At 45.2% G+C, this 60948-nt stretch overlaps 1 protein-coding gene and 1 pseudogene across 2 annotated transcripts; one reads left to right on the forward strand and one right to left on the reverse strand.

Moving 5' to 3' along the window:
• Positions 1-37316: 37316 nt before the first annotated feature.
• Positions 37317-57169, reverse strand: LOC8029004 (glycine-rich protein 23-like). Of its 2 annotated transcripts, none has more exons than XM_040218974.2 (2): positions 56996-57169; positions 37317-38002 (listed from the first exon to the last, which is right to left on the reverse strand). In XM_040218974.2, exons 1-2 carry the CDS (start codon positions 57005-57007, stop codon positions 37736-37738), a joined length of 279 nt encoding a protein of 92 aa, XP_040074908.1. In that variant the 5' UTR covers positions 57008-57169; the 3' UTR covers positions 37317-37735. The 2 variants fall into 2 exon arrangements, 1 of the variants encoding a protein (XP_040074908.1); XR_006077218.1 differs by lacking the exon at positions 37317-38002 and adding an exon at positions 46780-46912.
• On the forward strand, positions 44773-49627 carry LOC121834443 (annotated as a pseudogene).
• Positions 57170-60948: the final 3779 nt, after the last annotated feature.

Consider the following 60948-nt stretch of genomic DNA (forward strand, 5'->3'; position numbering starts at 1 on the left):
GGAGGCTTATTGCGGAGAAGGCGCCGTGTAACCGTGCTTTCGGTTGCACGTCAAAAGATCCCCAGGTGGTCGAAATTAATCCTCAGTCCTCCGCTGGGGCGTGCCAGATGCCCGTCGTAGGTTTGGCACGTAAAACCCCCTAATTTGAAGACATAAGCAAACGCCCCCGTGTGAGTGGACATTGCCTCGTTCAGCAGTTTGAAGAGCAATGGCCGGGCTAGAGTGAACAGGCGCGATCTCTTACGGCCTTCGCACCGGGAGTAGTTGCTCCCTGCGTCGGCAGCTTGTAGGGGTTGTTGTAACCCTACCGCTCCTACTGCGCTTTAATTCCTTCTGATAGGCACGTCCTCCTCACCGTGTTGCCCTCTTGGCTCCGGGTTTGAGTTGGATAAGTTTCTAGAGTAATTAAACCTACCGGTCGTGAGGCCGGCTGCCTTCAGGAACTTATGCGGAACACGCCTTTCTCTTCGTCTTTTTAAGAAACAAGTTTGTATAGAAAAGCATTTAATTGTTGTAAGCCGAAACTTATTTCAATCGGCTCACTACAATTATTTCAAGCAAGTATAATTGCACACTTTTGTAATCGCAGTGGTCGGGGAAGAGGTATTCAGGATGGCTGAGGCGGCGTTGGGCTTGATTGTGTGGTCGCACCTAGGTGGTACGCGAACCGTCGTGCGATCGCGTACCACCTATACTGCGTAATGCACGTTAAAGACCCCGAGCTAACAGTTGCACTGCACTTTTTATAACCTTCAACAGGTAACAATGTCGCCCTACGAAACTGCTGCTCTCCAAAAAACTAACGACTAATTTTGAATGTGCCGTTACATTGCATTTTCAATGTGTGTTCGCTTGTTCGCGTTCTTTTTTTTTTTGTCTACATTTTTTATTATGCGGCTCTTACTTATGATGAAACAGACCATAGGTGTCAGACTTCTGGAAAAATATTATAAAACTAAGAAAATGGCACGTGTACGCAACAGACAAAGAAAATAGGCGCACTTAATAAAAATAATTGAAATAGTAGACTTGATTATAATTGTGTTTTCAAAAGTTTGAGCGTACCAAGAGCTATAAAAACGAACTCGATGCTTTAGATGGTGTGCTTGTTCACTGGAAAATAGTTCAGGGCAGTATGCTCGCACTTGTATGTTCCGCTTAGCTAGCAAGATAAAACCAAATACTTTACTGGTAATGTATTTAGTGAAACAAAGCTTATCTTCTGTATATGTGCAATGCCCTCAGATTTCGCGTGATTACACGCTTGTTTATTATTATTGTTTTCGTTTCCCACTGCGATTCAGTTCGTGTTCTTTGGTGTGCTACATCCACTAGAGACCAAGGAAACCCAGAAGCATTCTATTTCGCGGATGGTAAAAAAAAAAAAAAAAAGAAAACACCTATGCAACTTGCCACGTGTGCCACAATCAATACAAAATATTATAAGGTTCACACGTGACCACTTGCCTGAGCAAACATGTTTGTTTGTCAAGAACAATTACGATTGTATGAAGTCACGTGGGAAAAACTCGTTCTAAGCACGCGACCGTTGGCATGCAGTGAATACTCGTAATCGGCGCCGAGATGATTGGTAGCTGTCAGCAGGTGGAGTTTTTCGGTCAACCCAACGTTAGAATCTCTCCTTCTTTCTGTTGTAAGCAATCAGGAGAGAACTTACACCAAATATGAGGGTAATAAACTACAATGAGCATTCAAACATAATGGCCTGAGCAGTATATGTGTACAAGCTTTAGCCTTTGATGGACCTTAACTACCAATACGCTCAACGCTAGTGTATAATTTAGCGTTGTCTCAGTCTTAATCAGCGTACCATGTGCGTGCTTACACTACATGTTATACAGCGTCAAACTCTACCCGTTTGCCTCTTTTTCATTTTTGCACGCCACTACTTGCGCGCTTAAATCACCAAATTAAGAATGGTACAGGATGTCACAAAAAAAAATTAGAGTTGTTTTTTTTTATTGCAAAAATAAACTACGCGCATCGTTTAACGCCCATTTTCCGCTAAGAGGTAGCGCTAGGTCACAACCAGATGCCGAAGTTTCATCCAGAACGGACACCTTATTCAAGAGTTATAAGTAATTTTCTGAGCATTTCAATGGGAAAATGAAGCCCATTTTCGGTTTCTGGTGCATAGAGCCCCATGTATTCGAAAGCTCCGTCGGCCGCCATTTTCCCATTGAACTTTTCAGGAAATCACTTATAACTTTTGAATAAGGTATCGGATCGGGCAGAACTTTGACATCCGGTTGTGACCTCTAGCGCTGCCTTTGGGCGGAAAATTAGCGTTTGGCGATGTCTAGTTTATTCTTGCGGTAAAAAAAGACCCTGTATTTTTTTTTTTTTTATTTGGGACGTCCTGTACATTGCTTAAACTGTGGAAAAGCTATCCACAAACCAAGAATCTTTGCCTGGTGCCTGGCCAGTCATCGCATTTATCACTGAACTCGTATTAAAATTAATTATTATCATTTATTGCTGTGAGTTAATTTTTAACCTTGGCATGTTTTTTATTATTATGACTCCCGCACCAGCCCTACTTTGGGTTTACCAAACTCAACATCTAAACCTGAGTGTCATATTTTCTGTTTTCCAGTCTTGTGGTTTTGGTCAAAATAAACACCCACCTACCTAAATAAGGCACCTGACCGCCCAAAAAATGTTTTATTTTTTTATTTTTTTAGGTAGTTATTTCCTCCCTCAAGCTAGAATTTTGAAAACCCAAGTCTATCCCGTCATCTCGTTTTCCTGGAAATCCACAAAGAGCCAATCACATGCATGACAAAAGGGTCAGCACGTCATATTGCCGCCCGCAGAGCCGAGAAAGCAACGCTTGGTCACAGACTCCTAGAAGATTCGCGTTCGTTCTTGCACCGGACGTAACTTTCGCCCTGTTTTCTTGTTCTCGAAAGTGCCAGTTCATCCTCGCCCCGAGGATGAACAAAGAAGGTTCGGGCGTGACGCTCGAACCTTCTTTGCCGAACTTTTGAGATGGTGACGCACTGTAGATAAGCAGCGGCCAGCGACCTTGTCGAGTTACTCTCGCTCTCTGTTATGCTGCCGAATCGCCGCCCGCTTTTCTGCTGCCTCGACGCTCTTTCCTTACTTTTTTTGTTTGGCCCAAATTCGCCGATTAAACCTTTATCTTTTAGTTCACTATTCGTCCTCTCGTCACTTTCATTCGTGTGAACATAAATCTGATCACATTGAAATATGTGTAATTGGCCTCTGAAATCTCCGATAACGGCGCACATGCAATTTTATATTTTTCAACGCATCGTTGGTTTGGTTGTGCATGTGTCTCGCCATTTGGCTCAGGACGATTTTCACGTTTTGTTCGGACCACATATGCTGGAGACGTGAGCTCAGAGCGTGGGTAACTGGCCCCCTTGCACGAGAGCTGGCGCAGCCATGCGCGTTCCAAAGAAAGCTCGTGCAGAGAAAAACAAGCCAGGGACCAGGGATGTCAAATTCAGGATATAGAAAAATACCCTGCTGTATCGAAGCGCCACCACATACCATTTATCAGATTGATGTACAGGCCTGGAAGGCGATCCCACCGCCATCTGCTGGTTCAGAGTCACACTAACCAAGGGTGGGGTTGCACCTTAAATACCGGTCCTCTTCTTTGAAACCAGTTTCTTCCGTACAGAGTGGAGCTTCAAAATAATCCCATTATTTAAAATTATTTTAAACAAATATGAATATGAATACAAAGACAATCACGCTTAGAATGAACCAGCTCAGTTCATCTAGCATACAATGAAAATAAAAATTATCAGATGCCAGAACGCTGTCTGAGAAAACCAAGAACGCGTTAAGAGAATTCTTTGAAATTTTACACAATGAAGTTGTGTTTACAAGAAAACGGATGGCGTTTCACTTCTTATATTTTGTATGCTGAGTTCCTATATTTACCAGGAGCATTCCCTTAAATATCGTTGCTGCATTATGGCGTAAAACTGAGCTACGAGACTTCAAAGTCGCATAAAATGGCTCTTCTTGAATAAATCAGGGTGTCGAAGCGGAACCGAACCGAACCGAAAACCGGAACCGAACCGGTATTTTTTCCGGAACTGAACCTGAACCCGAACCGTTATATTGTTATCGCGATAAACCCGAACCGGAACTGAACCGGAAAAAAAATAACGGTTACCGGCTCATGTCAAAACGGTTCGGCCACGCGCTGTTGACAATGAATGTGCTATCAATGCCATTTGTTTTTAAGTGCCGTCAACTGACACACACCTCGCTTACATATATTTCTTCTCCACTCAGTCTTAGGAATATAAACGCTGCATCCATGAATCTTGACAAACGCTGCATCCATGAATCTTGACATAGGAACCAGTTTTGCGCTGGTCGCGGCTTGCACGGAAAAAAAAAATTGGAAGCCTGTGCAAAAAAAAATCGCGTCACGGGATTTTATCTTCCTACAATCTCGTAAAACCTAAATGCTGCTGTGTGCTCATTTCATAACACGTTTCTAGAACGCGCGAGTTCTTGAAGCTTGCTTCCATCGGAATGAGAAAAGAAAAGGCTGTGGAGTTTGATAATATTGATTCCGGTTTCGTATAGGCACTTAGAAGCTAACATATTTGTGAGACAGCGAACTCTTCTATTTTAATATTTATCCTATTACGTCCTTCTGGCGTTGCGCTCGGTGAAGTGTTTTTCATATTCCGTATCTTGTTTAATGAAAACTTCTTTAAGGGTCTAACTTGAGTTACCTAAGGCTAGTTCAAATAAAGAAAGCTGTATTTTCTCCCAACTGTTCCTTCAATTGCTTACACGCCGAGGTGGCGGGATAGTTAGCGAGTTCTACTTCTAAGTGGGTTTGTAAGGAGGTCGGGGACTTTACAGCTACTGCGTCGGACCCAATTAGATGAAGTCCGAATGCGTAAACGTCGGTGAGGTAACCTTTGAGTGCACATAAAGAAACCATTCCTGGTAGAAATCCCTGAGCCTTACACTACGATGTATCCCGTTTCGTATGTGCTGATTTCAGATGTTTTATTTGTAATTTATTTTGATGTTGCAATTTGTCATTTATAATTTCCGAACCGATTCGCGAACCGGTTCAGCGCCCCGAACCGGTTCGCGAACCGGTTCGCGGATCGAATTAATCGAACCGGAACTGAACCGCAACAAAATAAATTTACATGAACCTGAACCGTAACCGAACCCGTATTTTTTTCGGTTCGACACTGGAATAAATATTTTAAAAAAATGTGTGCTAATTAAGAAAAACACGTATACACGGAACTAGACAAGTCCTTCATCTATTCAATAAAAAATGAAGAACGCGTATTGAATGCATTACAAGTCTGGAAACTTGAAATGCATAGAGGTATGTCTTTGAAAATATCAAAACTTGCACTTTTTGTTTTCTCATTGTGCGTTACGTTTTGCAACATGCGTATCATATTTTGCTCTAAAAGAGTAATGAGGAATTGGCAATTTATTCGCAAAAGGAACGAAATACGTAACACGCTTACAGACGCGACATTTGCACCGCAAACAGGAGTGTTGGCACAGCTGCCACCGGTATTATGTTTAGGGCCGTGGGACCGCCGCCGTCCCCATACATATCAACAATTCGTTACCTTTAATGCAGCTAGGAAATAAAAAATTACCTGCACGTTTTTTCTCTTTCGTAGGATTTATTGCAGCAACACTTTCTTTTATCAAGAGTGCAATGTATTATTCTGTCAATTATTTCCTTGTTCTAGTTACCTGGACAAGATGATTCATATATTTGTGTTCATATCTTGCCCGAAGATCAGTCTTGTTATAGAATGTGGACTACCATTCGTTTCAGTCTCTCCAATTGTCTCTTTTTTTTTCAATGTGTGCTTTCTATACTTTGTTTTACCAAAGCTCGGCCAAGGGCAACTGCCAAGGCCCCTCGAGTCAATCAGGGAAACGGAGTGAATGTATGTGGCAATCTCTGGAGGAGAGCACTTTGCTGATATGTTGTCACGTGCCTCTCTCCAACGTGCATATTGGCTCACTGAGACTGCAGCATAGGCCGTTCATCAGCGAACTGTTTCGTGTGCTTTACGTCGAAAAAAAAATAGTGAGAGTCAATGTTACTCCTTGGGGTTTTGCAATGGGTCCTCTGTGTCAAATGCATATAAAATGTCCTGCTACATAACAATGTATCATCACATATCTATAAACCAGATGCTCAGAGGTGTGTTCGTCTTTTTAATTAACAAATTACAGAAATAATTGTTTCTTACGAGTGTAATATTTATTTTCTGTAGTGAACCCGTTTTGTGCTCATTAATGTCAGTGTGCTAGGGTGTTATTATCATGTGTGTATAGTTCTAAATATCCTCTTTGCATTGCCTACGAAGGCCCTTAGAGGGAATAAATGAATAAATAAAATTTTTACAACACTGAAGTTTGTTTTCGGATACACCACATGTTCAGGAAATGTGGAAAGCGTGCAGCTCCATGCAACAAGTCTGGTTTGTCCCATTTATTATTATTGAGGGTTAGAGATGCGAGTGTCCTCAAAAACCTACACCGTATGCAGTGAACGCAATTCTTGCTCTGTAGACTCTGAAGGCATAAAGGCTGGAGAAACAAAATTGGTTGTGTGTATGTTTATACAGCTAGAACTTAGATTGCCTCAACACGAGACCTGTCCTCCAGCTGTAGATGAGCAATTTAGCCATGGCAGTGCAACCGCTAGCCTGGGGTCTTTAACGTGCACAACGCAGTAGTGATACACGACCGCACGCCGGTATGATGCTCATCCAAATCGAAACGAGCAGGAGTATGGGTCGAACGCGTAAAGGCTGGAGTGTGAATATAATGTGTAGTTGGTTAGTATACCAAATATGTTTATTTGCACTTGATTACATAAAAGCTGATTCTTATCAAACGGCTCCTTACCGAGTTCTTTCAGCGACAGTCTCGTGTCAGACGTTCAATCATACACTGTTAGCAAGTCCCGTGTATTTGGCGAATATTTGGGGTGAAAAACACGCTATTTACACAAATTACCATAAATTTACACGATGAGTAACGAATAATTCGTTCAGAAATCATGCGAGGTTGTAAAAAACGTGTTTTGGTTCGGTCATACACGCATAACCGTGTAGCCGACCTCGATAACACGCATCGCCTCCCGCGACGACCGCGGCATTGCCGGCTATCGAAGCACCGGAATGCTTGGGGACGCACTTAGAAAGGACCGTCGAGACAAATGCCGCGGAAAGAAACATGTCTCGGAGACAGATATGCACCAAAAGCAATTGCGCCATGTCGCAGGACGTCGGCGAAACCCGCCCTTACCGTGCTCGCCGCCCCGCCATTTTCTGGTCGATGGCAATGCGGCTTCCCTCATGTCGCCCATGTTTGTATTTAGTTTGGGGTCTTGATAACAGTTTCTTACACACCACAAATAAAGTCATGGGTCTAATTATTCGTTCCAAAGAGTTAAAATAGATATAAAAAGCGTGTCCTCGATGTGAACACGTGACATTGCAGTTGGTTTCGTTTTTGCTTCAACCTTCAACTGCAAGCGATCTGGCCACGGCGCAAGCGCAACACCGATGTACGCTGGAAGCAAGAGCCGGTTGGCTTTCGTTGTTTTTGTTTGACCGGAGAAAATCTGGCAAGTGCGCATGGCGCCACTACTGTCTTGGTTTGACGGGACGCGAGAAGCTTCGCATAGAGCTTCGGAGTTTGCGAGCACATAGTGAAGACGTGACCGGAGAAGTGCCCCTGTGATGTTCCCGGAAGACGGAAAGTACCATTCGTAATCGTCGTGTGTGTTTTGAAAGCGAAGGGAGCCACAGGGTCCACGAGTTCGCAACCACAAGCCAAGGTTCACGACAGCGCGGCGTTGACTTCGGCGATCTCGTTCTGTTTGGTGGAACCCGGCGATGCGAAAAAGAGCTGAAACATTCGTCGTGTGTGGTGCGGTGCTTTGTATTCCGGGTCTGTCTGAACGACTATTTTAACACGGAGCGCAAATTGTTTGTTGTGGGGTGGAGATTCAACGGGTATAGTCCCGTCGTCGTCAGCTGATCCGGTCCAGCTGGTCCGGGAGGACGCAGCGAGCGTTTTTAAAAGTAAATCTTCCTTCGTTCCGTTTCACGCTGTGTAAGTATCCCGACACATACCGTGAGTAAGAAGCAGCGGGCGTTTTCAACAAAATTACGTCGTTTTAATTGAATAATGGACTCCGGATTCTGCCGTTTTTTATGCTTCGTGTTGGACCGCGTTTGCACAGCGACGCACACCGCTCGAGTAGATGATTCGGTCCTGCAACGAGTTTGTTGTGTCAATCATGCGGCGTGAATAAATTAGGGCAAGGTTTCCTACCTGCCCACAGATGCATGCACTGAGACCATTTTTTACGTTATGAACGTAGTGCTCTTTCTTTATTTTGGAAGACGCGTTGGTGCATTTATTATAGTACAATCACTTGAGAGTTGAGAAATTGGAGAGCGAGCAAGCTTTCCCAACTTCGTCTCTTTCTCTCTGGCTCTGCCCTGTTTAAAGGGGCAGTGCAACGATTTTCAGACTTTGGCCAGTTAAGTGCGGGAGTTAATCTGCGTCACCTATGGAACGAAAAACCGAAAGCCGCATTTTCTTGCGAGCGCTAGTTCTTATTTAAAAAAATGAAACAAATCGAAGGTCGAAGTGCCTCTCAACTCTCCACGCCGATTTGCGAGTGACGTCTCTGGGGGTTCACGTGGTTTCCCCATGGGCCCTCTCTTCAGAGGCCCCAGCCGCTTCCTCCGCGATTGTGGACTTTCAAAGGATTAGCCTCGTCGAAGGTCGCGGCGAGCGATGGACACAAAGGACGGTTCTCTTTGGGGCTGACAGCGAGTGTAGCAGCGGAGGGGGACAGGGTTTGTTGACTTCCGCGTATCCCCCAGAGACGCCGTCATTTTAGTTCCCGTAGCCGCCACCGGCGGCTGCAGATCGGCAAATAATTCGTTTTTTGCCTAGCGATTACGCAGCAGAATAGTCGTTTTTTTGGGAAAGGTGACGCGTTTTTGGTCACTTGGGCTTGTATGAACAATATAAAAAATGTAAACTGGCAATTCTTTCAACATTAAAACCGTTGCACTGCCCCTTTAAGTTTCAGTAGGCATATCTACTAGCAGGTACAAACTGCTCTAAAGCAGGTAAAAAACGGGAAGCTTAGGACGGTGCGGACTCCGTGTTTCGCGCTTTTCGCAAGGTGACAGGGTAAATGCTTTTGTGAGATATGCGGAATATGCAAGCGATTTTGTTATGCCCGTCGTTTGCGTCTCTCCGGCAAAACAAATAAGATGATCTACTACAAAGGCGCAATCACAAGCCAAGATATAAGATAGCAGTGCGTTTGCTTCGGTGATCCGTGTAGCTGTATTTTACCCTATTCTCTGCAACACCGTGTCATGACGAAGAGCTGGAACGGTCACGGTTTGTGCTGGCCTCCTGGTTGACAGAAACCCGCGTCGTCGGCATCGGCACCGAGTGCGCTTGGGCTGTTGATGCTCAAGCCTTTCATCCGCGGCTTGTCGCCAGCTCATCCTGCTGCTCAACGGTGAGGAAGCGGCGAGAGTAACCTCGGAAGTGAATGTAAATCCTCGTTCATTCAGTTATCCGGTGTCAAAGTGTGGAAGATGTCCAACGTGTACTGAAGGCGGGAACTACGAGCGTTTTGCCTTGCTTTTATAACCGAAACCAGACCAACGAGATAACTGCCTTGCGTACTCTTAAATGACGGAAGCAATCAGTTTCAACAGGTCGAGTACGTCACCGGCGATGTAAGCGAGACGGTGCACACTGTTTAAACACTTGCAGTATCCACGAGTGGTACCAGGAAAGCGACGTCAACAGAGAAGGAGCTCGCGATTCAGCATAATGCACTGCTATACGGGCCCGTGTATCTTCAAATTTCGGGGTGGTGGCAGTATAAAAAATAGACGCATCAGCGCCCCACAGCAGTGTTCACGAATAGCACCGGTCACAAACTCCCAAGCCTTACCGCCCCACTTGACACCGACACGACATACGACAACAAACTGCATCAAAACGCCCCAAAAGTGAAGGCGTCTGCTCCCGTACTGCAACTGCTGCAACTAGCGGAAGTGAAGTGTTGGGCGGATGTCCGGATGTCCTTCACAAAAATATATAAAAAATGCTTTGCGCAAGGATCATTTTCATTTATTATTTATTTATTTATTTATTTATTTATTGTACCCTCAGGGCCCGAAGGCATTACAGAGGGGGAGAGCGTAGGCAGGGAAAATATAACAATTCAGCAATACTAAAACAAATAAAAAGTGAACAAACAGGTCAGAAATCAGCGCAAAAATGGTTATTTATGGCACTTCGAAAAAGATTAGAGTCTGTTATGGCAGCAATTAAACCGGGAAGGTGGTTCCATTCTTGAGCTGTGCGTGGTAGAAAAGATGAATGAAATGTGTTGGTTAATGAGCTTGGGACTCCAACTTTGTGCTGGTGATCTACACGAGGCGAGATGTAATAGGGGGGAGTTATGAAATGGTCGCGTAATAGGGGATTATGAAAATAAATTTTATGAAAAAGGCATAAGCGTGAAATTTTACGGCGAAGTGAAAGAGATGGTAAAGATAAATTATTCTTCATTGACGAGACACTGGCGGTGCGGTGATAGTTCGATAGAATGAAACGAGCTGATCTATTTTGAATGGATTCTAAAGCAGTGATGAGGGTAATATGATCGGGATCCCAGATGGATGCTGCATACTCAAGCTTAGGTCTTATTAATGTTTTATAGAGGACCAATTTAAGTGAAACAGGTGCTAAAGAAAAATTCCGTTTTAAATAACCCAGCATGCAGTTAGTACGATTAGTGACATATTCTATATGGGGTTTCCATGAAAGGTTAGAAGTTAAGTTAACACCAAGATACTTGTATGACGACACTTGTTCCAAGGAGTTGCCATCAAGGTAGTAAGAAGGACTCTCACTAAACTGACGGGTTACTCTCATGTGTTTACATTTACTAGTGTTTAGTTTCATTAGCCACAACTCACACCAACGAGACACAGAGTTAATATCAGACTGAAGTGTGAGCGTGTCTTGGTTACTTCGGATTTCACGGTATATTACGCAATCATCGGCATAGAGACAGACGGATGATGACATATTAACTGGTAGGTCGTTAATATAAATTAAGAATAGTAAGGGGCCTAGAACAGACCCCTGGGGAACACCAGAGTTTACTGACGCAAGTGGAGAGTTTTCATTATTGACTGTTACAAATTGCGAACGATTAGTTAGAAAAGAATGAATCCATGCAAGAACGTTAGGGTCAATGTTAAGTTTAGCAAGTTTCAATAGTAATAGTTTATGACACACTTTATCAAAAGCTTTTGCAAAATCCAAGAAGATGCAGTCCACCTGGGAGCCTTGGTCAATGAGAGAATGAATGTCGTGAGTGAAAGATAGAAGCTGAGTTTCACATGACAATGATTTACGAAATCCGTGCTGAGCTGTGGTGAAAAAATTATTCATTTCTAGGAAGTTTACAAGATGGGAAAATATGATGTGCTCGAGAAGTTTACATGGGATGCTGGTTAACGAAATGGGACGATAGTTATGAGGAGAATGTTTGTCACCAGCTTTTGGAATAGGGACCACCTTCCCCACCTTCCAGTCCGAGGGTAGGTCACCCTCTTGGAGTGACTGTTCGAATAATTTAGCAAGAATAATTGAAGAATATAACTTGGTGCTTTTAAGAAATTTTGAATTAATGCCGTCCACTCCTGAAGAAGAAGACAATTTCAGCCCATCTATAATCTTAACTATACCAATAGGGTCAACAAGAATAGCATCCATTGGTAAATAACCGGCACACACAATTGAAGGGTAGCTTATGTTACTAATATTGGAAAATGATTCAATAAACACATTATTTAGTATATTAGCGCAGTCATCACTAGAGGCACTATCACTACTTGACGTTTTGAGTAAAATTGAAAAAGTGTCTTTCTTGCTGACAGTGTTCCAAAACCTTTTGGGGTCATTTATTAACATATTTGGGAGAGTATTTGAAAAAAAAAATTGATTTCGCATCTGCAATCGCCTTTTTATATACTTCTGCAGACAACTGATACGCAGCCCAGCGATGCCCACATGTTGAAAACTTCGCAGCACGATATAAGCGTTTTTTTTTTTATTTGATAACCGTTTTAGGGCTTTCGTAAACCATGGTGACTGGGTATTTTCGAATATATTTCTTAGTGGGACATGCTTGTTGATAAGAGAGATAAATTTAAACTTTATGATATTCCAGTTATCTTCGACAGAACGCCCCGAAGAAGTTGTTAGATACTGGTTCAAGAAAATGGCAAGGTCATTATTAATTTGCTCAAAGTTGGCCTTTCCGTAATCACGAATTTGTTTTGGCTGAAAAGTGGGTCTCGTTGCCGACGCTTTTAGAGAAAAATGCAGCACTTTGTGATCACTAATCTCGGGCAGATATGTTATGGGAGTTGCATACTCAGGATGAGTGGTCAAAATGAGGTCTAATACATTGGCTGTCGACTGGGTAACTCTGGTGGGATGGAGAACAAGTTGTGAAAGGCTAAAATCTAGACATAGGTTAATAAACGAAATACATTCCTCAGAATGTACATTTACACAAGGAACGTCGTTTGACCATGATATAGATGGGAAATTGAAGTCGCCGAGAAGAAAAATTGGAGCACCCGGAAAACGCACCATAATGGTGTTAAGTGTATTATGTAACGCTTCGACAAATGGCAACGAATACGAGGGTGGCCGATAACAAACTCCCATAATCCACTTCTTATGGTTAACAAGCAGGCCAACCCACGTTATTTCCAACTCGCATATAACGTCCACAGAAAAGGATTTGATATGATCAGCGATTGCAATTGACACTCCACTTGTACACGTAATGACAAAATCCCAATAATTTGTTTTCCTATCTGATTCAAGCTAGTCGGACTGCTCACAACACTGGTTGAGCAAGAAAATAACAAAAATTCGAACTTTTTCATGACCGGTTTAAGATTTATTGTTAACATATCGTTATTTATTGCAACGGACTAACATTATAGATTTTGCCTCCATACTTTTTAAATGCAAACAGTTCTAACACACGGCTGTCCATTGCGCCGTGTTTTGTGTATTCTTCTATAAATCTGTAATTGTCAGCGACCGAAGAGCTCACCCGCACATGTCAAGCTTATATGGGCCGCGGGGAAAAATGGAAATCGAGTAGGAAGTGTCGGGCGTAGTGTCGGTTGTTGTGTTTGCGTACATGTAGGTGCTGTGTGGTACGTGGTACTGGTGTTGCCTGCGTTGTATGTAGGGTTGCTGTGTAGTCGTGGTCGTTCGTAGTGTTAACAGACTCGTTTTTGTTTTAAATACAGGCACTAGAAATCTCGATAGGTGGCGCAAGTTACCGCCCGATTCTAAATAGTTTGCTCAAGTTATTTATCCATGTGAGTTCGGCATTCGTTTTATTTTTTTGTCTAGCGGCTCGTTGAGGCTACCGACACCGCCGACCGCCGACAACGCACGTACGTACCTTTGCAAGTAGGTACGTGGCTACGTGCTACGTCCGCCGCTTGGAGACATTTTTACTGTGTATAAAAGACATCGAACGAGAACTAACGCGCCCTGTGTGCTTTCAATTCGGCTGAAAGGCGCGCGGCTCGCTGGGCTCGTCTCTCGCCTGTTCTCGGCCGCTGACCACCATGTTTCATACGGAACACGCTTGAAACGTTTTTGCGGAAGGCAGACACGGTGTAGCGTGTTAAGTTTACACAGCAGCTCATGTGTAGACGAAAAACACAGATGGCCTCGTGTAAAACGAACACGTTTCGACGTGTCCGCTATGGGACAACGGTTTACACGTCTGGGCGTGTTATTTTTGCTAACAGTGTAGTACCTCTGCTCCTTGTTGTCGGATGACGCTCCTCGCACGTCGGTGTTCAGTTTGGCCGAAGCGCAACTTTGACTGATGCCGTCTTGTGATCATACATCATGTGCCTCCACCGATGTATGATGCACCGAAGCTGCAAGGCTGGCTTATAATCCGCAAATTTTCCGAATAGTTTTCTCCGTCATTGTAGCAACTTCGGGCATGTACTGCGTATGTGGTTGTGCCTTTTGCTGTATAGTTTACTTGATGGCTGGCAACAATGCTTGATTGCTATAAAGCCACTTCACTTCCATTCCCCAATGACAATTAATTCTGCATGCCGCGACAACTGCAACTTGTGTAAGTCTCGCATGGCAAAGTGAAGTCGTGTTGTGCCTGGTGTCCAGTTTTGAGAACGACCAACCATTCAATTTCTTCAAGGCACTCAGCGGCATTCTCTCTCAAAGTTAGAAATCGTGTGATTCACAGAGTTGACATCGATAATTGGTGCCGCCGGACTATTGGCCTTGGACGACGACCGACACCAAATGACCTGTCATTGCGTTACCGCTCACCTGCTTTTTCGTGCTTAGTGTAGTAGCATGGGTCGAGTTTACCTCCCCTTGAGGCGATACGGATCAATAGCTTCGGAGTAGTGTCAACACCAGGGGCAGAGGCTGCCGAAGATACTCCTGAATGTCCCGTTGTCACTCCTCGAGACGTGATCGAGCGTCGTTCGGCACGAACCCTCGAGGCCCATTCAATTGTGCGGGAACATCCAGTAGATCTGGTCGGCCTCACGCAATGGTACCAGAGTGGTCGGCGGTCGGCCGTTCGCAACACCTTCGTCTTCTTTGGTGCACTTTGTTCAGGCCGGACCTAAACTGGTTGTTCCCGACGTCGGGAATACTGCGGCGTTGGGGTGTCTCGTTGAATTGACCTTTTTCGGAGAATTTTGTGCGCATGCCCGAACTTGAGGAGAGAGTAGGAAAGAGAAAACCGCCATCTTTGCGGGCTCTCCTCGTACGCTGCCTGGCTTCGCTCGCATTGCTAGGCGCGTCTGTACGGCACTGTCGCGATGCCTCACCGCTGCTCGGCTGTTGGATGTACAAACAACTAGGAAAACACGTCGAACGTGTGCTTCTTTAGATTCCCGAAAGCTACCGCGCACCTCAAGAAGAGAGAAAAATGGATTTAAGCGCTGCGACGCCAGAACTCCGACGGGACGCCTTGGCAGCCATCTGCGAACTCGCGTGTTTGCAGCGTCCACTTCATTGGAGGTTAGTTCATTCATATTTGTCTAAACTCAGGATATACCCGTCATACTACGTGCAGGCTAGTCATTCGTAGCGAGGTTTTTCTTCCTGATTTTTACGACGCAGGGGTATCTTCACGAGACCGGAATCACCCAGACTTCGCTCCCTCCATGTTTACATAGTAAACCTGCAAAGTATATATTTACGCTTGAAACTCATTAAAATATTTAATAAAAAAATGTCCTGTTACAGAATTTTATATCACACGTCACCTAGTTCGATAAGTAGATCGATGACATAGCTTGGCCCTTTTTATTTGCATGTTGAAGTACCACAAAAAAGACGAAGACGACAAATCTTGTTTTTTGTTTTGTTTTTTTAGATAACTTATCGCGTCACGCATAAAATATGATCAAAGGACTGGCACACACGGATCTTGATACAAATCTGCCGAAAGGATAGCGACAATGGGGCTCACGCCTTACAAATATTGACACATCTTGTAATCCTTAAGACACATTATTACATCGCCACGGGTTTTACCGAAGAAATAAACTCACACTGCCACGCAGTCGCAAGACGCTTGAACGATATCGGCGCTCTTGGAAAGCGATATCAGTTGCCTGTAATGTCCCGGCTTCATAGACGGTGCACACGTGCTCCTTACAAGGTGAACGGTGTGGTCGGGATCAAAGTTGTTCACCATGACCTTCTTGACGTAGGCTTCTTTGAAGGCCCATCCTTTCCGGAGTTGTCTGCAGTCCTTCGCCAAGTACCGATCGACGTACGCTGTGTTGACGACCGGTCCCGATGCAGCATCGTTACTCCATCCGTCTTGAAAAGCGTACAGACGGATAAAGTCGGAAGTTGAGAAGACGGTTGCTTTACTCGATCCTCCGGGATCGTCATCAGCCATTTGTAAAGAACGACAGCCGGAAAACAGCGAGAAAAACTTTCCACTACGAACGCACCAAAACGATCGCGTCTAGGAAGCGAACGGGGTGACGGGAGGACGGACTGAGCCCGCAAAAGTTTTGAATTATCTCCACAAGGGTGCGCCACGGTCGCTTCAACGAACTCAGAAAAAGGTCAAACTAACGGGCAGCCGGTGGCAGGGGGGTAAAGGTGGGTGAGGAGGAGTGGCAAATCCCGTGCGCCGACATCCTGGGTCCCGAGTGAACGATCGCGAAAGAGAGCGACAGAACACGAGAGAAAGAAAGCAACGTTGCCATGGTAAACGCGAAGAGTGAAAACTCTCAGCAATATAAACAGTGATAATTTAACGTTGTAAACTAAATTCTGAGCTATTCTAACGCTTATAAAAAGCAATAAAGTCATTGCGCTGGATTAACTTCCCTTCTGTCAAAATCTCGGAGACCTGTTGGTTGCGCAGTTTCGTATTCCTCAACCGCGCCCAGCCGCGCCCCACCGGCGAAGCCGGGTATATGGTTTAGTTTAGCGTTAACGCGAGGCCGTACATCTGCGCGCTATGCAAAAAGAAAGCTTCGAAAGGAACGCGAATATCTTTCCACCGGTAAGTTCGTGGATTGTTGAAGTTCACGAAACTGCTCTGATGATGTAACCGTGTTTGGGACCCCGAGGGTCTGCCTGCACGATCCGCCGCTTGCGGCAGCCAGAATGTATGGGAAAATGGCGGACCTTTTCCTCTAGAGTTAGTATGTATGATCTCTATGGCCGGTGGTGGTCGTCGTGCCATTGCGGCGGAAGTCACCCTCGGTTCGTCAGATGCCGCTTCGCCCGCGAAAGCCTCCGGTTGAAATACCTGTTGAACTTCTTCCCGAACAATCTAGGCAATTGAAATAAAATCAGGGCGATTGGTGGCAGGAAGTAGCTTCCTGATCTCCCGGACAACATCGTGCAGGATGCCGCGGACGCCTTGAAGGCTGGCGTCGATGTTGCAGCTGGACGACTCGAGCGTCGAGACGCCTGGGAGTTGTTGATATTGGCGAGTTCCAACATGGCAGTGCACGTTCAATGTTGGAAGACTCGGTGATGAATATTTCGACTGTTATCGTAGGGTTGCGGACAAGGTACGCCGAAGATCGTTTCCTTCACATGAGGGACATGAGGATTCTTATCTTCTTGTTTTGTGTAGCATAAGGGTTGGTGCTAAAGCTTGATCAGGCGCAAAACAACCTCTGCGAAGGCGTTCACGCTCTCGTTGGGGCCGAGTCCTGGACCGAATTAGGTATTCGGCTCGCCCTCGTCGATGTTGGCTGAGGATTGCCCGCTTCAGTTCGACCTTGCATACCCTTTGAAGCCCAGCGTTGCCCAGGAGCAACAACTCAAACATGATTTTTTTTTTCTCCCCCGAAACCCGCGAATCTATGCAATTAGCGCAGTCTGCCGCAAGGCCGAGGCGACCTGAGCCTCTGGAAATTAAAGCAGGGGACGGCACTTGTCCGCTTTTACTCACTCGCTACACCTGTCAGGACCGGCGAGTGACCTCGTCCCGCAACTGTACCAGGTAAGCGAACTTCCATGAAAACAAATGCAGGATGTGATAATGGAACAAATCCTTAATTGAAATCTCCTACTGACTGACTAAAAGAGACGTATTTGCAGTGAATATGACTTACGATTTGCGAGAGGTCAGTAGCAGCCTGGCAACTATAATGTTGCCCAGGAGCAACAACGGGCATATGTGGGTAGCATTGGTATTGGTGACGAAACATTTGTGGCGTATCCGTTAGGGTTCACCTGCGGCTAAATTCTTCAAATATGAATGTCTTTGGTTGATTGATTTTGGCACATAAAATTTAAAAATATATATATAAATATTTATTTTCCGTACAGCGACACGGCACGCAACTCTGCACCGAAAGAAGTCTTTCTCTGCTCGCTTTCCGTTCTCAAATCGCACTAGCCCTGGCACACGTGAAGGACAAGCCTTTGAAGAGAAGGTCAGACAAGGTGGAAAATAAAAATGCACCTCCAAGCAAAATTACTCGGTCTCTAAAGCCGAGACCGACACATGTGAGGTATGATGGAACGCACCACTGGCCTTAGTACGCTGAAAAGAAGAACAGGTGCAAATACTGCAAAACTGGTTACCTGTTCCTGTACTGTGCAAAATGCGAGATTCCTTTTTGCCTGCTCCCAAGTCGCGACTGTTTTCACTCGTTTCACGTGAAGTACTGCCACAGATGCCCAACGTTGTTCAGGAGCAGCATCTCATTATGTGTTCACAAATAAAAGTAATTTGTTTTTCTGGGGCCTGTTCTTAAAAGTTATTGTTTTGCCTGTTCTTAATACGCACCAAAGTTTGTAGGTGTGCGGGACTTAAAGTAAAGTTTTGGGCATCAAAGGGTTAAGAAGAATTCGAGGTTCTCAAACCAGTGCCTGGCGATTTCTTCCACGACAAGTAGAGGCTCTGCAGGTGCTGGTCGTCTTTCCACCCGTTGTGGAGGGCGACATGGTCATATAAATCAATCCAGCCCTCCACGTCTTCATACACATGGCCGTGAAAGAATGTTGAAGTGCGAGTAAAGACTGGCATGCAAACAACGGTGGAAGAGGACGCGGTCTGCTTTACGGGTATATCATCGTTGGCTTAGTCCGCTTCGGTTTTTCTGACTGGAGACCGAATTCCGGTGGTTCTTCCTGGCAGCAGCAATTGGCTCGGATTTCCGGTTCTTCATAGTCTATTTGAGGGGTTTGCTCTTGTAAACTTCGTTCACGGCTCCCCGGGGGTGTGTAAAACGCGGGAGATTCCGCGACCCGTGTCCCGTTGTCGGGCCACTCGGCTGAGGAGCCGCCAGGGTGCACCCCCCCCTCAAACTTCGTCCGGCATGTCGGTGACGGTGTCGTCGTTGTGGGCGTCGGGTGGATGGCGCTGCTAGTCTGGCGTAGTAGGTCCGGTCGGCACCACTGGACGAGAGCGGTGGCCTGTTTCGAGGCCGCGCTCGCCAAGCCGGTTGATGCGATGCGCTCAGCATTCGCTCTCTCTTCATGGAGTCGCCCGCGTTCATGTGCCGCCCGACAAATTTCGGGACCCCACAGAGCGGACGGAGGAGGCGCAGCTCTTCCGCTGTGTTGAGTGCATTCGGCTGTGTGGGTTGGCGATCCTTTATGGTTCGCCCGCGGAACGGCTCGGGGATGGTTGCCGGATCGCCGCCTTGCTCTGGGCGAGGCTGGTCCCTCCATCGTAGGTCCGACACCCAGCTGACAGAGGTGTGCTCGTCGAGCACGGTCCAGGTAGCAACGTTCTGCGCCACTCCAGTTACGCTCGGCTGGAGTTAGCGTGTGGCTCATGAATGCAACTGGCCGAAGCACACCGCTATACTCCTGCGGCAGGACAGCACCCAGGCAAAAGTCGCTTGCAACTTTCTGCAGAACGAACGGCTTGTTCATGTCTGGGAGCTGTAAATATGCGTTGTCAGACACGGTTTTTAAAAAGGCTGTAAATGAACAGTGTCTTTGTTCGGCCCAAGACCACTTGGCGCTTCTTTTTAGAAAGTAATTAAGCGGTTGAAATATCTCGGAAGAGTACAAAATAAAATACTTGTAGAACGCAATCATTCCGAGGCACCTTTGTAGGCTCTTTACGTCATGTGGGCTTGGGTATTCCCTTAGCGCGCGCTACGTATCTTCGTTTGGGGCGGAGCATGTCGATATCCACAACACAGTGCGGTCAACTGAATTTTTTCTGAATGAAGCGTGAGGCCAACCATACTCATTTGCTAAAATGAGTATGGTTGGCCTCAACCATAGCTCAAAAACCATATCCTCAATGTACGTAAGGCAAATTCGTACTTCGCGTTCAGGAGTACAACAGCCATCATTCGCTGAAAACTTGCTGGCGAGTTAGACAAACCAAATGGCAGTGGGGTGAACTTACCACGCTCTGTGGCAGATGAAATCCGTTGTCTGAACGTCTGATGGGTAAATCTTGATGTCACGAAACCCGATTGCTGCAGTCGGAACAGTAACACCAGGAGCGACGTGACCAGCTGTTCGAGGTGGGAGACTTAGCGATCCGGCGTACTCACCCACTGAGTGACGGCGTTCGAGGATTCGCAGCGTTTCTCGCCAACAAGTAAACAGGTGGGAAGATCCGTTTCGCATGTATGAAAAGTTCTCACCGTTTACTTGCAAACTAGTTCACTGTGAGGCTAGTGAAGAAACCGGACCTGCACATGTCACCGAAATTGTTTTTCAAACAGAAGATGAAGATTTCTTGCAGGACCGGAAAGAGGTTGATGGTAGTCCCGTTTCGGAAACCCCTTTGTGTCTACCACGGCGGCTGCATGTTACTCCGCTCAGCATGAATGGCTTCCCTGACTTGGCAGGCGCAACTGGCTAGCTCTTCAAGGGTCTCAATTATGTGCGGTTGATAAAGCAGACGTTGTATCTTGGATGGCACTCTCTTTTGACCCGAGGTACTCTGCTTGACTCCGAGTGCTGCGTCCATTGTCTCGAGCTTTCGGAGAGTTTGCATTTCGTAGCCCGCTGGCAGGAACTCTTCGTAGCTTCGTGTGGAAGTACGTCATCCTGGTGGAGGGGACCTGCTACCCCAACCAGCACCTGGGACTCGCTTTTACACGAAGCGGCAGGATGTGGTCCACGATCAAGGCTTCCGAAACACCGGAGACACGGTGGCACGTCTGCATCTCGCCCAGGAATTCTGCCACTATCTGGGCCGCTGCGGTTTATGGGAGCACGCCTTAGCGAAAACTAGTACGTTTGAAATATGTCCAAAAGTATCTTAATGTATTTTAAAGGTATTTTTATAATTCCCAGTACATCAAAGTACACTAAAAATACATTATGTAGTTAATCACTCACTATTCAAATGTATTTCCAGAAAAACAAAAAACAATACGTGTATTAAAATTATTACATAATAACGTACACCTGAAATACGTTTAAAGGCATAACTACTTTGATGGCATTAACAAAATGCATTTCAAATGCCTTTTTGTTAATATGAAATAGATTCGCTCAGTAATAAAATATATATTTTCTCAGGTGGCTAAAAAGACAAATAATACACGAGGTGTGCTTCGGCAAAATCTGACTTCTAAATTCAGGGCAAATTTTCAGCAACATTTTTTTTATGTACCAATTTTATTCTCAGTCCCCGACTTTTGAGAAAAACTCCACACTTTATCTTTTGCTGTTGGCAACGCTGTAGTAGAAGGCCTACTCATTACGGATTTGGAGGGGGCACCGGGGGGGGGGGGGGGGGGGGGGCTCCACACATGGATGAACAACCCAGGTAGCACACCGCGTCGGCCGGTATCGGGACTACGCCGGCCGGTCCCGGTAACAGGATGGCGGCGCCCGGCCATTGGCGCCGGTGAGCTACCGGCCCCGGCCGGCGTCGGGGTTTCGTCTTGCTCACTGGCCAGTTCAGCCGAAGAAGTTACAGTGACTGGCCGGCATCGGGTTTTTGCTGTCTTTGCTGGCCAGTCTTTCCATGGAGGTTCCAGTAACTGGCCGGCATTGGTATTTTGCTGTCTTTGATGGCCAGTATTTACATGGAAGTTCAGTAACTGGCCGGCATCGGCACTTTGCTGTCTCTGATGGCCAGTATTTACACGGAAGTTCAGTGACTGGCCGGCATCGGCGCTTTGCTGTTTAGGCTGGCGAGCCCCACCATGGAAGTTCCGTTTACTACCCGACATCGTTTTATCTTTCTTTTTTTTTTTTTTTTTTGCCGTTTTTACTATGCAGTCAAGTCATTCAGATTCTGACGAACTGTGGCAATTCATGAATAGCGAGTGGAAATATTCGCATAGATCGATCCTTCGCAAATAACTGCCGACGCTGGTGTATTTGATCCCAGCATGGCAAGGCTGACGTGTTTTATTGCGAAAACGCGAGAAAAAAACACTGCGGCGAGGAACATTTGCAGTTCAGGATTCGAGAATCTGACCACCAACGCCATGAAGAATAAATTACACAACGCCGAACGATACCTTTTCTGGAAGCTAGTTTAATTTGATGCACTATACTTAATGTCGGTGGTATACGCACGTGTTTGGCTCTGATAAGAAAATTAAAATAAAAACGGTATAGCGGAGAATCCGAATGAAGAGCAACAACCACAATTAACAAACACGTGGCATGATTGAGCACGCGCTTTGAGTTACAAAAACTATAATTTGCATTGCAATGCAGAATCTGGACAAGAAAGAGATGTGTGTATTGCTTATGACGCTACGAGAGGTACATAACTCTCCTGAGATCGTGTTATTGGTGATTTTAATTGAGTGTGAAAATATGCTATTTCAGTCAAGAATCGGCTGTTTTCTGTGGTAGTTACGATCATCTAACAGAAATATTTTAAATTTTGACATAGCCAGACGATCTGTCCCCCGGTAGCTTATGTTATATACGACATACCGCACCAAAAACAAAAACAAAAAAAAAACAAATATAAAAACATTTTTTTTTTTTAACACGAAAAAGGCGTTGTGGATGTTTACACTGCCGGGTCGTGAATGTGACCCCTTGACGCTGCGAAACATAAATGTTCTAATACCGAACGATGCCGTCTCTGAAAGCTAGTTTAATTATCCGCACTGTTCTTGGATCTGAGGAATAAAAACATGTCTAGGCCTAATAAAAAAGTAAAACTGCGGAGCGCAACCTCGATAAGTACAATCAGGCGGCAGGCGAGGGAAATATCACTGATGTACCAGAAGAAAATTAAGTACTACTTTCCGTAAGTCAGAAAAATAAGAGATGTGCTTAATACGTACCGCGCTGTGAGCTCAGCTAAATAACTGTCTTAAAATAGCGGTATTTCTGTTTTAACAGTGGGTAAAGTTGACCACCTTCAGACAAACTTCGGCTGCATCACTGTGGCAGTTTGACCACTTACACACTTTCTCATTTTGCTCTCAATATTCCCACTATTATAACCTTCTTTACTTCGTTGAAAGGACTTGCGCTGTTTGCCTACTACACTGACCCAGAAATTAGCACGGAGGGAGCGAATTATCCCGGCAAAACAAGAGGGCCACGGCTTGTGCATTCCATCAATTTAAATTTGGGCTCGCACTTCTTATTTCCACATTTTGCGTGATTTGTACCCTAAAGTAAGGGGCCGGCAACTGCAAAAAACATTAAAAAAATATTAAAAAGAAATAAAAAACGTAGGAAAGAAAACAATAGAAAACGTCGCGCTTCCGGGATTCGAACCACCGACCACACGATCACCCGCATCGCGCGTTAACCACCAAGACCAAATCGCCGAATCGAAAACGCGTTGTTTTTAGTAGTTTATATGTCTGCTGAGTTCGTTTGAATACATTGTACGGTTAGTTTCGTATGTAATTTTTTGTTACGTGTTCAGGACGTATTTCTAATATTGTGGCAATTTTTGCATACTCAATGATTTATTATTACTGTGTCTTTTAATAGTTTTTTAATGCGCTTTGCTGATCGTTTTATTGCAAGCGTGATGAAGATACGCGAACATAGAGAAGTCGTTAGACATTCATAATAGCCAACGAACGCGATCCAATCCAATCCGCAGCCTTGTTTTGCCGGACGTGTTGGCCATGTGTGTTTCACGTCTCTGTCTTGAGGTCAATTTACCGATTAGTCGTGATGCGTGGAGTTTAACTTAGTTTCAAATGTGTCCGAAAAAGAAGGAAGCGACTGTGAGCCGTGGAACTACGTCGAATCTGCTCAACAGCCAAGATCATGGCACGGTCGTTTCAAAGTAAGTTCCTTTCTTTGCCCGTTAGGGCTAGATTATTCTTTTTTCCGTTCAAAATGCTTGTTGTTGTCTAGATCGCTTGCTTTTACCAGTATTACTAATTGTGCGCGAATGGTGCTATGCGAGGCTGTTTTGCTTCGTTCACAAATAGGCTGTGTACTCGGTCCAGGTCCATCAATAGCGGCGGAACTTTTTGGGAGATGGGGGGGGGGGACGGCGGCGCCGGCGGCGGCGGCGGGCGTGCGGGCGGCCGGCCGGCCGGCCAGCCGGCTAGCCGGCGGGTGGAGGCGGAAAGGGGAGGGGGAGGGGGGAAGTTTGATTGCCTCCCTCCACCGTATTGTTCACTGGTAAACTAGGATGTCTGGAAGAGCGCGGTGCCCCCCCCCCCCCCCAAAAAAAAAATAAAGCACTCAACTCAGCGCGGTGCCCCTCCATCGTCTAAGCTCTAGGTTAGACACTACGGGTGGATTCCGTGTGCGTATTTGCGTCCGGAGAGCTGAGCCAGGCAAAAGGCAGAGGAGGATCGAGCAAGTCCGTAGCTTCCGCCGCGCAGTCGTCTGCAAACGGCTTTATTTTCGTGACTCGTTATCAGAAAAGAATTGTCAAAAATTGGTGCCGCGATGAATTCATCCCATGGTGATTTGCATAGCATACCGCTCCTGATCGCAAAACTTTGTGCCCAGGAAATAATTTTTTGATGCCGCTTCTGGGGAAATTTACAAGCATGTCCTGGATTAAGGTAGTGTCTCGCCAGTTTATGAGAGGTATATTTAGTTCAGTGTAAGTATATAGTGTTAGACATGCCTCACCCAATCCCTGTATTTTTTCGTTTGGTACTGCCTTGAGCGAATGGTGTAGGTTGTAATTGTTTTTAGTTGTTGCATGATTGTAGTAAGGTGGTGAGCTTTACTAATTGAACAGCTTGAAAAACAGTTCACCACAAAAGGCAAGGAGACAAGCAGAGTTACGTGTAAACCATACGCAAGCGCAGACTCTCGACTCGCATGAACAGAGAAGGAAAAAATAAAGAATGCGGAAGGAGCTCAAGCACAGGCCCAAGTGGAATGCGCCGATTCACGCATTAGCAAGAGCAGATTTTAAAACCATAATTTCCTTGTCTGTTAAGGCAACAGATTGATGGCCAATACATAAAGACAGCTTAATCTCTCTCTAAAGTCTACGATGAATTGTCACCTACTTATGCACTATTTACACTGCTCGTGTGTCATCCTTATAGCCTCGTCCCACTAGAGCGACAGACAGCAACAAACGACAGCGACACACGACGAGCGACACACGACGCACGCTGTCCCACCTGGCGGACACGACGCAGGACACGGGGACGAGGAAACTTCTTTCCTAGTGGGATTGGAGTTGTCAACAAAACACTTCAAAATACACAGATAAACAGTCTGGCGATGCGGTTTTCATATTTTGCTCTTTGGGCATTAAATGCGCCGACAAACACGGTGAAAGTGGAGACAATTACTTTGTTTCTTGATTAAAGCTTCCGCTTCTCTTCATTTGCCGTTGGCGACTTTCCACAAACAGTCGTGACAATTGACACTAAACTTTTTCTGAACTAGAATACCCGAATCGTTCCTTTTTTTTTTGGGGGGGGGGGGGGGTCGTTCGAGGAATTCTAAGTTAGCACCAAGGAATTTCACCCTGATTTTGAGGATGTTTAAAACTTCATATCCGAATGATCGAGGGCAGGCGTTTTATGGGGGACAATACAGCATCCCGATCATCACAGAACGTAATGACAAGTCTCGTCTGCCGGAATGGCTTGCCGCGGAACGTCGTGTCCTACTTCGTGGTGAGCGGTCTTTGGTCTGTCCTCGAACATGGGTGTATCCATCCTGATTTAGGGGCGTAGACCTCGGCGTCTTGAAGCACCAAATCGCGCACCAAGTTTTTGCAAGCAAAACCAGCCACAGACAAGCCTTTCGCAACATGACTGCCCAGCGCCAGCAAGCAAGCCGCGCCCGCGACCACTATGAGCAATCGAGGGACTGGAACTGCGGGAACGAGGAGAGGCCGCCAAGGGCTTCTCTGAAGGTCGAGCGGTGGAGCAAGCCACGGGAGGAAGGGTGGAAGGGTGGAAAGAGAAGCAACAGAGGGCACAAGCGGGCGAGGAGGATAAGTTTGTATCCAACAGATGTTCCTCGGTGGGACTGCTTGCTGCGCTTCAAGTCCAACAACAGACAAGAACTCGTCCGTCGTCGATGGTTTGTCGGCGATTGTCGCGGGTGTTGGCCGTTGCAGTGGGACAGCATCGGCGACACGGAACTTTGTGGTGTCGTCGGACAAAAATCGGTGTTTGTCACTCTAGTGGGACGAGGCTTTTAGAGAAAACGTGAATAATTAGCAGATACTGTGAAAAACATACAAGGGAATTATTTTAGGCCTTTATTATTCATAGTATGGGCCACCAATGTGTTCGCACATCCGTCTGTTACCTGAGCTGCCAAGAAAATCGTGTTTACAGTCTTATGCATATGGGTGGGAGTCAGCACGTTCCACTTGGACCTGTTCGAACTTTTGCTAAAGCTCCTTCCGCATTCTTTATTTTTTTTCTTCTCCAATTTGTGAGTTGGGAGTCTACACTCGTATGTAGTGTATGTATTCCTCTCCTTTATTCCTTGTTTTTTGTCTGTTATTTTTCAGGATGTTCAATCAGAATGAACTCACCACCTTATTACATGGAAAGGCTGTTGTTAATTCCAAAGTGTCTGTAAAACAATCTACCTGACATCTTTTGCTCACGCCCCGGTTTCTGAAGCTCACATTCTCCGAACACAGCCTTTCTGATTTCTCTGATTCTTTTTCTTTTTTCTTTTATGCTCAATAGATCAAGTTGTGAGTGTGCACCAGTCTGCGTCCTCTGTGTTCCTGTCCTTTTGTCCTTGTCTTTTTGTGCACTTTTTTCAAGTTGGTCCATGATATTTTTTATCGTATATTCTGATCTGTGTTTTCATCTTTATACTTGCTGCAGTCCTTACCAAGTAGAAGTTGGCATTCAATTTCACCATCCTGATGTGAGTGTCCTGAGACGACACAGAATGACAGCTTCCTCTGCTGAAGGCCAGGCTTGATGGAAGACTGCGAAGGCTGTTCATGGTAAGGTGCTCTATATATTGAGCAATATAATAGCAACTTATTGCTGATAGGATTGTTTTTAACGCAGACTGTGTTTATGGACTGGCCTTTAGCAATTCCGATGCCACTCACGTGGAATGAAACACTCTAGCGGAATTGCGCATCCCATTCGTAAGCGGAATGCTGAGTTTACAACAGAAGTGCGTCTCAACTTGCTGCCAGTATTGCTGTGTGTGTTGTGTTTGTATTTTTATTTGTTTGTTTAATGTTCCCAATAATGGCTGCAGCCTTCCCATTGGAAGTGGCAACACGCAAACGCAAATGGACGGCAAGAGAGGTGAACAGCGCCACTCACGCCGTTCGCCACCGCACCCATTGGTTTTCGGAGAGGTTTGCAGTATTGGTCTCTATGGTATTTGGTCATATATCGCACATGAACACAACCAGGGCACTGTGCCTACAATTCAGCACTCGCAAGATTTGCGTGAATACACCCTGCAGCTGGTCACACTTTCAGAGTAATTTTAATGTTGCAAAAATGAATAATGACATTGGCATATTTCTCGTGCCAAATCCTTCATGCCTGTTCCGAACTCTGATCTCCACGAGATCACAGTAGAGTCGTTTCTGTTGTACAGTAAAACCTCGTTAATTCAACCCCCGCTAATTCGGATAATTTGAACTGTCGATCCGGTCCCGTCAAACATATGTATTAGTCAATGGCAGCAAACGCTCATTAATTCGGAGGGAACGCGGCGCACTATGGTTAATTCGGACAAATTCGGCAGGTGGTGCTAGCTACCGTCTGTTCCAAAGGGTATGACCGCTATCCATCCGAAGTGCGCACATGGTTTTTCCGGTTTTCCCATGGTTCTTCGCTCTTTCGGTTCTCCGTGTTTCGCACCAGTTTTGCTCGGGATCGCCGTGCTTCAGCGCGTTGCTCTCCTGGCATGGAAGCAGCAGAAGCATTGCTGCAACGGAAAAAGGGTAGCACAAGTGACCGACGACCGGAATGGCAAAATCGCGACACGCGGGGCTATTGTTCCCGAGCGCGCCAATAGCGAGAGTGACAGTCACGTTTTATGCCTCAACGCGGGGATCCTAAAGCCCGCCATTTTAACAACTATTCTATCCCTCAATTTTTCGCCGGCCACCCCTGCATTGAAAAATGCAACGTGACTGGCACTCTCGCTATCGGCGCTCGGGGAAAATAGCGCCGGCTGTCGCGATTTCGCCGCTCCGATTACTGGTCAGTTTTGCTACTCGATTTCCGTTGCAGCTGTACTAGGCTAAGAATTTAGCGACGAAAGTGGAAATACTGAGGGCCTTGGAGGGCGGCGTCTCTCGACAAGTGATGGAAGGTTGCGACGTCAAGAGAAGCACTTTGGCTACATACGTAAAAATTGTGGCCGATATCCTACAGGCTTTCGAGAGCGAAAAGTTCAACACGAAAAGAAAGCGGCCTTGGAAGGTGGTGCACCCGAAACTAGAAGAGGCCTTGCTGTACTACATTGTCAGCGCACGGGATGCGTAGCTCCGACAGTGCGAGTGCGGTGGAGCACTCGACCGCGCTAAGGAAAGTTGCCGTCTCCGCCCAAGTGTCGTCCAGAAAGCAGGCGGTAATAACAGATTTCTTTTCAAAATAAAGGAAACGTTTTCGCGCAGCTTTCTTTGTTCTTTCGATATTTCGACCTTCGGATAATTCAGACATTTTTGCCGGTCCCATGAGATCCAAATTAACGAGGTTTTACTGTAGTGGCACGGCAGACTCTATACTTGTTTTGCTTCAATCTTTGTAAGGGGGATGCTGTAATCCAATTCTACTCATCCCTGGTGTACTAGATAGCACCATATTTGCAGAGATAGTCTTCAGATTTTGTAGTTCCATCGAAATATATTTCAGCTTATAAAATATTTGTTATTTGGCTTGTAAATTTTCAAGCAGATCTAGATTGAAGGCAGCAAATATCTTACCTGCAGTCATGGTATGTGTCCGAAGTATATTGCATTAACATAATTGACCCAACCTCTGATTTTTGTTTTCAGTGCCTCTAGCGAATTGTGGATGCTAGGATTGCTTTTGTTTGTTTCACATTATCTACAACACTTTTTTCACCTTTATACTCAGTGCAGCCCTTGCCGAACGGAAGCTAGCATCGACTAGGCCAATTCGTTCCTGCATCACCAGCCGACCCGAGGATCAGGTCCATGGCAGTCTGCAAAGGTTGTTGATGGTAAGCTGCCTTATATATACAGCTGTGTAATAGCAGCTTGTCCTGGATGACAATTTGAAATGCGTGTTTATGTTTTAGAAAGTGAAATTCGCATGGGCATACTTGCAACGTGAAAGCTTACCAAGCCTGTTCTGATCTTTCATCCTTTTGAGATTTCAGTACAGCCGTTTCTGCTGCACACATACTGCCTACTTCGGCCAGCTAGAGACTTGATACATATGAAGGTAAGCAGGCGATTATCAACTGCTCAGTGCTGTCCGTGGTGACGTTCTCTCCTTATCAGATGACTTACCATGCTTGGTTCGCAAGGCATTTTAAAAGGAGAGCAAGTCCGCTGGTGCATGATGCTCCCAGTACTGAGCAGTCGACGATCGCTTGTTCACACTCGTAGAGATCACGACTGTACTTCAAGCTCGGCAAGTGTGAGACTTATGTGATTCAGCCTAGCTGTGGTGTGCTGAGCGGTATATGTAGAGCTAGTTTACTTGTGCACACACAGTGGCTGTGCGGTATAAAACGCGCCCAATTGGCAACTTTAATGCAGTATCGTATAGTTCCATTGATGTTTTCTTTTGGCGTGCATGATATGTGTTCACACTTTTTTTTTTCCTCGCTTACCGACAGTCCTAGCTGTCTGCAGAGAGTAAGTGTGAAACATGCCAACAAGCCTCTAAAGCAGTATGCAGTGCAATTTTGGTCTATTGTTCAAGCGAGGAAGAAGACTGCTCGTTTGGCTGTTGAGGCTGCGACATAGACATTAGATAGTTTTATCTGAGCATTGTTACGACCCGCTCCACTCAAAAGGAAAGCACCTGCATGCTCACAACGCTCAGTCAGCAACGACCAGTCGGAGCGCAGATGGCGATGGAGCAGACAACTCCTGCACCCCGATGACCTCTGCCGACTGAGCGTTACGTGCGTGCCTAATTACTTTCCTGCTCAGTGGCTGAGCGGAGCGGCCCGTAAAAAGCGCTCAGCTAAAACTTTTTCTGATAGGGGGTGGCTGACACATAGATATTTCAGGCAGAAGGATGGCCGACATTGGCTCACATCAATTCTCAGTATGAGCAGCTCTCATCGCAATACGGAAATTATGATTCAAACTTCCTCTACCCCTTTCTGAAGGTTTTGAATGTGCTCCTAGCAGTATTGTTGGGCTAGACATAATCATACCCAGATCCACTCCAATAAATTTTAAGACGATGAAGTCAGTTGCCACATAGCTTGCGCAAAGCTAAATCTGGAACTCACTCCTCCTTCCTGTTTTTCACTGTATTGAGAACCTTGTCTCAGTATGTGATGGGTCTGTGAAGAAAATTGACCAGATAAGCAATATTACTCAGAAAATAGATGTCCCATACATATTAACCTGCACCTACCAGCCACTGTACACCACCTCACTACTGATTTGTTATCTTTCTATTGATTTGCCTGAACTGTTTGCACCTGTAGATATTAATGATGATCACGAGGGAATGTTTCTTGTCATATGATGTCATATGCTTAAAGTAAGTGAGGCTTGCGGGCGTTTTCAAGGGCTATGGGGCATGCCGATGGTAAACACTCAATGTGAGTTTATGGTAGACGCTAATAATATATACTAGTTTCTGGGTAAGTCGCTATTTTTTATTTGGTGAAGTCTGCAGATGAGTTTTAGTCAGGTTGCCATTATGTGGGAACACAGGGGCCATACTCTGCAATATATTATATGTTTACATGTGTCTACCCAATCTCATTAGTATGTGTACAACAATGAGCTGTATTCGCGACTCCAACGATCTATAGGGGGCGCCACCACCGAACAAACATGGCGGCTGGGAACAGGTCGCGTCGGCTCGGCCGGGCCGCCTGAACGGGTAGCGCATTCAATTTAACAGATTTTCTTTTGTTTAATGCCCTATTTTATAGGTATTTCAACTGCAACGGTTAAGTGTAGCCGGTGCAGATAAACTTGCAGAGCATAGTTTTGTTTTCCCGGTGCTTTTTGTTCTTTTCATGTCAAACTTTTGTTTCGGAGGTTTTGTTCATTACCGAAACTATGGGCTCCGGAGAGACGGTTATAGACTCTAATCAGTTTTGATCAGGTAAGGAAAGCAGCGATGACTACAGAATTGTTCCACCGACAGTAATTTTCAACTAACTCGCATCACTCGACCATACGACTTATCTGTCGGCGAAATCGAGCTTTTGTGCGTATTAAGAAACAGCTCCAGTCGTCTGCTCGATCAGCAACACAGGCTGCAGGAAAATTACGAAAATTAAGCAAGCGCTTCTTGAGCCAAGCTTGAGCTTCTTGAGCCCCACTAAGCAGCTGATACTCGTATTTCAACTCAGGTTTTAGTGGCAATCGAAGTCATTTTGACGAATGTGCGGGTTATGCATTATATTACGTACCATGTCCCACTAAAGGGATATTAGTATGTTATTTGGGCTGAAATATGAGCTTACTTGACAAGCTATTAGGTGAACTGCTGAATCAAAGTATATTTGACAGACGGAGAGATACTACCTAAACTCGGCCATATGGTTCTAGCCGGCAGCACGGAGATGATTGCGGACAAATTTGAAGAGAGTCTTCATCGGAGATTCACGCAGAACCCCTCTGCATTAAACTTGACTTCAAATCCTGAATGGAGAAAGAGAGTATCTTTTGTGGCCGGACAACCTGAGCAATGTAGACGAATATTGCTGCTGGCTTCAACGAGGGTATATTATAAATATTGGAGGCGCAATAGATCATAATGTCGTGACAGCTTCTAACTTTGCGAGACGCGTCCCCCATGTTTTGAAAGCAGACAATATCCCTCATTAATCGTATGCAGCGAGGAGGTTTTCGAGAATCAAGTAGATGCGAAATCAGCCCAACTTTTTCGGTGTGGTCCAAAGGCTTTTTCGGTGAAAAGCTGCCAAGATGAATAGCCAATGCACCGACCAGCGTGGGTGGCTCAATCTTGACGCTAATCAAACACAGCCAAATTCAAGAAAAGCAGCTAATGAACCTTCCCATTCACTTGACTGCAGCATTGGGGTTCCCTCCAGTGAAACACCTCGTCTGTTTTACATACCACTTATCAGTTACCGAGTAGTCGTCACTTTGAATGTCATTCGAGACAGAGAAGAAATCAAAACGTTTTTCCTTGATTCCTCCCCATCCAAGAAATTGAAAGCACGCGATTGTGTGTTGTGGAGTAAACAGGCTTTCAAACATGTGATAGAAAAAAACAATTTACTGAGGCTTCATCACACTGATGAACACTCAGGCAAACTTGAGAAATATTCAGACCTTCATCAAATTACATTGTTTGCCACCGCGTCGACAACACGTGTCCGCGAAAGCCGCCAGAGACGTGGAGAGGCGCAGAGCGACCTGTTCTGGCTGGTTCCCGGTTTTCCTGCTTGGTGCTGTCCGTTTTGCTAGGGTCGCGAATATGTCAAGGATATGATTTGTCATTGTCTCAGTAAGACTAATGAATCGCTATATTTACCTAAAAATGCTGGATCTCTCGCACCTATCGGGACGAACGGCAATGTTAAACTACATGCCAACTACTCCGGCGAGTTTGCCCGTCTCTCGACATGCCCTTTTGAATTAAAGTAGATGATTTCCACGAGCCTTTCTTTGAAGTAGGCCTTCTTCATGCAAATAGCTAACCTTGATTATGAGATAACTGGGCCATTTTTGCCGCTTGGTTATCCAGTGTGTTGTAACAGGTGTCCCTTAGGGCAATCAAAGTATTTTTGTTTTGATATAGTTTCCAGATTGAAAATGAAATGAAGACAATTAACGCATTGGTTACAAAAAGTTTTTCTTTTACATGGGCTTCTTGTCTCATGCCTCTGGTTTTCTGGCCACTTGATTAGCTTGGTTTATCTTTTTAGAGGTGATACTTACTTAGTTCTTGTGCTTTTGTTTTGGGTGTTTTTCAGGCTGATTTTCTTTTTTTTTGTTCTCAATAGTGTGTATATATTGCGCCGTTGAGTTCAATGAAAATTTGGTTTCGAGTCAGCGCTCTGTCCGTGTCCTTTACCTTGTCCGTCGTCCTTTGCGCTGTTTTAGCCTTTTAAGCGCTTGCCCAGTTTGGAATTTCTGGATTATCATGTGCAGCTGGTAATTATTTACCCTGTCACTTTACTGTGCTGTTGATTCTCTTTGCAGGTGCTCTAATGAAGGACTCCCCTTCCTGGGTGCATGGTCGACTTACATCACAAGCTGCATGAAAAGTGTGAAGAACATTTCCTAGGCCCGTGACATGCAGCCTCTTTCATCCAGCGCACTCCTCTAGCGACAAGCCCATGATGACCAGCCAAGCTGTAGCTTCACTGGAGCTGACAATAAACAATTACGGTAACAATTTTCTATGTTTTATTTGCTATCATGTGTATGAGCGACAGATGGCTGTGGCAGCCGCTTTACCAATAAAGTGTATACCTATGCCAGAAATTTACTTTCATGTACAGTGCAACATAATTGTTTACACTCATTTGTTGTTAAAATTATTCTTCTTATGAACTACATCATTTCTATTCAGGTGTAAATTGCACACAAAACCACATGTTAGGCTGTATGACAAGACCGGGAACTGTACGATTTTAGCCCGCTAGCCTGGGGTCTTGCTGGTATCTTGCGGTACTGCTGGTAGTGCACCGGGGATTTGTGCTGGCAGCAGCCCGGGAACTCGCTGGGACAAAACAAGCCCGGGAACTGTATGGCTTGAGGCCGCTAGCCTGGGGTCTTGCTGGTATCTTGCCGCGTTACTGGTACTACGCTGGGGATTTGTGCTGGCAGCATCCCGGGAACTGTATGGCTTGAGGCCGCTAGCCTGGGGTCTTGCTGGTATCTTACCGCGTTACTGGTACTACGCTGGGGATTTGTGCTGGCAGCAGCCCGGGAACTCGCTGGGACAAAACAAGCCCGGGGACTGTATGGCTTGAGGCCGCTAGCCTGGGGTCTTGCTGGTATCTTACCGCGTTACTGGTACTACGCTGGGGATTTGTGCTGGCAGCATCCCGGGAACTCGTTGGGACGCCCAGTGCCGGGCGTCCCAGACAGTCCCAGTCACTGGCCAGTGACTGGCAATCTCACTGGCCCGTTGTCGCCCCGCGGTGCGTTTCCAGCGTCGCCCCAGTAGGATCTTACCGGCAGACCGGTACCGCCCCAGTCCCAAACCGGCGAGTTGTGCTACTTGGGAAATGGACAGGGAATAAATAGCGGTAACTGAGAGGAGATTGGAAGATTGCCGGAAAAGATCAAGGGAGGGGTGAAAACGCAGATAAAAATAACCAAAGGTAACACTTTAAAGGGTGAGGGGCTTGTGCTAAAACAAAATTTCTACAAATTAACACAAAAAAGGTGATTAAATGTTAGGCTAGGTGGCACAAGCTGCCGCCCGTTACAAATGGTATAGCCCTTACCATTCAATTATCCGTTTATGGTTTCTGGTGTCTATCATCGACTCCATGAGTTTCTATATTTTTAGCCGGAAAACGTCTGAATCCTCACCGAAAGGCTCCTGGGAGTCCTCACAGATGTTCGAGTAAGTCGCACGGTACGTTCCCCGCCCGTTTGCGTGCTTTTCAAGCGCCCAAGAGATGATTCTCATCATGATGCGGCTGTGAAATCGGGCGGCAGAGAAAAGCTCATCGGAGAAAAGCTCACCGGAGGAAAGCTCACCGGAGATAAGCTCACCGGAGAAAAGCTCACCGCGAAACCGGCAGATGCGGATGACAGCTCACCGGCCTTTGAACGGATGCGGAAAAAAGCTCACCTATTTTTTTTTTTTTTTTTAACTTAGCGGATTCTGCGTCAAACATGGTAATTTAACACAAATCGCATTCGTCACTTCATTAAAAATATATCCTCTTTTTTTTGTGATATTCTTGAAGTTCATTGGGCATATTTACTAAATCCTCACAAATTAGTAATCACCCATTTTGTATATTATTAAGCCGCAAGTAATAAAATCAGGACATCCTACACCGATAAAAAAGAATTTATTGACGCCTGACCAGTGCGCCGTCGGTAGCTCTGTCAAACAAAGAAGTTTGTTCTTAGCGAGCTAACATGAATAGCGGTGTGGTGAATCGTTTCAGCTCCAAATATTGCGTAGTGCCTAATAGATAACTAGGTGTTGATGTAATGAGTGTCGGTTACGCTAATTTCTTTCTTTTAACTTCACTAACGAAATTTCTGTTGCGAGAACAGCTTCGTCCTGTCGCGTTTGTTGTCTTCACGCCGTCGTCGTCGTGTGAGTGGTTTTCATAATGTATAACGTTTATATACTCGCCCTATTCGCTACCTTACAGAAAACTACTTCTTACATAGGTCACGAGTAACAACGGTGACAGCGTGCACCTCTGAAGGTCATGGGTGACTTGCCGTAGAAGGGCACTATCACACAAAGGCAACGTGTGGGAACACCAGCACGAACGGCTAGAAAACGTGCATGTTCGTGTAAGAAAGAAGCCTCGATATCGCACTGACTGTTTTATCCTGTTTTCAAAATTTAACAAAAGCTTCAAAGAGAATTTCAGGCACCGCGTTATTGCGCATGCACTTTCGGATTTTCGGCATTTACAGTTTGGTTTTTAGGTTTTAGGCAGACATTATTAAGTTTTTGAACTTTTTCCTGTTCTTCAAGTTCATAAAGTTTTCAGTTAGGCTTTCGTTGCCTAGACAGTAAGCCACAGAAAACACTCGCCCGCAATCATTAATTTGGGAGCAATATACACAATAAGCTTGACAAATAACACAAAAAATAACATTTTCTTTTTCACAAAGCTGAGGAATTTTAATGATAATAAATTGATATATGTTAGGCATGATTCAACAGCCTCTAATAAAAAGAAAAAAAAATCAGTGAGCTTTTCCCCGCATTCGCTTATGGCCCGTGAGCTTTTCTCCGCATCCGCCGGTTTTGCGGTGAGCTTTCCTCCGGGAATCGTGAAATCAACATGGCGCCCATCTTCCCGCCCGCCTGGGTAACCTTAGCGGCACCTCTCGTGTAACTTTGCGGTGCCCTCTGAAGGTCAGCAGGGGTGTCGGACGCCTTGGCGGATCCGCGGGCCTTCGCTGGATGACAGTATGACGACCAGTCAATGTCAAGGCGAAAAACTTAGTGCGGAGACCGATGCCCTTTGTTTGCAGCCATTGCCAGTGCCGAACGCTAAATCCGCCTCCATCGGCTTAAGTTTTAGGTATCGGACGCCGACCGAAATGGACGGACGACTTCTCACCATCGACAGCACACGGCAAGTGTTATTTATTAATTTTATTTTTTTTTTTTTTTTTGAAAAGCGTTTTTAGTAATCAAGTTAGTTCTTAATGTTTGCTTACATGTGCGTCCAGGCTGCGTTCGGATCCCAGAAGTCGAGCTTAGGAGGAAACTATTTATCCTCTAACTTTAAGCACATCAGTCCTCTGTTTCCTCCGTTGTTGTTGTTTTTTTTCTTTGTTGCACGTGTGAGTATTGTTTGTAGCAAGTGCTTGTCTTATGTTGAGCGTAAAAGTGAATTCTGTGGCGAAATGAAAATATAAAGCTTTGTATAAGCTTTGTATAAAAATAAAAACGCGAGAAGACTGTGGGGATAGAGTTTACCATTGTATCGGTAGTACAGAATTAACAAGTTTTAATTGCAATGTGTGTGAAGTGCTCAAGGCGATTTACAGCTCTCTTTTGTGTGACTAGCATCCTGGGAGGGGTTTCTGGGTTACTTTCAATGAGTGAGCACTATTTTGTGCACTTGCTGTACTAGACGTTTTGAGGTCGGAGAGGGATACTGAATAGGATTATTTAGGAAATATACAGAATGTATTAATAATACAGCGCTATAATGCATTTTAATGTAAGTGAGAAATTAAATTTAAATATCTTCTTGAACGCACCACAACTGCACTTTTAATGCACTTAGAAATACATTTTAATTCGCCTAGAATATATTTTAACCATACTTTAATTGCACCTGGTAATGTATTCGAATGTATTTATAAAATGCATTTTGAATGCGAACGAGAAAATACGAAAAAATGCGCGTACGTATAACACCGCAGACACGATAGTACACTTAAAACATATTTAAAATATAGTATTTTCTCGGTAACGGTGTGTCCGCACTTTACGTTTACTACGTCGCTTTATGGCTCGCCCACGAGTTCGTTGAAGATGATTTCACAGCGTTAGAACACTGCCGAAGCTGCACTAGCTTTCACAGTATAGCAAAAGATAGTCGAAGCAGACTGGAACGGCTCGTATGACTGGCTGGCGTCGCTGGCAGTAACGCGTTCGCGGGTTTATTATTCCATAAGTCTTAAAACTTGATATCGCTTCAAAACACTAGAACCAACATGTTTTTCGTATGTACAGTTTTGCTTTATTTCCGTCAACACGGGGGTCAATACAGGTGCTTCCCGAGGCAATAGGTTCTTTTTACAGAGGGAACTCAGTTCAGGTTTTCGGGCTGGTGGTTCGCCAGCGCTGCCCGGATGAAGATGAATGGTCTTGCTGCTCATATGTCAAGCTCGTACAAGTCGCGTTCAGCCCTTGAGACCCAGTCCGTAGCCCCCGAGCCCTCCCCCGCCGAAGCCTCCGAGATGCACGCCCACCAGATTTCCTCCCCGGCTCAATCCGCTCACGTGGTGAACCGATTTGACGAGGAACGATGGCCCGGGGAGGGACCTGGCATAGCCGTGGCCACCGCCGTAACCTCCACCGAAGCCGCCTCCGAAGCCGCCGCCGTAGCCACCCTTGAAGCCGCCGGCCAGGCAGACGGCGGCCAGGCCGGACACGAAGAGAGCAACGAGCTGCACGGAATCGTCGTTGTTGCTGTACATACGCCTTTCATTTATGGGATAACTCGAGCTTAGCCGTTTAACTGCAATATTCGGGTGGATACTGTGACTGGGGAAATAAATTGGAGAAAATAATTACGACCCTGCAAATTGTTTAATTTTCTTGTTCTTTTCTTATTTGTTGTTTAGCTTGTGTTTTGGTTTTTAACAGCTTATAAATAGAGACGAGATGAGATATAAAGGAATATTCTATATACCAACTGAGATAAGCAAAAATGAGCAGCCTGGCTCCAGCGTCCTAAATTAAACTCCTCCCCCCGCCCCTTTTTTTCGCTAGGCGCTACCGAAAAGGTAACAAAATACATCACTTGTTACTTTAAAATAAAAGGAACGCGTCACCGCTTCTTTTTGTTACGAATAACATTATGCATGCATACCAGTAAAGTATTATGCCTACCTGTAAAGTCTTTGACTTTACAGGCATGCATAAACGCCATATCAAGAGACTTTATGTCCGTCCAGGAAGTGATCATAATTACCTTATCTTTTTTTACGGTTCTACTTTCTTAATTACAAACGAAAAACGTTAAAAAAAGCCCTCAAAAGCTCAGAAATATGTATGGCCTGGCGCCTTGAAACACGGAACAAATTGATGTAAATATGTTTAAGTGTTCGGGAGAATATGCGACGAGTAACGTAACTAAGTTAAAGGTTACTCGAAATAAGTAACGTAGGTACGTTACACGTTACCAAAAACCCAACGTGGTGCCGGTAACGCCGCTACTTGTAGCCGGTTACCGCGGAAATTGAGCAAACGTAGCCAGTGGAGTGAACAGCGCAGGGGTAGGGGCTGACATTTGTTTTCTTCGTGTCCACACAACTGTCCCCCATCCAAACTTTCCACCGCCACTTTCCGTCGCCCTTTAACATCTCAAGAGACTTCCGACGCCTCCTGTCCTTAGCATTTTAAGGATAAAAACCTTGCAGTGAAGCAAAATTTCAAAATTACCCTTTTGCCAATGTGGGTGCATATATTCCTGTTTGAGCGTTTTTACATATAATACCACAACAAATTGGAACTGTGGTCATGCCACGCAGAAAGTTAACAATAATGAAAACAATAAAAATATGAAATAAGTGAAAACATATCCTTTTTTTTAATACATCGGGTTCGAGTTATGGCTAAGTTCATTTGTTGACGACATTTACAAATATATGTAATTAAGCGCGAAACACATGTACGACGAAACCGTCCGATCCGACGTCCGATCCGACGTCCGACCGCGTCTCCGACGTCCGACCGCGTCTCCGGCGAGACACATGCTTCCGACCGAGCTTCCGACGCGTCGTTCCGACGGTTCCGATCGGCTCCGCCCAGTTCCGTGATCCAGTGCGTGTTGCCTGACTTCCTACGATTGCCCTTCTGCTCAATAGAGAATACTAGCGTGCTCTTTTCAGGTTCTAAAACAACACTAAATGAATTTAAATTAAATATAACTTTGTTTGTACACCTCATTAACTTACTCAGAGCTAATTGACTTGCCCATTATTACTTAGGCTACAAGGTTAGAGGAATTCGACGTCAAATGTTGGCAACGGGCTCGGTTCTCGATCTCTATCTCTTCCGCGCCTCGTTCACCTCGTTCGCGCCGAAGTACGCAGGTCGATCTCGCCTCTGACGCGTTGCTCTAGCGATGTTGCACGTTCCGCACCACCGGAGACTCCTTCTACTGAAGAAGAAGCTTCTTCTTCTGCGGGAGCGCAGAAAGAAGCGACAGTGGTGGATTCGCCCAGCGTGGAGACGACGCCACCATGAGAGCGAATATTTCACGACGGTAAGAGCACTTTCCTTTGATTATCAGGACTGTAATGAAAGCGAGACTGTATCCGGGTAATAAGGCTATGCGACAGACGAAATAACTACAAATATGGGAATAGATCTTTGACCCTTCGAACGAAGCGTTGCAAGTGTCCACAACTAATTGACTCACTATTGCGCATCTGAGTGTGGCATCAATTTAGAGTCGACGTGTAGCGCACCGGGAGCTCCCTTTCTGTAATAATCAACATAACCTTTGAAGAGGGCTAGGATGGGCACCGAAGCAGTTGACCGAGAGTCGTGTTTGCTGCTCGCATCGCGAGGGGATGGAACATGTAATTGATTATAGACATTATTTTAACACTGCAGAGTGGGGACAAGGAGGAGAGCACAACACAAGTCTAAAAAAAAATAATGTCTGTACTCAACCAGCTCGCTTGCACTCTTCCTTTAACTTTTAATGTAACTAATATTGATAATATTTGTTCACTTGGTCGGTAGGAATGTTCAGCTGTGCTGGTGTTAGGCGAAAGCTGGGGCCAATGCAACTGATGTGCCCACAACGCCGACCTATATATATTCCTTCTATATATTTACATTTGACAGGATGGAAAAAGCAGCGATAACTTTTAAAGATGAAGGTGATGAGCTGTAAAATGACCAGAGAAGAAAGTAATGAAACACTGTTTGGAAGGTCTTGTGGGTGTGTCCGGGCTATTGACTTTGCCAATTCTCAGCATCACGGGGTATGTGTTTGGCGAGGGCTGTTGACTTTGCCTTCTTAGGATCACAAGGGATGTGTTCGGTGAGGTTTCCAGGTAGACTCCTCCAGAGTGTACTTGCCGTCGGCAGGCGTTCAAGTACCAGATGTCAATGTGCCGCTGCTTTCTGGGCGCGGAGTCAGTGTGTCGGGAGTATGGTTGGGGTGCTGGGTGAGACCTTGGCAGTAGTATGAAGGGTTGCAGGGGGGGGGGGGGGGGGGGGGTTCCAGAGCAAGGATGCGAGAACATTAAGTCATCCAGTGGTGGAAGCTGGCACGACCCGCAAAACAAGTCCTTCGCACTTGCGATGGAGCCATTGGTCACATAGGTTGCATTGTAGGGCTGTCTCATTCTCATGAACTGCCTTCTCGCAGTGAGGGCAGGTTGGACACGGTCTGGGATTTGGGGCGATGTAACCGGTGACCAGTACAAACCACATGATGTGCTGGCAAGGGCAGGACCCCGGCTTTATAGGCCTCTGGTTAGACCCAATAGTGATAAGGCTGGCGTCGACATCCGCACGGGAGGGAGGCTGCGTATTGTGGGGACGCACTATGAATGTTGGCAAAATGTTACCTTAGTTTGGCATACTATGATGTTGCAACACGGGCCTTCACAAGCGGTGCTGCTCTTTAGGAGAAGGCGCAACCATATGCACGAGCATGCCATCACCTTTGGTGTGACTGTAGTCACTGTGAACACGGTGAATGAGCAATTCTACCCACCGTTTTGAAGTGGCAACAATGAGCTTCCTTTTGATCAGAGTACCTGGATTATTACTGTTGACACTTTATACAGCACGAGGACACGTCACTAACAGTATAAACTCGGAGCCGACAACGACAAACGCACTACACCGTCTGTCATCTTTGCAACTGCCTTGGGTCGTGGGACTGTTCTTTTCCTGCTGTTTTTAGGAGATTTCGCTCTTGGCTACAATGTCATTCCCTGCAGCCTTCTTGTGACCAAGTCAGTTTAACTTTGACTTGGGCTACAGTTAGTATGCTCTCCTTCACCTTATGTTGTACTGCAGGAAATGCTACAAGTCGAGCTCGTTGTTTGGGGTGCTTTGCTCTCACTCCAGTGACAGAGGGATTGGCCAACTCGTCGAAATCCAATTAGTCAAATAGGGCAGCTCGGCGAAGGGCAATTGCAAATTGCGAAGGCGATTTGTCGACTTGGCTAGAAGACGGTAGAAGGCGAATGTCTTTTTATAATTGTATCTTACTACTTTTTGCCCTCCAGTCTCATACATTTTCTTGACAAAGTAGAGCATCCTGGTTAGGTTAGAATAGTGAAGGGATATCTACAAAAAGGCAAAGATAGAACCGAGCTTTGAGACAAGTGCAGGATTGTGTCATCCTCATACTTTTTTTTTTATCCTTGTTTAATTTGTGCTCTTTGTACGAAATGTCTTCCAGAGTTGCTACCAAGAGTTTTGACCGAAGAAGCAAACATTCTTTTGAACAACATTTTTATGAAGCACCAATAAACCATTTGCCAAATTGCCAAGTGCCAAGGAGCCTGCTGGATTTGTAGTTCCACGTGCTGCGCATGCTTGCATCTGCAGCAGTAGACGTTGGGAGCAAATACCTCTTTGGACGTGCGCTCTTCGTTGCCTTATTTTTGTTATTAACTTCAAATAATTTTGTACACCCAAGAGCAAGCTGCTGTGGCGCATGCAGCTACATTCCCAAAATGCCCTTTGGTGTTTGGGTAATATCGCAAACGCTCTATTGAACCCTCGCCGACAGGACCGTAGACGCCAAACGTACCAATGACAATATTTCTAGTGTGTATCTGTGTTCTGATAAAGGAGCTAATTCCAATATGGCCATGAAGTGGCCTCCGACGATTGACGACGAGTTGGCCTTTTCGACGAATTGTCCTTCAACTAGTCATTCCAATGTGAATTGGCCTATTCAACCAAACGCCCTTCGACAAATTGGCTTTCAACTGTGGCTGTTATTTCTTACCGATTTCGTGCGAGCAACGAGCACCACTCTAGGTTGTGTGCATTGGTCTACATTGATGCCCCCCACGAAAAGGTTGTTCTTAATTTTTGCTTAAACTGAACTCCGCCCACACTATATTGTGAGTACATCCGCCGCTCAATACACCTTCGTAGAAGATGTGTGCTTCCTGCGTACAGGCGCAGCAGACTTTTGCGGTGCGTTTTACAGTGACACCCTATACCAGCGGTGGCCAGGCTGACCCGGCCCAAGAGCCGCAAACAAAACCGCGAAATTTCCAAGAGCACCGGGGGGGGGGGGGGGGGGGGGGGGGGGGGGGCAAACGTCTGCTCAGAGCAATAAACGAAACTGTAACCACTTTCAATCTATCCGAGTCAAAAGCATCCCGACTGTACATAAGGTAGCAGTAGCAGAAGACTACCAAACTGCAACCTGTCTTTCGATATAAAAAGCGTTCCATTTCTCTTTGGAGGGAGGCGGGGGAGGGGGCGGAGGAAGAGAGAAGGGAGCCGCGAGCCGCACTTCAACACCCGAAGAGCCGCAGCTTGACATCCCCTGCCCTATACAATCCTACTACTTATGTCTGTACAAATGTGCAAACTTCTTACCTGTTATCCACATAAGTGGACTAAAGATGTTCTTAAGTCAGTGCTGTTCTCATGTGGACAAAGATGCTGTTTGTGTGTTGCCTAGTGGACTAATGTTTGCAGTGTCCTAAATGATTGGTAATCTGTATTGTTTCCTTTTTATTTCAGATGCAAAGGATGCGTGACGGGGACCTGCTGTATTTTAAAAAGTTCTACCGGATGACGCCACTTCAATTTGACTTTATTCTGAGGCTTCTTCATGCGGACCTTGAAAGGTCCTATTTATGCAGAGAGCCCATCTGCCCAGGGGAGCGGCTGGCCATGACGCTAAGGTATTAACAAATAGCAGGCTGTGTGTGTGGACATATTAAGGAAGGTGCATGCATGCTTATTGGAACATACTTTTACAGTTTTATGCATTTTCGAGTAGATGTTGCGAATATTGGTTCCACTCATCAGTGGTGTCACATCCATAAAGCGCGAAACACACGAAACCGTGCGAAACGAAACCGTGCGATTCAACGTGCGAGCTGCTGGAATGACCTTCGTTGGGGAGGGTTTTCGTAGCACCGGAGAGCGTTGAAAACTCTTGCTTCCGATTGTCGTATTGCCTGATCGGACGTCGGACCGAACGGTTTCGTCGTACATGTGTTTCGCGCTTCAGTCGTTGTTGTGCCACATAACATTTCTTCTACCTATACTTAAAGGGATACTACAACGAAATTTCGGCGCTCATTTGTTGGTCTATATGTGTTCAAACGAGCAGTATCGCATCGAACATACCAATATCTTGTTAAAAAAAGTCACGAAAAGGAATTTTAAAACGAATTAAACGATTAGCAGAGAGCACCTGGTGGATATCACTAACACCTCGTTTGTAATGCCCGTCTAGGGACCTTGACAGCTAGTGACGGTGATTGTCTCGCCTCCGGCCACGACGAGAGAAGAAAGGAAGGAGGAACTTCCCCTTCCCGAGAATGCCTTTTGTGTGTCGCAGAAGTCGCTATTGTCTCCCTACAAGATTATAGAAGATTAACCCGTCACTCAAAATTCGTACAAAAGCAGTCGCTTCGGTGGCTGGAACGACAAGGCCATCCTTTTGGCGTCAGCCTCGCCGTAGCGTTGCTCGTCCCGAGACGACCTACGTCACAATTGCGTTGGATGTCAGGTGGTCTCCGCTGGGCCTTCTTTGGGCGCTTGCCAGAGTGGGCCGTTTATAACGAAAAATACAGCCACCAGGCTCAAAATACAAATGTGCGATTGTCATTTACGGGTATTGTGGATCATATTCAACCTATTTTTGAACACGACGGGAATATTTCTAATTTTGTTGAAGTATCCCTTAACGGACCTCTGCTGTCCACCTTCTAAGCATACACTGCCTAGACCAGTCCTTCTATGTTTAGTGTTAGTAGACACCAAATTGACCACGACTGTTGGGCTACAAACTCATTAATTGCACACTGTGAAACATTCAAGTTGTTCTCTCCGTTATATTAATATGTTCATTATCACAATTCTCGTTTCACAACTTCTACCGCAATTTAAAACCAAATTTCTGAATTCCCATTGCAGATATATGTCATCTGGTGACCTGGTGCAGGACATTGCCCTCTCATTCAGAGTGGGCATATCCACCGCACGGTCGGCTATTCGCGACACTTGCAGAGCTCTGTGGAAAAGACTGCAGCCACTGTACATGGCTGTAAGTACCATTTCCTACAAAGAGCCCTATTTAAGGTGACTGCACATGCGTGAAGCGCAGAATGTCGACACTGTGTCACAGTTAAGTGCATGTGTTTAAGCAAAGTTAATCAACAGCATGCAAAGTCTGGACCTATCAACGTTATGATGCAGCACGGTCATATAAATGGGTGTGTAAGGGCAGTGCTTATTAATACCACAATCTGTTTGGGTGTCGGGATCAGTAGTTTCAACTGAAGACGTCTTCGCACTTTGTGAAACATAATTTCCATAGCAGTATAAAAACAGATTTTGCAAGAAATCAAAAAGAGCGGAGGCAGCCCAACCCAGAACCAGCGTTCGATGTACAGCCGCGTATAAAAGGAACGCAAAAGGTGGAGCGACAGCCTCGCTCTCGTCGCGCCATTGAACGGTCGCCAGCGAAATCTCTCGCACTTGCACAGACTATGGTGCACTTCGAGAGCTGTGACGGTGCCGGGCGGCCGACCCTGTTGGAAAATGGGATTCGCGCAGTGATTCGTTTCAGAGTTTTGCCACATACTGCACTAAGCGGTGAACCTTTGCAGAGTTGGAAAAGCAATGCGAAGTATATAATCGTGGCCTCGGCCTGCCCACACGTCTAAATAGAAATAAAAAATGGTATCACTTCTTGTTTGTGCGTTTCTTGCCGCACAAAAAACAGTCAAACCCACGCGAAAGCGTGAATCATCATGTCACGTCAAGATAAATATAAAGCGGATGTTTTTCTTTTTGTTCCTCTTTCTGCACGTGTTGCGGGTCATGTGATAAGCGTCCACCGCTTTGCCAACTCTGGAAAGGCTCCTGGAACTCTGAAACAAATCACTGTGCGAATCACAATTTTCGACAGGGCCGACCTCTCGGCACCGTCACTACTTTCGAAGCACACGACAGTAAGCGCTTGTGCGCGAGCTTCCGCTGGCTACCGTTGAATGGTGCGACGAGAGCGAGAGGCTGTAGCTCCATCATTTGTGTTTCTTTTATACGCGACTGTACAAGTATAAGTTCCTTAAACTGGCTTGCTGCAGTCCTGCCCAACCATAATACCCCCACGGGAGCAACAAACTTTCAACGAGATGTGCTGTTCTAGCAGCTATAATTTTCAAATGCTCATCTTGTGATCATACGTACCCAATAACCAGATCGGGGTGGAGGAGAGTAGATGGACTGCTCAGGTGGATGACTTATGGCTGTGTCTGTTTTCGTCGTCTACCGATATCAAAGGGGAAGCTGCAAATTACTTAGTTATTTTATCAAGGTCGCATTCTTTGTGTTTGTGTTTTACAAAATCATTTGTTTTTTGTACACATTGCAGTCACATGCATCAGAAATGAAACTGTTGCCTTGAACATGCTTACTTTTCTGGCAATGAAACAAGTGACTGGAATTAAACGAGTCGGTGATATTGCAACTTGCTCTTTGATACTGTTGCACTTGCAAAACAGACTCGGCAATCAAGAAGCTACTTGAGCGGTCCATCTATTTCCTCATGCCACTGTCTGGTCGTTGGATAGGTCCCATCCTGTGATAAGTATCTTAAGTAGTAGCCGTTAAGATAGCACTCTTCCGCAAAAGTTGAGCGCTTTTGTGGCAGTGTTAAGGTTGGGTGGGATTGCAACAATGCATTTAAGGCACTTATAACTTAAATCTAGGTTAGTTCCATCTGGTGCCACCAGCAATTGCTGATATTTTCGTCAAAGCAGCCCATCAACAGTGGTTGTGGCAGACTGGGAGAAACCTTCTTGGCAAGCCCACATGTTTAGATTGACGGCACTGCTGCTACCTGAGGGGTAACATTGTATTTCATTATAAACATTTATATATGGATTAACTGAATCAATGTCTGGAAATATGAGTGTTAGTCACTATGTGTGTGTGCCTAATATTAAGCATGGAAACATTTGGAACTCCAAGTGAGCCTTTTAAGTTCTTGTATCCTGTCTCTTTCCAGAAACCAGATACAAATGCGTGGCTTCAGGTTGCCGAGGGCTTCAGCAGGAGCTGGCAGTTTCCGAATTGCCTTGGTGCTGTCGATGGGAAGCACATCATGATCCAAGCTCCTGCGAAATCCGGCAGCATGTATTTCAATTACAAGGTATGCCTCAATTTTCATGCTACATTCTTTAATTTATAGCATTTTGTAAGGATGGAATTCTAAGGCTTTTCATTACTGTCTGTGTTTACATTACCATAAAATACTGGGCAAGCACTCCCCCCTATATTTAGAGATAAATTCCTCCAAAATATGGAGGGGGCCCTTGGTCGAACCGGGACCAAAATTCAAGATGGCGTCCACAAAATGGCAACCAGTAAAACGGAAAAGAAACAGCCAGTCTGCATCGTCTGAAAAAAAAAAAAAAGTTTATTTAATAGCATTCATTTTTTCATCTGCAAAAGATTCATAACAGAGCGTCTGGCGTTCGCATCATTCGCTGTCGAATCCGCAATAAGATTCTTCGGAGTTCGAGCCAAAAATGAGATTCAGACATTTGGCCTTCAGCTCGTCAGGGTCTTCGGAGACAACGGCACCGATGTCGGAGAGCCGCTTGTGCAGATCGCCCTCTTCGGTCCAGTCGAGTGCGTTTGCGATGCCACACCCTTTGAACAAACGCGCGACAGGTCCTTACGGGGCGGAAGAACACCCTCGGCTACGAGGTCCAGGACGTCCTGCCATGATGGCTTTTGCAGATTGCCTTTCAGAGTCCCCTTTTCTTTTTTCATAAAGGCCTCCCAGGTCCTTCGAAGACTGGCCTTGAATGGCTTATTTCAGAACACGTCTGCGGGCTGAAGCAGACTGGCGCATCCAGCTGGCCCGTACACGACGTCAGTGTCGCACTCCTCGATTGTGTCTTTAGCCGCCGGGGTCTTACGTATGGACGCCTGGCCTAACACTAGCAGTCGCAGCCCGTTGTCAATGTTTGGGCCCCATATCCTCCCTAGCCACCCGTATAACTTTTCGGTTGTCATCCAATCCATTCTTGGAAACTGTGACGCAAACATTCGCTAGGGATGAAAAAACAAGAAAGAGGGATAAGCGGGAAGATCTCAGCAAGAGCCTCGATGAGCCTCCGTATACCAGGTGAGCACCTTTTTGCGACTTTATGACTGAGGAATGCTATGCATTGTGAGGCCGCACCTCACAATGCGTAGCATTCCTAAGTCATAAGGTCGCAAGCAAAAAGGTTCTCAACTGGTATATGGAGGCTCATCAAGGCTCTTGCTGGGACCTTCCTGCTTGGCTCCTTAAGGATGACGAACGCTGGTAGCTTGTGGCCATAGGCGCAGGCTGTCAAAGCAACCGTGAACCCCTGCCTAGCACTGCCGGTGTTGGCAATCCAAACTGTACCCCCGAGGTTGTTGGTTCTATTCGCAGGTGTGTCCATTCAAACCATTGTTTTGCACATGTTTACGATGTTGCACCGGAGCTTGCTCTTTCCAAAGTTCTTTTAGTTTTAAAACTTCGTACTTCTCCTCCCGCTCGTGGATTTTCTTACGGTCCAACTTGAAATGGTGCAAAGTCAAATACACATTCTTGCCATTTTCCCGATGCCACTCCACGAATTCGATTTTCTTCTGCACAAAGACAACAGTTCTTGACGCAGGCGAAGAGAAGATGGCGGTTGCGTGTCGGGTTCCTTTCCGTCTTGGATTGGATTCGCTTGACTTCATATTGTCTCCAAGCACTGCCACAGCAAAAGAGCCCAGAACAAAGCTAAATAATAACATATATTTCTGTTTTATATGAAAGAATCCTGTTACTACAAGAAATCTATAAAAGAAAGAAAAAACACTGCTGGGTTATGGTAAGTTTGTTCGACGGAAACCGAGGGTGGGGTCAATGGTGCTTATACAATTATTGCCAAAAATATCAAAATTTTCGTAAAATAGGAGGGGACTGCTCACACAAGCGAGGGCACACGCTCGGTATTTTACGGTACATCCATCATAGTACTTGCTCTACAGCAAAAAATATCTTTGCGAAAAAACATATAATTCTTTTCATTAACACAAATATTTTCCTTGCATGACATGTAGCATTACTTACAATTTTCTTAGCATCTACTAATTACATCAACCCCTGAGCTTGGTACTTGTTTAAATGCAGTTAATGATATGCCTACTGGTGTAATGCAGCAGAAGGTTTCATGGTGTCTTCTGTAGAAAGTTGCTACTCCTTTCTCTGTACTTTTCCCAATCCGAAAAGCAGTCAACTGGATCACAAAGAAGTTTTAATGATTTCAGTACAGAGCATACATAATGCTGCCGCATGTGGCTGTGGCTCAATTCGAACTGCTGATTGTTTACGGTCGAACTGTTGAAAAATAGGAAAAAGATTTCGGAGGTTTATTGTCTCTTACATTGCCTAAAATCATGTTTCTTATTAATTATTTCATGACTACGCACGCTGCCCGTGAATGACACACCATAAATTTCAGGGGACATACTCCATCGTGCTGCTTGCCGTAGTCGACAGCGACTACAAGTTTGTGGTCGTGGATGTCGGTGCCTACGGGAAGCAGAGCGATTGAGGAGTCCTCAAGCAGTCCATTTTTGGACAACTCCTCGAGGAAGGCCGTCTGGGGCTGCCCCGGGATCTACCGCTGCCCAATACAAGGCTGCCTGCGCCTTGTGTCTTCGTGGGGGACGAGGCTTTCCAGCTCAGGCCAGATTTTCTTAGGCCTTACCCTGGACGTGGAGTTGATGCCGAAAAGCGAATTTTCAACTACCGCCTCAGCCGAGCAAGGTGACACAAACTTAAATTTCTGTAAGGCTAATCTGATACTAGTGCCTAAATGCCAACCTGCCAACTCCAATGTTCATAATACTCTAGTGGAGGAGAGGGATTGGCTCCGCACACGTATTTTTTGGTGTTTCAGTGAAGCGACATGTAGCTTGAAGTCTGCCTTAGTCACCAAGTGAAGTAGAGTATTTCAGTATCTTGCCAAGTACACATTTCATCTTGCCTTTTTTGGGTGGTACAAGGTGCAAAATGCCTTGATTTGATGGGTATAGGTTTGTTTGGAGCCACTGTATATATTCCTGAAGAAAGGAAAGTAACGCAAACTCGAATGCGATGTCAGCAACTAGTGGAGAATGCCACCAAAGCTCCAACTCTGCATAGTAATGCAAGAAAACTTCAAAATGTTAATGCTTTACCATTTTCACGTCAGTATAGTCTTCAAGAGGGTAAGACCAGCTTCGGATTTTGAATTGTCTACTATTTCAGCATTCCGTCAATCCCTCCCATTAAGTGGATTATATTTGGAGTCTCTGTTGGGGAAGACGAGGGAGAGGAACGCTTTGTCAGCAAAGTGCACGCATCAAACAATTGCGTTACTCTGCTTCCTCTAAGGGCAGGTACAGTGCCACTAGGTTTGTTGCATGCCATCACTATATAAAACTGGTGACTAGGTGAACGCCATGACCATTCATTAGACGTAGTTGTACACTTCACGAAAAACAACAACAGAAGAATGCTTAGGCAAACCATAAAACGCAACAAATTACATGTCCACTGAGATGGGATCTTTCCAGATTTTCTATTGGATCAATGTTCATCACATAGTTTGCTAGGGCGATTTCTACTTTACATACCAACTTAGCAAACTTTCAACAGAACATATACACCCTCCTCTGCCTTCCGATGTTTGTCACCAGCTGATTAAAGTGCCACCTTTTTCGGATGATTCTGCTTGTCTGCATCGACAGTGGATGCAGCATGCCAAAAGAGTTACACTTCAAATAACTGGTGACGAACACCGGGGAAGGAGGTAAGGGTTCAGCTTTTGCAAGAACGCATCCAATAAAAGTGTCTAACATTGCGAGCAAAATGTGAGGTGGTTGTTCTCAGGCCTTTTAAATTCAAGAAACCTGAAAGTTAAAAAAAGGAATAAAAAAGAAAGAAGTAACGGCGACTTTTGTTCGCAAGTCCATTGCATGGAATGCATTTCCTAAGAGGAAAGGATGGACGGGTAGGTGTGGCTATGTGAGGGCGGATAAATTTCTAGAATGAGGTGTTTTTATTATTATGTGTTCCACGCATTAAAAGAGCAAAGCAACCTTTCCAGTCTTGTAATGATGCAGTTGCAAAACATACAAACTTTTCTAATAATTGTTATGTACTGTATTTGCACGATTCTAACGCGCAGGTATATGTGACAACTAATTATTTGAAAACTAACTCACTACCGATTCTTACGTGCACATAAATAAATTAATTCTGAACACCACAATCACCAGAAAATGGTTGATTGCACTAGTTATTTCTTGAGTCGGATGACAGTTCTTGTTCACTTTGCACATATGGTTGTTCTAAAGTCCGCACTCCTTGATCAAGGAGTGCATACCTTCGAGGTCAATTTTTTACTTCTAGATTCCAATGCCAACATTTTAACTGTGTTCATACCCTTTGCAGAAACTTTGGGAAGGTTTATTTGTATGCTAAAATGTCTTTAATGGCGTAAAAATTTTTTGTTACGTTGTCAAGGCTAGCATAGTTCCACAGTGCTGAAGGCCCCACTCTCTGTATGACTGACAGCAAAGGGAGGGGGGGGTGGACAAAAGAAAGTTCCCTTAGCTCTCTCTCCTCAGTGATGCTCATCTGTTGCAACGCAAGTAAACGAGAGAGGAGGGGATAATGTCTCTAACCTTCCCTTTATTTTTTGTTGCCCAGCTCTCCTTAGGTCACTTGGAAGGCTTGGCCTGCCTCACACTTCATTGCAGAAATAGGTTATCACCAAGTGTAGATGGGCTTGAAGAAATGACCTTGCTCTTTGCTTTTGTCACATGTAACAGGAGATGCGCCGAGAACGCCTTTGGAATCTTGGTGACTCGCTGGAGGATTCTCGAGAGGAGGCTCGGGGAAAATCCGCAGAATGCAGAGGAGCTAGTGAAAGCTCTCTGCGTCCTGCACAATTTTCTCATGAGTCAACATGGGGGAGACGACACATACTGCGCTGCAAGCTACGCCGACTACATCAATGCAGCTGGACAAAGGAAAGGCGGCCAGTGGCGCAGGCTCCTTGTGCAGCCACCGATGCAAGTGGCCAGAGTTCTAGCTCGGAGCTTTGCCCTTACGGCCCGTTATGTCAGAGACCTTTACATGCAGTACTTCAATAGTCCTGCAGGTGAGGTTTCTTGGCAAGATGCTGTACTGCAGCGCTAAGCAATCTGAAAGCTCAGGTTTGCCCTTTGGGCCATGTTCATTCTTTTTCTTTTTTTAATTGCAATTTTTTTAGTGCACTGTGGGATGCAATAGACCCTTTTAGCAATTCTGTGCCATCTAACAGCGGCGTTTCAAAACTACATGCTGGTTGCCATTTGTACGGCACATCGACCTGCAGATAATGAGATATACTATTGTGCGGTGATATCCTACAGTTAATAGCTATAACTGATGTAATGATCCCTATATTGGTATTACAAACTCATTGGTTAATCTAAAACGTTGATTTATTCTACATTATTCAGTAGATCATTCTCATCTTTTTCTCCTTCGCTTCCCCCTTCCCGTTGTCGTCGCCAATCTGATCCGAATCCAACTCAACTAATATTTAGAGTTGGAGGTTTAGTTAGATTCACTTTGCTGTGCCATTCGGCGCTATGAAGACGAGTAATTAATAAAGTTGGGTGATGTAAAATTGTCATATATATTGAAGCCACCGGGCTTCAGAGTAGGTCATCTAGCAGTAGGGTAAAATATTTCATTGCAAATTCGATGAGCTCAGTTGAAGGGTGCTGGGATTTCGCACTCAACATATGGCCTCGTGTTTTAAGATGTATTGAATATTTATGTAGTCCTTTCACTACTATTCTTTCCACTTAGCACTAGTTAATAATTATTTCTTTATTATTGTTTGTGCTGTTTTCTACTGCCACAATCTTTTTTTTTTTTTTCATTTTGTAATTGCAACATGCAGTTCCTCTTTCTTTATGCTATTTATTAAAGTAATGTAAAAAATTACATCACTTTTTGCTCCTTCAAAGATCTATTTTACTGGGGTTCCAATGTTGGTCTCAAAACAAATATTTTCAAGTCAAGATTTTATTGCACTTTTTTCTCCAATGGTTAGGAAAAAATAAAAAAGCTGTAGCAAACTCAAGCATTGTTTGTCTGTTATATTTCAGTGTCATGTATAAATATTGTGCTATTCAGTGAAGTGTTGCATTAATGAATGAGTAGATGGATTGGACATTGAAACACACATGCTTTTCTCCTATTGCCACGCACATTGGTCATATTGTCACAAACGAACAGGCGAGGAAACAAATATTAACTGGGGAAACTGAAATGTTTAATGGGGCGAACTAGTGCCCAAAACAAAAGGCAAACAGGATAACAGCAGAGCGTTGTGGGCGTCGAAGTCAGCGTAACTGCAGAGTCGAACGCTGGGGCGAGACTGACTTCACTCGCCTTGCCGAATCCCTTATCTAGCCTTGTGGGTTTCTGGATCGTTCGGCGTGGAACTTTTGGTGCATAGAGCATTCGGAACTTGATTAGACGAGAATGTTCTCGAACTTATGAGAAGGCCAAGTTGAAAGAATAAATGGACAGTCCGCTAACTGGAATCGGACCTACACCTTCTGCGCGACAGTCAAGCGCGGTAACCACTCGGCCATGCACGCGCTTGCTCGCGAACGTTCTTGGCAATATGCCCATGGGAGCGCTAAATCCTTGCCATACAAAGCAGTCGAGGGAACAGCAGATGCTATCATCCCTAGTACACTTTATGATATGTAACTTGCATTCCTAGGGCCATATGACCAGTGCACGTGGCAATGAGGGTAAGACAACTTTTGAGGTGGGGATGTGTATTGAAAGACTAAAAAATAAAGAATCCCCTTCCGAATGAGGGTAAGACAGGTGCGTATGTAACGAAAGGGACAAAAGACTAACACAAATCTCCAAACACATGTAGGTGACTGGTGCGCGACCGAAAAAATCCGCCTGGTCCAGGTATTGAACCCGGGACCTATCCACTGAAAATGGAGAGGTCCCGGGTTCGATATCCGGACCAGGCAGATTCTTTTGGTCGCACACCAGTCAAGCTCGCTTCCACCTTTGCATTTAATTGCGCATGTGTGTGTCTCTGTCCAATAAACATGGATTTAGATCTTAAGTATCGGGTTCAGGCATTTGGACCTGCATCAGGGTGGTTGGGACCATTCCCCTTTGGTACTGCGTGATCACATCCACAAGATGCATCATGCAGTACCCGTGCAGGTCCTCAGGCACTTTGTCCACGAGAGGAGCAAGTGATAATAAAAAGTGTTCGGTGGCAGTGATTTTGTTTTGAAGTTGCTGATCTATGCTCTCAATGATGACATCTGTGTTCTGCCTTCATTTAGGTACGTTATTTCTATTTGGAGCATTGCGTGGTGGAGTTGAGTTCGGTTGAGAAAAAGCAGCGGCGATGGATTGAGGAGAAGGCAGGGAACGGCAGGGAGCAGAAGAGGCAGACTGATTATGGCGTGGCTGAGAAGTCGAAGTGGAAGGGAGGGTTGAAATGGGAGAACGGCTGGAGATACTGTCGTCACTGCCAGAAGACACCATGGACAAGAGGAGCTCAGATGGGTCTCCCCCCCCCTCCTCCTCCTCCTCCTCCTCTTCCTGTTCGTACCCTCTCAGGACCTCGTCCACAGAGTTTTCTTCAGGCGCTGTGGGTGTTGCGGGTCTTGAACCATTCATGTTGCTCGTGGTCCTAGAGAAATATGAAATATTGGAACAAGTAGGTGGTTATCTTGAATTTCTTGCTTGAAATGAGAGAAAGGTTAAAAAGGAACTTTATGACATAAACTGCTGTATTTCAGCCACACTAAAAAAAAAAATTTGTAACTATACTTACTTGCGTCCCTCCACAAAGTCTTTTATGAACAGCATCTGCTTGAAGTGGATCCATGGGGACTTCGGTTCCCCAGCTGCAGCACCGCTCTTCATTTTGGCGATTTTGAGTTTCTTTCCAAAGGTATCTCTTAGGTATCGCCACCTATTGGTGACGGCCTTGATATCGCCTATGAGAAGATTTATACATTTTAGGCTTTTTGAGATGCAGATGTCAATGGAAAGATAAGTCTGGTCACCAAAAACATGTTCTGTAGAAGTTGCACACAGGACAGTCAACGTTACAAATAATGTTGGGGCAAATTGATATATACTAGCTGTCAATTCATGTGATATTTGCATGACATGAACTCACCATTTTGTTTGATATGAGGGATTAAACTTCCCTATCTGCACTACTAAATTTATGGTGCAAAAAAAAATTGAGGAAATGTATGTCTTCTACAGGTACCAGAAGTCGTAAAAAAAAAGCAGAGGGAAGTATAGTAACAAAACAACCCATCTGGTATCTTTGAATGGAAGACCTACCTCAGTGGCAATCAGTTCGTCGAACAACGTTTCATGGACAGATCGTTTCGTCGGCAGCTCGAATTAGCTTTTTCTGTAATCAGCCGCTGCAGAGTGACCAGGCAGATAAACACGTGTCCCAGTGATTCACGCGCGTCAAAATATCGCTACAGCTTGTTTCGCGAAACGACTTTCCACGAAACGTCAGTGTCAACAAAAAATTGTCCACGAAACGCAATTCCATAAAACTACACGAAACTCCCCTCCCCGAGTTTAGGCCCTTCGCAAACATCTAGAGAGGATCACAACATCTAACCTGTGCAAGGAACATGGGAAACCAGCGCTGTCGCGCTGTGTACGTACCTGAAGATCCAGCGAAGCCCATGCCTCGCGCGACAAACGTCCAACTCGCAAGTCGCGCATCGGCGTCTCTGTATAACGTATCCCTCTGGTTCCAAATCGCTGGCCGACTATGGATAAGCGAAATCAGAAGTTCGTTTTCCGACGCGCGAGAGCTTTTTGCCAGAGCGGTGGCCATTACGACGTCGGAATAGGGACTCGCATCCGGAATCTTGCTCCTGAATAGCCCACTCCCCAAAACGTGACGTCCTCATGACGTTCTCGCTACCTGCGTCGTCATTGGCTGTGGCCATCCGACCACCGCATGCAGTCCGTCGCATGCCGCAACGCCCTTCCGACGTTGCGACACGACCAAACAGTCCGCATCCGACCGTCGTATTGCGCGGTCGGACGTCGGATCGGACGGTTTCGTCGTACATGTGTTTCCCGCTTTATTCCGTGAAAATCAATACAGCTAACAATGTAGGTAGCAGTCGATAGCACAGGTATCCGGCCTACAGGTTCGTAGTATATGATAAGCTAAACATATAATGAGTCCAACATACGAGGCTCTGAATATGTCACCGAAACGAAGATTCGATATTTGGCATTTTCTCGTATATAAAATATGCCAAAGCACTTTAACGGGAAACGAAATAACACATGCGTAGTACATTGGAAACTAAAATTACTGCGAGTGTATTTGTTTTCGCCTTTTTTAGCTACCGATAGAATTCGGTACAATAGTCAAGCATCCTAGATATAGCATTTCAACTTGCTCCTCTCGAAATATTTTGTGAACAAATATAATTTTAAAAAATAGTAAAAGGTGGTTTTGTATGTTGAGGAAATGGGTCTATAATATATCACTTGTCACTCCGACACGCGTGTTTTTCTTGTTTTCATGTGAAAGCAACCTAGACGAACATGGACATTAAAGGGGCGGTGCAACGATTTTATAATTAAAAGAATTTGCATCTCGTCATTTTTACGTTGCTTATCGTGTCCCGGAGGATAAAGAAACATCTCGTTCATTAAAAAATGTCACGACTAAGGTGCATAATCCCAAACCAAAAGTCAAGCTTTTCCCCCCACCTGCAGTCCCAAGTGGCCGCCGAAGGAACTACGGCTTGAAGATTACGTGACCTCTCTCGGCTCTAAGCTGCAGCATAACGCCCGCTAATGTCAGCAGAGAGAGGAAGCGCCCTCCGAGAGAGCACACGGGAAGCTACACGGCACTCCGAATGACGTCACTAGGAGGGGGACCAGGTGTGACAATGAAGACTGGGAGTGAGTTGAGGGTGCCCGAAATGCCAATATTTATCTTTTTTTTTACGCAGCAACTAGGACGCGCAGATGAAATCGGTTTTCTGTTCTTCAGAAGTGTCAGAGTTCCGCAAATCTTTGACCGAAGCCCGGAAATCGTTGCACCGCCCCTTTAAGCGACGAGACTTACCAGAGTCCTCATGTTTCCAGTGTAGTGCAGTTGGCAGCTGGAAGAGCGAATGCGTGGTTGCAGCCGTGTCCCGCGCTGCTTTTATATCCGAACGAGTCCGTCCGCACGGCTCGTGAAATTCGCTCCTCCTTTCCTGTTGAGATGCCCTCATTTTGTTCGAATTCTCGACAGAGCCGTCTTTCGGACGTTCGCGGTATCGTAAATCTACAAGCAACAATCTGGCAACCAACGTAATCATTCGTGAATACTTTTCTTTTTATTATTGCCAACTGCTTGACTATGATGGTTTCTTCCGATAAAAAGATGCGCAAATAAAAACACGCCTTACGCTGCTGTGGCGGTGCAGAAAAGCGGAAATAAAAATTAGCGGCCTCTCCTATTGGAGTGGCGGAAGCGATTGTGTCACTTCCGTCGCAAATTATCCGCATTTGTGTCGAGTCGGCCGTAGGCACGGCGTCCGAGTGTACGTTACTATCCGTCCGTATCTATATATGTGCCTAATAAACGACAGAAAACGTGTTAGTCTTGCTGCCTTCGCTAGAAATAATCGAACAATCACTCGGCGTCTGGACTAGATCAGTGCCCGTAGGCAATGAAACAAAAACGTATATAAAGTGATTGTTGAGTCCCGACGAATATGATTTCTTCTTATTTCCAGAGGCACGTTAAAAATGTATAATAAATGGAAAAAAAACGAAGTATTTTCTGAAAAAGAAAACAATATATTATAAATGCAATTAAACAAAGATGTATTAAATGGGAAACAATAAAACAAGGAGCCCTCTAATATTTCTCCAAGAAACATCTTTTTTCTTGTCTCTAGGTGTTGCACTTAACTTTAATGTGAACCCGAGAAAAATAAAAATAAACCTGCCCCAAATAAAGTGCGGGGTTCATACGTCATAAAAATCAAGGACTGCTAAAAAAAATTAGAAACAGGAAATCATTTCGCGTGAGATATTCGAAGCGCCGGGCAAAAGAATGCACTGTCGGTATCTGAATTCAGAGGGCGATGGAGGTACCTTGAAAACAAACGCGAAAAGAGGTTCGAAACCCGTGCCTCAAACGGCGAGCTCAAGTACAAACGTCTGCAGAAACCTTGTACAACCACGGAGGCAACAGTGCGACGCGTCGTGGGACTCGTGTGGGGATTTTAATGGAAGTCCCCGAGGCCAAGAAGATTTACCTAAGCGTCGGGGGTTCCTGCCTACCAAACGGCGACTTGACCGCTGGGGCACGGTTCCCGATCCCCGTGCCACGAAATGTGAGGAGACGAACGTCCAGGTTTCCGTCGAATGTTGGTCGCTCGTTCGTTTTGGCGATTGGCGGTTCTTCGCGGTTTCCGAAGCTTGGGTCTCGCAAACGACGTCTCGGAAGGCCGCCCACCATGGGGCGACGCCCTACTCTTGGGGATCGGCCGACTGCTTCTTCTGAAGAACCGTTGTGCAGCCGTCGGCCAGCAACGATTTAAAACACGAGCAATGTGGCCCCTGCTGTCGCGATTGCGTGGAAACTTGCTCCGGCCTCTGGTCTCGGAACTTTTTTTACGCTAGGTGAAGAGGAGTTCCTGAGACGGATGGTGGTTTCGCCCCGCTGGCCAATAGAGGTGTTCTTTTATCGCTCGCCCCTCTTCGTACGGAGGTAGAAGGCCTCTGATTCCCTAAAGGCATATGAGTGCACCTCTCTCGTACACCTAGTTTCCCCTTGTTTTAGTTTTGTTCGGTCTCACCTCGAGTCGCGTTCTCTTTGTGCGACGCGAGGTGGCATTCTTGGCTCGAAATTTCACGTGATCTTTCAGTGCTTGGGTGTTTGAAGTCTATGCGCCTTGTGTTCCTTCCTTGTAACCAAATTTGTTCCAATTTATCACGAAAATGTTTAGAAAAGTGTCATAAATTTTCTATCCAACTTATCTCCGGCCGAATTGTCGTGACGAGTCGCGCATTGAAGGATTTTGTTAAATGCTTTGAACTCGCTTAATAAACCCATAACAAAATTTCACATTTAAAAAAATATATATCTTGTTTCTCAAAGCGCTTTATTCATTTCGAAGATACAAAACGTTTGCATTAGTGTTTCGTTTTTTTAATGGTCCTTGTGGTGAAAGTTCGTGTCTGCTCTGTACTATTCATCCACACGTGATACCAATTGACACACTTTTAATCGATTCGTACTATAATCAATATTTTTTTTCATAATGAAACTTATTAAATCTGTTGTAAAAATTATTTGATAACAATAACAGACTCTTAACCAGAATATTATTTCACACAGACATACATATACCGGACTATTTTCTGGAATTTTGGTAATCGAAAACCTCCTTTGGGCATTATAACAGCACAATCATTATTAAAAGCGCTGCGCCAAAACTAAGCAAAAGGTTTTTTGTTTGTTTGTTTTTCAATGGGGGTTATTCACCGTTCTCTATTAGAGCCGCTTGTCATGAGTTTGACCATAATGCATTATGAATTTTTTAGATAAAAACACTAAAGTCCATTTCTGCTGTGGAAACATTTTTCTATCGTATCAAAAGGCGACCTTGCTTTACTTTAAGGAAACAGTAAATATGCTGTTTTCTTGTAGGTATTTGTGCTAAACAAGTTTGACAACTATTGGACAATTTATGAAAGTTAATACATATTATAGGTCACCTCTAAAAAAAGAGGTAGGACTAAATTTTAATCTTGTACTAAAACACACTATTTATTTAAATTATTTTTATTTAATTATTTATTTAATGTTAAACAAACACAGAAAGAAATTTATGAAGGTTAATACATATTATAGGTCATCTCTCAAAAAAGAGGTAGGACTAAATTTTAATCTTGTACTAAAACACACTATTTATTTAAACAATATAAGTATATTGGCTCGCGCCGCATAACCCGGGGGATCCTGGGTTCGATCCCCACCCCTGTCCGTTTCGATCAGGATGAGCATCGTACCGGCGTGTGTTCGTGTATCACTACTGCGTGGTGCACGTTAAAGACCCCAGGCTAGCGGGTGTACTGCACTGGCTAAATTGCTCATCTACGGCTATACTCCGCGACAACTTTTCTTGGCGATGCAGGGGAAGGTACAGGCCCGCGTCCCCTCTCCCATTCTGAGTGTGCGCGGGCTCTCCTCCTCTCCCCGGAAATGGGGGGGGGGGGGAGGAGAGCCTGCGCACACTAAGAATGGGAGAGGGGACGCGGGCCTGTACCTTCCACTGCAGTGCCAAGAAAAGTTGTGGCGGAGTATAGTAAGCTCGGAAAGAGAAGAAGAGTGGCGCTAGGTTGGCACGATTCTGACGGCGAGGTAACATCCTGCAAGTTAGAGCCCCCCGGAGGAAACGCAGTTAAGAAAATAATTTAACTACTTTACCCGTTAGAAGACACGCAATGAAATGGCAACATCATTTAAAAGGGTAGTGTGTTCAAAATAAACTGTGGAACTAAAAACATCTATGAAATGTGAAAAGAAAAACGTGATAGACGCGGGTATGTTGAAAAAAAAAAGACGATAAGGTTGGGCACCGCGTGTAAAAGAACGTTCATAATGTTTAAGCATTAAATTTATGTTTAAGTATGGTATATTCTAAAAATCTCCCGCATACTGACATGTTCAGCAGAATCAGTGTTTTTCTATGCTTAAACGAGTACATCTTTCAGGATATAAAAAATACCCGAGCTGATGCCTATAATCTAAGAGCGAAGACCAGTGTATCGTTTCAATAATTAACTGGTTCGTTTAAATCCACTCGTTCAAAATCATGGATGCTATAAGGGGCTCCAAAAAGAGCAGTAGACGAAAACGTTGGCAAGGAATTTGACCGTCGTGGTTGGATTCGCCGACTTTTCACAGCGGTAGTGGTTACGTGCTCGTCCCCATGATTCACGACGGCGTGAGAACGCATTCAGTTTTTCAGCTAAATTTGGCAGGAAAATTGATCTCATGTGACCTGACATTACGCA

This window comes from Ixodes scapularis, unplaced genomic scaffold (genome assembly GCF_016920785.2).
Source record: "Ixodes scapularis isolate PalLabHiFi unplaced genomic scaffold, ASM1692078v2 ptg001158l_1___fragment_3__unscaffolded, whole genome shotgun sequence".
In the NCBI taxonomy this organism is placed as follows: domain Eukaryota; kingdom Metazoa; phylum Arthropoda; class Arachnida; order Ixodida; family Ixodidae; genus Ixodes; species Ixodes scapularis.